Below are 72,089 nucleotides of genomic sequence, written 5' to 3' on the forward strand. Positions count from 1 at the left end.
CCATTGATGATTCGAAGAGTTATGTGGCTCCCACATGATAGTGCTCCAATCCACTTCGCTGTTAACGTCCGGACGCATCTCAATCGTGTCTTTCCTGGTCGATGGATTAGACGAGGAGGTCCAGTTTCATGGTCTGCTCGTTCAACGGATCTCAACCCGAGCGGTTACTGGTTATGTGGCCATCTAAAAAGTATCGTGTATGCAGAGCCCATTCCAGATGTGGAGACACTGGAGCAGCGTAATCGTACTGTCTTTGACACTGTTCGGATGCAGCCTGGCTGTTGTGAATGAGGGAGAGAAAAAATGGTTCAAATGGCTCTGAGCACTATGAGACTGAACTTCTCAGGTCATCAGTCCCCTAGAACTTAAAACTACTTAAACCTAACTAACCTAATGATATCACACACATCCATGCCCGAGGCAGGATTCGAACCTGCGACCGTAGCGGTCGCGCGGTTCCAGACTGTAGCGCCTAGAACCGCTCGGCCACTCTGGCCGGCCGAGAAAACATGCTTTGGCACCCATAGAAGTGCGTTGTGGCACATGGAAGTTACGTTCAACACATACTGTAACTGTGGATGCATGGTACAGCGCGTATTAGACAGCAGTCTTTGTAACAATGTGTGATTGAATAAATGCATTTCCGGACGTAAGTCCATTAGAACTTTTTTGTTCTGTATCCTTACATCGATCAATCAAAAATGGTTCAAACGGCTCTGAGCACTATGGGACCTAACTTATGAGGTCATCAGTCCCCTAGAACTTATAACTACTTAAATCTAACTAACCTAAGGACATCACACACATCCATGCCCGAGGCAGGATTCGAACCTGCGACCGTAACGGTCGCGCGGTTCCAGACTGTAGCGCCTAGAACCGCTCGGCCACTCCGGCCAGCCGAGAAAACATGCTTTGGCACCCATACACGTGCGTTGAGGCACATGGAAGTTATGTTCAACACATACTGTAACTGTGGCTACATGGTACAGCGCGTATTTGACAGCAGTCTTTGTAACAATGTGTGATTGAATAAATGCATTTCCGGACGTAAGTCCATTAGAACTTTTTTGTTCTGTATCCTTACATCGATCAATCAAAAATGGTTCAAACGGCTCTGAGCACTATGGGACTTAACGTCTGAGGTCATCAGTCCCCTAGAACTTATAACTACTTAAATCTAACTAACCTAAGGACATCACACACATCCATGTCCGAGGCGGTATTCGATCCTGCAACCGTAGCGGTCGTGCGGCTCCAGATTGTAGCACCTAGAACCGCTCCGCCACCCTGGCCGGCATCGATCAATCCCAAGAGTTTGTACAGGGTGAAAAAATTACCTGTATAGCTCTCTCACTCACACATTTGCTCGGAATAGTGCAGTGATGGGGGAAGCCGGAGTGTTGAGCAGACTCGACTGCACTCACGGAGCGCGAGAACTTTCCAGGAGCGCAAATAGGATAGTGTACCTAGGAACACATAATGTATTTTGGTCGGTACTTCAGTCTAGTGATTGATTTTAGAATCGCATGAAGGAATACACACTAGTACAGCCATAAGCAATTTCCACCGTTCTCTACAGTTCTTTTTGTTGTTCTTAGATAGAGGTTGTGTTTTGTGCAATATCTGTAAAAATTTCGCGTTCAGCACATTCACTGCTGCATACTGTATTAATGCTATTCACAATATATTGTTAGTCCTTCAGTTAAAAATTTTTATGGTGAGTAAAATGCTGTACATATTAACAATTACTTGTATAGCATGTGGGCAGTTAAACCATACTTGGTCGTCGGTAGCGCATCATTTTGTACATTGAAACACAAGAACTTTTACCATAGAACATGTGATGCTTGCAAATGAACTGAGCTTCTTTAAAGCCTCAACAATTTTACTTGTCTTGAAAATGGGATTTGGCGTTAGTTTCCAATGGCTTCTGTTTCAAAGTGTATTTAACATGGGACTGACTTTTGAAAATACAGTCGTTTCAAAATGAATATACGGGTTTTAAAACTTTGTAGCGTGTATTACATTGAACTTGCAGTTGTAAATAATACTTCAAATGTAAGAGCAACTCAAATAGTTTTGTTTGTATACCCGTTCTCATACTGAAGAGTATGGAACGGTCAAGGGTGACTGAAGAACGCACTGAAAGAGTTAAAGTCTTTCACGGGCAGCCCCAAGAAATCTGTTCATATATTACGAATTCTAATGTGTATGTTTGGAAACTTTTAAGGAAACGCTTGCAGCTACGTCCTCGTCTTTTGCAGTTGTTACAATCTCGATGGCCTACATATGGCCTACAGACTACTGCTTACGTACAAACTGCGGAAACAAAATGTTGCTGCATGACAATGAAGTTTTGCTGGATCCCGTCATCTTCAGTGATGAGTAGACATTTAATCTGAGTGGAAATGTGAACACAGATTATGTGGGCATGTTCGGGGGTTAGCTAATCTCCACGTGATGGTACAGCTGCGACCAGATTCCACAAAATGAATGTTTTTTGTACCATATCAGGGCGGAAAATTTATGGGCCCTTCTTTTTCGGTGAAGCGTCTGTAACTGGTGTTTCTTATCTTGATGCGCTACAGCTATTGTTCTTTCCTCAGTTGGAAGAAGCTGAACCACAGAACTTTATTTGGCAGGAAGATGGTGCTCCACCTCAGTGGCATAACTCAGTAAGCAATTGGTTACACGACGCTGTACTTGACCGCTGAATTGCCCTAAGGGACCAAATGACAGAGCTTGTAATGTATGTCCTCCTCTTTCAAACAAGATCTGACGCCACGCTTTCTTTTATCTCTGGGGGATCATAAAGTGTATGTGCCTCCGCTAGAAGATGATCTACCTCACTTTTGAAACAGCATTGTTGCGATAATTACTCCAGCCATACTGATCGATGTTTGGGAAGAACTCGCCTATCGACTCGATGTATGACGAATGGTGGTCACGTTGAACACTTATAGTGTATCCTGTTTGCTCTTTATATGATATATTGTTTATCGTTTTAAGTTGAATGCAATAAATGCTGAAAAACCTTATAAACCGCATATTCTACCTGAATTGATTTCACTTACTGATTAATGGTGTGGAGTAGAGTAATAATATAACAAATAGACGATGAAATACAGAAGTGACAAGATTTTCTCAAATGCAACGCATTTAAATTTGAACAGATATTTGTTCCTAACTACATGACCGTTCTGTAGCTTGGAACATGTTCTCACATTTGGAAAAACTCTAGTTTCTCGGATAATTGTTTGCAAATTTAGAAATGGTTCAAATGGCTCTAAACACTATTGGAATTAACATCTGAGGTCATGACTCTCCTAGACTTAGAAGTACTTAAACGTAACTAACGTAAGGACATCACACACATCCATCTCCGAGGCAGGATTCGAACCTGCGACGGTAGCAGCAGCACGGTTCCGGACTGAAGTGCCTAGAACCGCTCGGCCACAGAAGCCGGCTAAATTTAGAAATGACAGCAGCACATAACAAGGGGACTGCCGTCATTTAAAAACCAGACAAGTGCGAGAAGGACTCTCGCTCTGAGGGTTCCGAAGAAACGTAATTATTTAAATAGGATATCGAAATATGTGACATCAATATCTATATCTGTTGATTGCACTGGATAAGAAACTTCAATTTGTTTCACCGCGAAGGGACTTTAGACCTTCGTGTTTAACATAAATTTCAACTTCACACATCTACCCGTTCCTAAGAAAAAAGATGTCCTACCAGACGGACGGAGAGACTGACGGACAACAAATGGCAAAAAAAAGCATTTTTATGTGATATAAAAACAAATTAACTATTTTTGGATTTTTTTCCTTTACTTCTACTGTCAAACCTCGTTTCTTGCCAAATTTCATGATCCAGTTCCAGCTAAAAGTACCCTATACGCTCTGAGGAGTAAGTTTGCGAGAAGCGAAATATGTGACATGTAATGCTTTTCCCTATTGACTGCAGTATCTTAAGAGCTTAAATATTTTTCACCACCAAGCGATCAAAGATTTCAGTATTTGACAATAATGTCAACTTGGTACCTCTACCCGGTATCGAGAAAAAGGGATCCAAACAGACGAAAGACAAAGCGATCCTATAAGGGTTCCATTATTACTGACTGAGGCAATCGACCGTAAAAATGAAAGAGGAAAATAAATTAAACATCTATTCCAGGGTTGGCTAGAAGCGAAAGTCTGAAAAGTGTACCAAAGTACAGCAATTTTGCCTACTGGTAAAAAAAAAAACTTGTGGAAAAGGTGCATCTCAGTTATGCAACCAGGTGCAGTGTCGATGCCCTATACATTGCGTTTGCGGTGGCCAACGTTACAACCACCGGCAGGCACGTCATTTGGTTACTCGAGCACCGACTGCACGGAAGCAATGCAGATGATTCTGCGCATTCCGGAATGGGGGAATTGTTTCTTTCGTGGGAAGCGGCCGGCGAGGGGTGGGTGGCGTGCGCGCTGCCGGTTTTCCTGGAAGCTCGGCGCGCGGCCGCCTCTGGGACTTCCGGCAACACGCGGCCACCTCTGCCGCCGCCGCTGCCGCTGCCGTGTCGTGCGCCGCGGCCAGTAGCGGAGAGCTGCGCGCGCGCGCGCGCGCGCCACAAGGACCGCCCCTTGGCCAATGGCAAAAGAGCACGCCGCGCTATCTTTATATAAAGTATGTTGAGCGGCCTAGCGGCGGTCACAAGTGTCGGGCTGGGCTTTTAGTGTGTCGGTAGTCGGCGGAGTGGGCAGCTGTCAGCATGAGCTGGTGCCTGTGAGCGATGCTGAGCTCACACTCGTCTGTGCTGCTGCTGCTGTTGGTGCTGACGGCTGCGGCAGCGGCCGGTGCTGCCGGCGCGGCGGCTGCGACGCCCGCCGTCGACAGGCTGCGCAGGCGGATCCTGGCGGGGCTCGGCCTGGACGCCGTGCCCGACGTCACCAAGGTAACCACACGCTTTCCTTTTGTTGCCTCTTCCGCCGCCGCCAGAGGGCAACCGGAACGCTAGCGTACGTAGGCCCGTCGTTCCCGCGGTCTCCCGTCACCTGCTTAAATCAGCCGACTCATTCAAAAAGTGTGTAGTTAGTGGCGAGTGACTGGTCTCGACGTTTTACCTCTCTTCGGGCCACAGGTCCGGCTTAGCCGAACTCGCCGGCATTCGAGTACCGCCAGCGTTCATTGAGTACAGTAACTACTCTCACCGCTCTCGATGCCTCTGCACGGAACTAAATGCACCTAAAAGTTATTAGAAGCAGTGAAATATTTTTTTTATTTTGCTTTGCTTGTTATCGTTACTACACCGGTAGTTTTTGACCTACTGACGGTATTGTGGACTGACTGTATACCGCTTCTGCTCCAGTGACGTTGGACTGTGAAAAATGAGACCCATCTGCGAAAAGTGAAACATAGTGCTTAGATATGAAAGTTTGATTACATACTGTCAGGGGCACTTAGTTGATCCTGTACCACCGCCCACTTAATGTGAGATGTCTTGTGTACATTACACGCGGTTAGATAGTTCTTCGGTGGTGCAGTGATAACAATAATAGACTCGCATTCGAGTGGAGTGATGATTAAATTTAGATTTTACAGTTACGCTACATTCGTTTGGGCAAACGTCGGTATGATTCAGTTAACAAGGCAATGACCAACGTCCTTCCCAAATTTTGTCCTACCAGATTTTGTGCTTAATTTATAATAACCTCGATAATACAGCGACATGGCACTCTTAACGTTCGTTCCTTCCTGTTGATTACCGTTTGGGACGTATAAAGTTGAACAGTATTCACCGTGTAAGATTTTTATTTTACCAAAGTGACACATATTAGATGCTTACAAACACGAAGGGTACCAGAAGGTTAACCATTATTCATATATGTCTTCCGTGAAAGTCGTTTCACGCAGTTGTCAGCTGTGAAGTGTTCCATCACTTTTTCCTGAAACCTAAATGATTAATTCGGCGTGGCAACCAGAATTTGCACTGACGTTCCGTTTCCAGCTGACACGATCCTTGGTTTCGATTTAATAAAGCTACATCACCACTTCGAGACCCGGTCAGTTCATCGAACTTAAGTATGTTTGCCAGTGATATGTCATCTATCGCTTGTGCTTTCTTTAGAACTGTTAAGTTCGAGGCGGATGATGACGAGGTCACTCCCGAAACTTGTAAATTACAAAGTTTTAACAAAAGGGTCTTGATATTAGCGGCAAAATGGTCATGCTCAGTGACCCTACAGTGGTCACAGGCGTTCCGTGCGATTTGATACCGCAAGTTAAACTAAATCGCACCACATTTCCACAATCAGTAACACTGAGAACTATAGAATAGTACCTGGGAGTCCCTAGTCTTAATGTGGTACATCATGCTGTGAAGAGGAATTCGTATTCTTACTATTTGTATCGGAATTTGGATTCATTTTCAGAAGAATTATAAAGGCTTACAACTGTAATACCCAGAATGGCGTCAATAACAATGATATAACGTTAGATACGGGCACCGATGTTGATGGCGTAGTGGATATGACACAGGACTCATACCGTGTATGAGCCAGTATCGAATACTGTTCTGCCACCTTTATTAAAATCTCCATAAATTATTTCAGGGGAATTTTCGGATGATTACAACTGCAAATGATCAACACCCTATCCCGACTCAGCTAATGCTTCTTGTGTAATGACCCGACGTTGGTGGACCGTTGAAGTCTATAATGCCCTGTTAGGCACTTGTTGCGCTGGGATTGTGCTTGTCTAGAAATCGACGTTTATGACTACTAATCGACAGAAAAGAAATGGCGTAGCACGCACTAGCAAACGATGACTTTTTGTTGCGTTTTATTGTGTGCCCGTTTCTCGATCGTGAACTGTGTCTTACAGCTCTGACAAATTTCATAAAAATAGATTGGATCATCGGCAGTGTACGAGCTGTTTACTGCAATCGTGTTTCTGCTCCTTGCCGGAAATTATCGAATTCTTGGTATGATACAAACTCAACGAGACTGGTGCTGCAGATACGTGCAGATGCAAGCTCAATTGATTGTGGTAGGACTCGTTACGGTCCACACACGTCTACATATGTTTCGTATAATGCTCAAAAAATTTTCATATATCATTCGCCGTGAGCGTGCACACCAAATTCACCGCTCTTTCTTCCCAATGGACAAAAGAATACATATGCAGTAGACTGATTGTGTAACACCAATGGTCAATTTCAGTAAAACTGTTCACATAGTAAGAACGCAGTTCTAGGTCGAAAACCAGTCACTCACTAGTACACTACCACATATAGTGTCTAAAGAAACTATAAAGTTTTAGAGTATTTAGAGGAGACAAAAAGAAATACTTTCTTACGTCACAGAAATGTCACAGGGGCACGTATTCCCGTCTCTGAACATTTTGACTCTAATGATCTTAAGAGAGGGTGTTCAATCTACCGTACAATGCATATTGTTTTAGATGAGATGCTGACATCGTATGTCTTTATTTTTGTCAGGGAAGGTGGAGAGTTTGGTGTACGAGACACTGATCCAGATGACCTGGTTGCCTGTTTGGCTAAAGCTTCAACCACAATTCGCGAAACAACTGGTTATTTTGAGCGTGTTAGACAGTCATTAGCACACAGATGCCATTTGTTGACTAACGTACTTTTTTACCAATTGCTTTAAAGCAATATTCATCACTCGGTAGTTTTCACCGTCTGTGAACATCAAAATTCATGGCCACCTAAGGGGGCAACGCTGCTACATTTTCTGAACGTAGTTTTCTTACAGCCTGTGTAACATTTTAGTAATGTGAGTAATCTGGCTTATTTATGTCTTTTTCTATGCCACTAATAAGCAACTGCAGTTAATAATGACGCTGTCCTTATGGCTTTCGGGATGGCATGAAAAAAAAAAACAGTTGTCTGAAATCAATAGTGCTGATCGATTTGAAGCTCGTATGCTCTGTAAACTTTCGATTTAGGAAGTATAAAGGACCTCGTTGTGGGAAGATACAGTATACGGTTGAATCCGAACCTCTACATGATTTGTTATTGTTCGTATACACGAAGTATTTTGTGAGGGACCAAGTCACCTTGTATAGCGGAAACATCGTAGTATTAATTAGTGAACGAAAGGTAGCTTATGGACTACTCACGTGACTTGGAATCTACCGCTTATCTTTGGGTTACTAATGAGAGACTGAGCCAGCTGAGCTGCTGAGCCACAAGTGGTGATGTAAAACACTACGAGGGTATGGTAAGCTGTCACAATGTATGGACTGAAATGTACGTACTGTAGTAGTTTCTCATTCTTTCATTTCTGACTTTTAATCTTCGTAATGAGTGTGTGATTTGTTGTGGTTAGCGCAACAGTATCAACCTAGGCTTGTAAGGAAGCTGTTTCCTCGAGTGGTGGCTGCTGGCATAGTAACCCTACAGTTGAAAAACTAGGTTCTTCCGCACCAGTGGTGCGGAAACTCGGTGCCGTGGGTTGCTGCCAGATGGCTTCTGAAGCTCGGGATTGAAAACGTAAATGAAAGGGAATGTGTTCTACTTTCAAATCTAACACACAAATAGTTTCATTCGATTTTCATATTTGCTATTTGTAGTCCGCGGAAGACACGTGGGCACTAAACGTCTCATTAAAGCTCAACCAGAGATCTGACTACCAATTATTCATAACACCGCAGCATTATGTGATGTGCGAGGGACGATTTAGCCTTTTGATTTAAAGTACTTTGCCCGAAAATGTTAAACTGATGAATTTGTGTTTTTGTTAGGAATAATTGGTAGTCAGATCTCTGGTTGAGCTTTAATGAGACGTTTAGTGCCCACGTGTCTTCTGCGGACTACAAATACCAATATGAAAATCGAATGAAACTATTTGTGTGTTAGATTTGAAAGTAGAACACATTCCCTTTCATTTACGTTTTCAATCCAATTACCGAGGATTTCATCACCGGTCGTCGGAGAACGGTTTCATGTAGCGGTCTACACGAAACAGCTCGCTGCACCGTATGAGTCAGCACTTGTCAGAATACACCCAAATGAATAGACAAAAATTTGTGGCATAGCGATTCCTTCCAGTTTTTAATCTGACGGTGGAGTACAGAAAGGAAAACAATAGGTACCGTCAGTAAATACTAGCTACTATATATTATCGCTACAAATTTCATTTGTTGACTTGTTTCCTGTAATATGAATATTAATCATCGAAAACATTTTGACAAGATCTCGTCTCAGTCTACTTTTTTAAAATTTATTTTTGCTGTTTGCACAAAATAGCCCGACGTGATACAGATCGTTGAAGATGACTAAATGTTTGTCTGGTAAGAAAGGAATGGTCCAGAAGTGTACGTTTTGTCTATCTACCGTACATACAATGTGTGGGTTGACGGACGACACGAATGATGGATAAACTACCATTTTATAACATATTCGAAATTACTGGTAGATTTGAAGAAAATAATATTGCGGTTACTATGGGAAAAGTGATATTCCGCACTGGAAGCAAAATGAGACTGGAGACATTTTCCAACAGATCTATGATGGAAAGCAACAAACAAACAAGAATCGATGTATCGAGTCTGGAATTTTGATTCCGAATTCAATTAATTACCGATTAGACATTGTGAAACGAGTTAAACGAATGTGAGTTGGTGTCCACGTTGACTGTAAACTAGTGTGTGAAATTTATAAGAGACATCGCTTTCGGCAATATATCCGTTGCCTATAGTCCGAATCCATTTACCGAGGATTTCATCACCGCTCGTCGGAGAACGGTTTCATGTAGCGGTCTACACGAAACAGCTCGCTGCACCGTATGAGTCAGCACTTGTCAGAAAAGCTATTGAGCCGAAACGGTTAAAGACAACGTAAAACATTGACAGCACGCAGTCGCTCGTTCTCGGCTCGTGTTTTATCAGTCGATAGCTGTACAATATTTCCCGATAATCGTGTTTGTGTCATAACTCCCTTCCTTTTCTGAATAAAAGACTTTCTATCTACTGATATTTAGTTGCAGAAATGTAAACATAATCTCTGCATATTGCCGGAGGTAGTGTAGAAATAACGTATGCGGAGTTACACAGTTTTTGTGTTGTCCTGGTATATTTTCCCTCGTATTTCCGATGCTGAGGCGATCTATTGGCGCCTTCTCCGAAGTTTTTTACTCCTTAACTGTTCTCTGACTTAACATTTCTCCAGACTTCTATCTTTTTTTCCACAGTTTACCTATCTGCATAACCCGATTGGTGTTATTCTTCGTGTAGCTTTTCTTATTCTGTGTTTTAGATTAGTTCAACCAGTGCTGTAATTGAACTTAGAGATTAGTCAAAAATACGTTTTCCACAAATGATATGGTAAGTCAGCAAGTTCTGTTTATAATTGTAGAGACTGCAAAGCTTTACTCGCTTCATGACTTTACATTTTAAAAATTATGTGTCGTCCGTATCAGAGACAGCTGGACAATACTAAGTGACTTTTATTCGCTGCTCTTAGGTTAGTAACATATTAAACAAAATTTCTCGAGCAGGAAGGCAAATATAATCCTGCAGAACGCGCTAGCTGTGTTACCCTTTAACGCTGGAGCTTGCGCGTTGCTTGCGACGCAACAAGTGTTACCGCGTGCTCCTCGGGAGTCTGGAAATTGCGCTGCTTAAGGAGCATTACAAAAATAAAGGGATACTTCTCATCTATACGGAATTTAGGGCTTCACACATCAAATAAGAAAAAAAAATTCTCCCAGTTTCATGCCTCACAGAAAGCGCTATCTGATTTATCCAACAATATAAATCCCATTTCCAACTGTAAAAAATAGTTTGTTGCAATATTAGATGATTTATTATCGAATGTAGATCATGCATTGATAAAAATGGTTTTAAATGTTTGACTGTGAGAGAGAGAGAGAGAGAGAGAGAGAGAGAGAGAGAGAGAGAGAAGGAACGACCACTAGATTTCAATGTTCCGTCGACATCGAAATCATCGGAGACAAAGTACAAGTAAGTTCATCATGTATTGACATGGTCCTCCTGACAAAACCACCCTAGAGTGATTTAGCGAAACCACAGGAAAATGTTAAGTGAAATGTTCGTTTGGAATTTGAAGTATTCTGCTCCCGAACATGGATCAAGAGTCTGCTACCTTGTTCCCTCATTTTGTTTGCAAATAACTCAACGGAAATGTTATCTGCATCTGCCTTCTGTAAGCTACCTCTGATTTAATCCGCTATTATATTCCGTAAGATATATATATGTATCAGCGCACTTTAACGACATACAGAATTTAGATTGAAGCTGAAATAGGTTGGAATGCTTCAGTGATGCCTTTTGCTCTGATTCAATAAGCTTTCCAGACATTGTTAGACCTTTACAGCGTAACTGCTATTCTACACAGAATAATTATGAGGTACAAATACTTATTCTACTGAACAAAAGAACCGGATTACGACTTCTTTTTCACTTCTGATTCAACATTTTAAAAAGCATACGGAAAAACCCAGATGCGGCGTGTTCCGTGTGGAATGCTAATGACACGTCTGGTACTTTAGGTTTCGCTTTTTGTTCTGCTTTTCGTATCATTTTCTTATGTGCGGTCCATTCATTTCCGGTTATCATTATCTGCCCCGTTGGCCCAGACGCACGGCGGCAATTGCTGGCCAGGAATTTTATCTTCACGTATCCGTGCTCACTGCCCGCAGACGTCTTCACGGCCTTTCACTTCTGTTAACGACCTGGAACAGATATTTTAATCGTGCCAAACCGACGGCGAGTCATAAATAATGAGGCGTTACTCTTGCGAAGAGAAATGTTAATGGAATACCGAGTCGTTTTATTGCCACTTCTGAACGTAGTTCATGTGCAATGTTTTTCGCTCCTCCTTCTATAATTCTATAACGGTGATAATGTATGTAGAAATGTGTGTGCATGCCAGCGATGTCTCACTTTGATTTCTTGCACCACGTCTTCGGCGAGCTGAGAGCATCAGGAGAGAAGTGCTAAATGAAAACAACTCTCGGTCTACTCGGAGCTTAAAGCAGTATTTGTTTGTTTATTCACATCTTCATAAGTAAACAACGACGTAGGCTGTAACTGGTGTGGTCCAACACGTATTTTTGTGTCAGCTGAACGCTTCTTTCCACTGTCGGCTATATCCAGCATGCTACGCACGTATTTACGGACAATTAACTGAAAACACTTAGTTGTTAGTATGACCAATGAGCTCTCGCTAAAATTTGGTAACTGACTCATTATTTCTCCACGATGAAGCCTGTCATATTATTTCTCTGTCAACAGACGATGAAGCAGCACGACTTTATACCTTTTGCGCTAATAACTACCAAATCGATTTTTACTTTTTTCGAATGAGTACCACATAATTGTTCAATAAATAGCTCTTATAACGAAAGAATGAGAATGTAAAGTAGTGTGACGGCATGATACTGGCGTGTAAATCGTGGATCTGATGGCCGGAAGAGCGGAAAGTCTGGAGAGTGAACAGAGTCCAGACAACAGGCTGTTTCGTGCCCATTTCATGTTACTAAGATCCGCGATTGTTTGTACGTAGCAAACTTATTGACAGGGATTACATGCTCGGGATGTACCATATTAATGCGTACTGTAATCACTAAAACTAAAGGCAATGAACACATTGAATGGTTACAGCCTTTGTATATTAAGCATCTTTAGTGCCTAACATTGTTATACCATCTTACGTCAAAACATATAATTCCACACGAGAGTGTGAGACAAGCTATTTTCTGATGTGCTGAGAATCTGGAGGAAAAAAAAGGTTCTATTTCCCTCTTACTCTGACACAATTAAAGAACACGGTGCTCAATATTTGTAGTGAGAGAAAAATAATGTTATTGGTTTTGATTTCGAGGAGGCTGGAAAATATGCAGTTAATCTATTAGTCTATTATGCATGGGACCGTTTATAGTTAGTGTGGAACACCACTAAACTTCAACTGTGAATTACACTTTTTTCGCCTTTTGTTATCTTTACAGGTGAGGTTAAAACGGACGCTACATGCATGTTAAGAGATACATGGTGCCGATTCTCTCTTTTCCCAATCTATATATCTATCTGTCTACCTATATACTTACCTGTCTCCCTCTCGTATTTCATTTCAGGTCACAACCTTTTTGTTTTTCGGGGCGTCCGAATATACGGCATCACAATATAAAAGGTAATATGTTGCTGTCAAGCGCAATGCACTGTTCCACTGGATTTACCGCACACTCTTTAAGGTTGACGAATTTTGATAATAATATTCACTTACATTTTATTAGCAGGAGATCGTTTAGTTTAAACAGAAGTGTGTAAGGGACGAGTAGTGCGAAGTGGTAATAACAACACTGTGAACTTCACGTATACAAACTTGTTTCATAACTTGCTTTAACTAAATGCGCAGATGCAGAACAGGATTAAGCAGTCGGAAAATGGCATAAGTTCCACCTTCCACCGTAACACAGCTTCAGAGAGAAGTAAATGTATCCCACCATTAGAGACAACGGCGTTTCACTATCCAGATGATAAGAAAAGAAATTTCACGAATGATTTTTCGCTAGCAACCTCGTCCTTATAATTGTTAAGTTAACTTTCGTTTCATAATATTCTGAAAAATACGAAGAGATTCATCTTGACAATATGCATGACACTAAACAGTGACAGTGATATTTCCAAAACACAGCTCCTGCTTCTGCTTCAGACAAAAATGTTCGTCTGTTCGTAGAGGTATTGACAGATGGAGCGGGGAGAGGGGGGAACACACCTGTAGCCTCGGCAGAGCACAGGTGCTGTGGAGTCGCAGAACTAGCCACTATTACTGCTGACACGTTTCATTGAGAAACTCCGTGCTGATCAAACTGAAGACAGCTTGTTTCACAGTACATGAATTTCTGTCAAAATCAGTGAAGACCACTCGCTCTATGCATCCCATTACAGGTAGAAATAATACCTGCGAAGTCATGTAGCAGCTGCATTCTCAGTTGTTATTTGTAGAAAAATGTAAGTTAATTCGGATGAGCACGAGAAACAAACAAGTAATATTAGAATACAGCATTATTAGTGTTCTGCTTTAACACGTCGTTTAAGTATCTGGGCGTAACGTTGCAAAGAGATATGAAATGGAACGAGCATGCGAGAACTGCAGAATTTTAGGAAAGTGTGGTTCATCTGCAAAGGAGACCACGTATTGGATGCTAGCGCGATTTATTCTTGCGTACTGCTGGAACGTTTGGGATTCGTACCAGGTTGAATTAAAGGAAGACATCGAGGTAATTCAGAAACGGGCTGCTGGTTTTGTTTCCGGTAGGTTCGCACAACACGCAAGCGTTACGGAGATGGTTTGGGAACTCAAATGGGAATCCCTGGAGGAAATGAGATGTTCTTTCGGAGGAACATTGTTGAGACAATTTCAAGCTGACTGCAAAACGATGTTACTGCCGCCAACACACATTGCGCATAAGGATCACAAAGATAAGATACGACATTATCAGGCCTCTTATGCAGGCATATAGACAGTTATTTTTCTCTCGCTCTGTTTTCGAGTGGAACCGGAAAGGGAATGAATAGTAGTGGTATTGAAAAGTAGCGGTACAGGGTACGCTCCACCACGCGCCGTGCTGTGGCTTCCGGAGTATCTGTGTAGATGTAGACGTAGGACATTATACAACCAGATGACTGGTTGGTGAAGTAAACTTTAATTAGCAGGAAGATACATATAAAGTAGCGCCAAGTTCGGCGTTGTAGTCAATCTAGAGATAGGTATTCTTCACGATTAAGGCAGATATTTCGCGAAAATCGGAACACAAATTATTTCTCATGAATACATTGATTGTGGCTTGACAACTGTGGAAAATAATGTAATAACAGCTACTTGGAACTACTGTGGATTGCGCATAGCCATTTCTTCAGTATGTTGCTAGTACTGCAAACTGCGATTCGCAGGTGGGATTATGAGGTAGTGTCGTCGGAATAACCCACTGCCGAGGCTACTCAGTGTGTCACATAGTTATAGACACATAGACAACGCGCATCTGTGACCTTTGTAATAAAACAGTGAACACGGGTAACTAAGTAAGTTATTTAAATACTGTATAAGGAACGCAATCAGTTGAATCAAAATCTTTTCTAAGCTAATGTACGCCCCAGTTTGCTCCGTGAGACACTATATGGCTTTCTGTGCTATAAGGCGAACGGGCAGCTAATGAAGAGCAAACAGCGGCGGCGCTGCGTCATTCGCCAAGGCGAACGCTCGCAGGGAGGGTTAAGAGCACCGACTGACCCGAATACAAGCGGCCGGTCGATGATACAGGCCAATGACTAAGCCCACGCGCACACCCTCTTCTGCGAAGTCCGCGCTCCTAGCAGCAAAAGAATACGCCGGTAGTCAGTACGCTGCGTCAGTTTCGGGGAAGCGCAAGTGCGGGGGCGGATGTGTTTGCCGTGGCGTGCCGCCGCCGCCGCCGCTGCCAGCTTCTCGGTAGCAGGTGTGAGCCACATGATCCGGCCCGGTTGCCTCCGCGCTAGTACTTGGGCTTACTGGGAACTTATTTTACGTGTCACTGCGCCGGCGAAACAGCGCGGTTCGGTGCTGATGTGCGAGCTTCTGGCAGCACAGGTGACCGCCTTCCACGCCGCAGATCAAAGACGGTTTTAGGAAATGTTCCAACGATATTTATCGACTTTCTAGCGCTAGCACGTCGGTGTGATGACCTATGGAAATGCGACAGAATCTCCTGATCGAAAATGTGACAATAGGATGACGCAGGAAGTCTTCTTGCAGCTCCTCAAATTCTTAACACAGGAGTTTCTTTTGGTTAAAGATTGAATTCCATCTACTTTAGTCGTTGTCTCGCACACGAATTAGCAGTGGAAAAAATCAAGTTGATATCAATCATATTTTGTTTTCTAATATTGTTAAATCTTACGCAGCAACATTCGTCAAGTTACACCTTGGTCTGCGGAATTGTGCTGCTTTTTTAAGTAGCACTGTTGAGTGTTTCTCGTCCATGCCGATCTTCTACAATACCATGATGTCATCATATTCTTTTCGTGGGCGATTTATCGCCTTCAAAAATTAATCTAAAGTTAGTAATGGCTTACATGGACTGGGCTCCATTGTTTCCAAACGTTAAGAACTGGATATTTGTCTTGTAACGTTGCTGCACTTTTCTTCGCTATGGTACACCTTAAAGACGTCGTTAACTGCAAACTGAAGTGAGAACATCGAGAAAAGTCGTATCTCATAACATTCACATAATTCCTCGCCTGAGGAAATGTGATGATGGAGGGCGCTTAGAGATCAATGAAGTGATCTCGTAAGCTGTTTATGAGAAGTTTACAGACTCCCAGAATCTTACTTGAGGTGCAGAATATGCGCCCGGGTGAAACGTTGCGCAAATGGCATTTATCTAAAAAGGCACTAAATGGAATAATGATTCAGCTTTTTTTTTACCTTAATGATACAATTCTCACACTTTCCCTTTCTCTCGTAAAATCTGTATTTCGCTTTTCATCTGGAAGGAATATTTATTATATTGTAAAATAGTGCTGCCACTCTGTGAGATCTTAAAATTTTCGGCGAAATAATGGGTGAAGGCAAGCTTGATATATTGCGTCCGCCATTTCTGTGTTACCTGACAAAGGTCAAGCACCACCACTATATTTTGATGCTATAATATTGTCATTCGAGTTGGAAGTCCGAAAGATGAAATATTATGAGTATAACCATATTATATCAAAGAGTGTTCGGTAATTTGGAGACAGAATTATTTCACATTTTTAACAAATTTTCGTAAATATATTTTAATTAAAGGTGTTTGTATCTTGTAATTAAGGTATAGAAAGCAAGAACAATGCATGCACACCTAAAATCTACACATTGGTGAAACTGTACCCACGGATGTGTGTTTTCCCATTCTTCTTTTGTAGAAAAATACTAGATTGCGATCTGTATTAATGTAAAATGACACAGAATTGAAGTGGTACAAACACTTCCCTCATATATAATAACCTATTTAATTTTTCCTTTGGGTCTCTAGGACATTACATTCAATCGAAGACAAAACTCTTAATGGGTGATGTGGCGGAAGTAACAGACAGTTCACTGTGGCCACGATCGAAAGTGACGCATTCCTCATTCAAAGCCCTTTTAGAGGGCGATTCCATAATACTTTCTTATTTAGGAAGTTACGGATTACCTTTTGGGCAGTTACAACACAATTATCTCCCGTAGTTTTTAGATCAATCAGCAGTAATCTGTAAATTAACTTATTTAATGGCTGAACCTCAATTTAATGTTAATAGCTGTGCGACGGTACTATGGCAGTAAATATTTACTCATTTGGAATGCAATTGGAGCTATGTAAACTACCACTGCAAAATGTGACAGTCTGTAGTACGACGTACTGGAATGTGGGTTTGAACAACATAGGCTCCTGATCTTTAATGTTAACTAAAAATAAAACGTGTCTGTGCTTTTCACAACGCGTCAGTCAGCCTCTGCCGGCCGCGGTGGTCTCGCGGTTCTAGGCGCGCAGTCCGGAACCGTGCGACTGCTACGGTCGCAGGTTCGAATCCTGCCTCGGGCATGGTTGTGTGTGATGTCCTTAGGTTAGTTAGGTTTAAGTAGTTCTAAGTTCTAGGGGACTAATGACCACAGCAGTTGAGTCCCATAGTGCTCAGAGCCATTTGAACCATTTGAATCAGCCTCTATACAGGGTGATTCCGTAATGATGTTACGAAGTTTCAGGGATGATGGAGAAGGGTAAATGCCTCGTTTTGAGGTTAGGGGGCCCTGATGGCAAACGATCGAATCGAAAGCTATAAACGAAAATTGTAATGGTTCAAATGGCTCTAAGCGCTATGGGACTTAACATCTGAGGTCATCAGTCCCCTAGACTTAGAACTAATTAAACCTAACTAACCTAAGGGCATCACACACATCCATGCCCGAGACAGGATTAGAACCTGCGACCGCAGCAGCAGCGCGGTTCTGAACTGAAGCTCCTACAACCGCTCGGTCGTGTATTCCATTGTCAGAGGCGTCAGAACGGTTTTCGCTTACAGCATTCGACTAAGTCGTTTTCCACCAGGGTCCCTTACCTCAAATTTATACATTTACCCTTCTCCATCATCCCTGAAAATCTGTAACATCATCACGTAATCACTCTGTATATAGTGTCGCAGTACTTTCGTTTCTGTCTATCGTGCCCAGTGCTTCACTTGACAATATGAATGTGTTACGATATTATATGACAACAAAATACCGCCAAATACAAGTAATTTAACTGCTTCAAACTTAGGAAACACGGAACTGGAGGTTTCCTACTTTGATGTATTTTTTGTAGCAGTCGAGAACATATACTAACTGTTGGTTACGTTGTTGTACCAGAAAAAAAAACTTAGTTTGCTTCCTTATTGACGTATAAGTCGATAGAGTCAGAGGTTCGACTTGAGGTGTTACAGTTACAAGAAATCGCACCATGTACCACTACGTTATAAAACCACTGGCAGAACTTTTAAAACTGTCTTTTTGTTTGATACTTCCAATACGTCAGGTCTTATGAGAAATTGTCAGTCTAAGTCTGAATGAATATGGAGAAGAGGCAGCTCTTCACACGATTTGTTCTTAAGTTATCAGCGTCAAATAGTGCGTCACTGGTTGCTCCACTACGGTCATCAACGAATGCTGAAAATGTATTACGACATTTTTTCTGTCATTTGCGTTTTAATCTTGGCATGTATGCCGTTCAAATTAGCCACTGATATTGCACAGTGTATCACAAAAATTCGTCAATGCTTAAAGAATATCATTCGAAGCTACACTAATAGATACCGCTAGGTATCGTGTGTGGCATATAGATTCACCAACTTCGACGTCCGATTCTCGAAAGCAGAGAACGGGCCACTAAACGCATGTCATAATATTTTTAGTGATTGATTTATTAATGACCGCAAATTTTGCAAAGTTTTCAAAACGAGTAAACTCATGACAGTTGTTAAAATTGCCTCCTGCAAGCCTATGAATACGCAGGCACGTCTACAAAGCTATTGGGCAGATTAAATTCTTCGTGTTACAGTTCGGGTTAGTGACCATCAGTAGGTTAAAATTTATTTTATAGGCTAGAATCGTGCTCATAAACCCTTGTATTCGAGCGGCAATTCTGATATGTGCTTTCTATAACAACATCAATCAGAACACTCTTTGAGACTTTTCACAATGTGTGTAACTAAGAGGAACCACGTCTTACGTGGATGATTGGGCTCCAGCACATTTCAGACACTTTATTACCATGACTGATAGGGGATGACTAAGTCAGTGGTACGCACGTTTTAATTCTAGAAGCACATTATACATACTCTGTTGTTATGGGAGTCATGGTTTCGCTAATCCGTATTCGTATCTGTGTGATCAGCATGCCTGACTATCAGATGAAGAACTCGTATTTAAAAGTAGGTGGCACAGGACAGCACTGGACTAGGTTGGTCTATTGTGCTACTAAGGAACTAGTAGTAAAACGCTATTTGACGGGAAAGTAGCATCGCTGAGACATGAACAACTGGGCGAATGCGAACCTCTCCAGCTATCGTCGTCATCACATTGTCCTCTTGGCTTTACTGCGGAACTCTTTTAAACATTCATACAGTTTAGTGTACTTTACACGTGATACAGCAAAGTGAAACGTCAAGGGAATGCTGACTTACCTATGTAAGTCATTGATTTCCGTAGGTGAGTTTCTGAAAGCGTACGTTCTTTTTTTTTTTTTTTTTACTTCCTAGGATTATGTAATCACGTAATTATACGTTACCTAGAGAAAAAAGGAAATTAAAGTTAACCGAGGCTGATATGCAGATACATAAGTGCGAATGAATTTAACCCTCACTCGTGTTAAAGCTAAGAATTAAAATTAAAATTGTAAGTTATTAATTCTAGGAAGTTAATTACAGACATGGTATTTTTGTATAGAACTTAGTGTGTACTGCATACGTCTATAACAACTGTATCCGTGTCCTATAACAATGAATATATGATTTGTTTTTTGAGGATTTTATACTGCAACCGAGCGAGGAGATGCAGACAATGGCCTCTTATTTTGGATGAGAGGCATTCAAATAGCCATCTAATGGTATGCAGGTACATTACCATCGGTTCTCTACACTACTTGTGAATAATAGAGTGATGGATCTTTGAGCCAAGCCGTAGCCAGTTTTCTGCATTTCTTCCCCATCCTTGTCCATCTCCAATGTTGCTTCCTCCCTGATGACCTAGGAGTCCAAAGGACGTGAAGCTGTATTTGTCTTACACTTATATCTTTGAATTCTATATCCGGGTTTCTGCAGTGCTATGGCTTTAGATGGAAATTATAAACGACCAATCATTGGTAAGCTTAGGAGGTTACGTGCTACACTTATTTCTTCCGTCGACGCTCCTATTAGCCAAATGTTTCTAAGGTCTTTGTGATGCTCCAATTGTTGAAATAAAAATATGCTTATTTAATTTTAAAATGCATTTAATCGTGTGTCTGTATGTGCAATATCTACCTCCGTAACAAACATAACTTTCTTAGGTTAGGTTATTCATATTTCATCTTGGAAATCGTTACATGGTTATGATTTCAATAGGTGTTGTGGATCCAGACTGGCAGATACAAGTTGCCCTCAACAGGCATGCAGCCATGAGCTTTGAACCGGACTCATGTGAGTGTACTGGCACGGTTGTCTACTTTCTCTGGCCTCTGCTGCTTCGCAGAACTGTCGAGCACACGAGCGCACGCTGGCTTCCGTGACTTGTCCTGCATTGGGGTGGTGTGTGCGAACAGTTACTGATGCAGGACCTAACTCTGCTATAGGCTAGTTTATGCTCCCCGTGACACACACCTGCAGTGCCAGCACAACGTGATGCCCCAAGTACGTAAATTCAAAGTGCTGTCTAATGCAACCTTCTCCAAACTGATTATTTATGAATAAGTGGAAAGGTACCCTGCCGCTTGCGGTAAGGAAATCGGCCTCAATCTTATGCAAGACGCAACAGCAAGAACGTTTCTTAGAAGGATGTGGCGCTGGTACGGGGTCTCTGTCTGCCTACACTGCAGTGTAAGTTACGTCTGCGCGTCATTGATAATGCTCGGATATTTATTGGGGTGGGACGGTTATCCAATGAACTCCAGAGGCAAACAGAAAGTACGATGTTAAAGTTCATGAGATAGAAAAGAAGGTCCTTTACGTAAGGCGGTCGGGACAGGCATTAGCTTAAACTCTTTGGAGTATGCACCAGTTCATCCTCATCGCTAGGGATTTTGTTCAAAGATGAGCCCCTTCGGAAACTTGTTTCAGGCACTTAATAGCTCTGTATAGTACCAGTTAAAATCGTAGCTTCATGAGATCTGCTTTTTAAAAACTTTCTCTAGTGTTATAGGGGTTACGAATTGCTACAGTGACGTCTGAGATAGTTATTCGCTGTAGCTAAGTGAATTTTATCTTCATCTCGTATTTGTTTCAGAGAGATATAGTAGTGTTAATTAACAACAGTGTTCCATCACATACCTTTGTTTACTTGCCATAAATATCTAACCTCACCACACAGGGAGCACAGAAGGGTTCTCATTCAGCATGCATCATCGAGTGTTGGTTGTGTTAAAGGTACTGAAAGCTGTGATTTGATGCTCGGGTCAGTTACAGCCTGCTGAATGACGAAGTTGTGATAAACATATCTCCGGAGGGACGGAAAGAAGGAAATAGCTCACGGAAAGCAAGATACTTACACATGGACTCATCAGAGCGTTCTCCAAATAGAAGATCAACACATTTACTACTGTACTCTTTTGTATACTTATTATTGCTCTGTGTTCAGAGCCTCTGACACTTTTTACGTATACATATATACGCCGGGAGCTACTTTAATTTTCAGCGAGGTACAAACTGACCGTCTACATGCCTATGCACGACCCCTGCGCCCTCATCTCCCTTCTCTTTTGTTTATGATGCCTATCCGAGGTACAGGCTGTGGGTAACATAATGGTCTCACAGTCTTCTTCGAATATTTGTTCTCTAAATATACACAAAACAGTGTTTCAAGAAATCTACGTCATCTTTCTTCCAAGGATTCCTGTTTGTCTTTCTCTAGCATTTCCGTTACAGTTTTGTATCTACTGTAGAAATAAATTCGGGACAAAAAATACTCTGTATGCCTGGGGAGTTTTAGACCCCTATCAGTCAGCTTACCTACACTGAATACGTTTTAAGAAATTATCCAGTGTTTACTGAATGGGATTGTCAATTATTTCTGTTAGCGACCAAACGTTACTTTTTCTTTCTAAGACTCTCGTTTTTATCTCTGTATTTTACATAATATAAAATTAAACTTAGTCAAGTGACTATGTTGATAGCACCTTTCCGAAAGTACAAATGTAACACCTTTAGTTACTTGTCAGGTAAGTGTTTCGCAAGCAACTGTACGGTGAATAACAAAAGGTATATTGTAATGATACTATCAATTTATGTCCTATTGGACTAGTGTAGGGAGCGAAGGGAAAATGAGCATGTGCATGCATCAGTACGCGCCATAGTCTCTCTTATCTTTAATTGGTGGTTTCTAAGCAGGATTTACGATGAAGTTACCAGAGTTGCTGAACAACCATCCTCGAATATTGGTTCTCCTTATTTATTCAAGAGGACTTGATGAAAACAGCGCCGCTTTCTTCGCAGGATACCCCCCGTTCTTGACCCTGAGCGTCTCCATGTCTGGCTTATAGGAAGCTATCACGAACCTAACGGTGGGCATCGTAAGTCGTACTTATTTCACGGAGACCTCTAATACTGGTGCTGTACTATAAAATAGGTCCCATTAACTTCTTGTAAGCAGTTACATTTACAGATGCACCGTACTCTCTCAGGATCCTCCCAACAGATGCGTATCTTCCGTTCACCTTCCCTTCCACTGACTTCATATGCACGTCCTCGTTCGTACCCGTAAACAGTCGACCGGAATTGTCCTGCGCTTACATTTAAAAATGTTGCAATGCAATACACCAAGTGAAAATATTATCTAAGTCGTTCTACGTTTCAAGATCATCATCTGATGACCATATTTGCCTCCAGACATTATCAGTAGTAAATCCGATTAGTGTGTCGTAGTGCGTATCTCATAAATCGTGTATACTTAGAATATTGGCAGTGCCGTTACGAGCCCTTGAGAAACACACTCTGTTATTTCCGATTCTGTTGAATAGTTCCCTACCACTATAGAGTACTGTATGTTAGCATTTAAAATGCTTCACACCTTGGTGTAGGTACTACGAGTTATCGTGTCTTCATTAACAGTCGACAGTGTGGCAAGTCTTTACACCCCTTTCGGAAATCTAGGTAGCTGGAATCTGTCTCTTCAGTTGCATCAGCTTTTTGCAAGACATTTCTGTGAAAAACTGAGCTACGTGTCACGTAAGAATTTTTCCAGAACACTTGCTATTTTGTCGGAAAGAGTCTGTTTTCTCTAAGAATGGTATATGGGATTTATCTTTGCATGACAGAATCACGCTATTAAAAAAGTAATTCTGTAGTGTCTCCGATGTAAAATCTGAAATTCCCTCACCGCTGATTATCATATGAAACATTTATGTGAAATGTTTAGTTGTAAATAATTACCCAGCGCCTGATACGACGATGAGTAGTCACAAAAATGATTAGTATTATTAAACAAGCAGCTATAAAACGTGTTTCAGATATTAACCATTGTAACTATACAACCATACTCGTGATAGGAGTTACTAGTAGACTGCGAAAATCGACAATGCTGTTAGAAATATTTCATCTAGCACTCTGTATCGCGTGAAAATTTCGGTCTTAACACTGGGGCCTTCTTCCAGAATGATAGCCGGCCGCGGTGGTCTCGTGGTTCTAGGCGCTCAGTCCGGGACCGCGCGACTGCTACGGTCGCAGGTTCGAATCCTGCCTCGGGCATGGATGTGTGTGATGTCCTTAGGTAGGTAGGCTCTGAGCACTATGGGACTCAACTGCTGTGGTCATTAGTCCCCTAGAACTTAGAACTACTTAAACCTAACTAACCTAAGGACATCACACACATCCATGCCCGAGGCAGGATTCGAACCTGCGACCGTAGCAGTCACACGGTTCCGGACTGCGCGCCTAGAACCGCGAGACCACCGCGGCCGGCCTGATGTCCTTAGGTTAGTTAGGTTTAATTAGTTCTAAGTTCTAGGCGACTGATGACCACAAATGTTAAGTCGCATAGTGCTCAGAGCCATTTGAACCAGAGTGATAGATGTATCCATGTATTTGTCCCATACTCCTAAGAATGCCGGCTTCAGTTTATAATTGTTCACAAATATTTGCTCTGACATTGCACAACAGTTACATGTTGATTTTACGTAATGCCCTATACAGTTATCGGCACGTGACAGTTTCTTCAGCTTAAGCGTTGAAGAAACAAAAGAAACTGGAAGTAGAATTTATCCTCCAAAGCCTAAAAGTCTGACAAGTAAAAAAATCAAGTTTTAAATCTAACCTAGAATCATTTCTCTTGAACAATGACTTCTATGTCATTGACAATTTCTATTTAAAAATTAGGAGCCTGTAAGAAAATCAAAAAACTAGTCTTTAAGTGAAGCTGCATAAGTAGGACTAAAATAAGTTCATTGATGTTAACACTAATCAGGTATATATAGCCTGTGAGCTGGCTCGTTCAATATCATTTCGATAAAAAAAAATTGTTCTGCTCTTGTCTTAGTCCCAGTCAGGGGATAAACTAGGATTGTTTTTCCTTTTCCTTTTTTTGGTTTAGAATTAAATGTCTCACATCTTTAACCGACGTTAACTTGCTGCTTGTTTTACGAAGAAAATTACGGTTACTTGTCATCTATTTATGATACGTGTAAAGGAAAATTTACGCGCTGTACGCGTTTATAAATGTAACGCATGAGTCAGGACATCTGGATGAACGTAGAAACCTGCCTGTGAGTCACATGCGGGCTGGGTTCCAAATTGACATCTGATGGAATTCGAGTGTGCTTCTCTTCGTCTAGTCTGCGAGCGGGATTTATCGCATACGCCCTTTCAAGCAGTCCTGTCTAAGAATACACGGCATGGAGAACTATATGTGGCGTAAATACTCTCACTACTATTCACATCTCCCTCTATGTGACAACGTATGTTGTGCGTGAATAGAAAGATGTGTATGGCTGGAGCAAAATTGGTGAAGATACTTCTAAGTCGTCTGTCCAAAAGAATTCTAGGTCCTTGATGTCTCCCAGTGCAATTAATGATGGTATGAAACGAATTTCATGGGTGTACACAAAGCTTTAGGGAATATACAGTCAAACTGCACCCAAGTGGTGTTATTCACATTTTACCTCATTTCACTGAATGACTCTAGACGAATTCCAACATGATTTGTACAGTGAGGCTACAATTGAAACCTTTTCCTCTTTGTGTCCAAGTAACGTCGAACTACATCCATCATACTGAATGCATCGCTTTAGCATCTCGTTTGCTGTTACCTCAAGAAGGTTGGGACATGCAGCAATTCGAAGAATCTTTTTAGTGGTTAGTTTAGTGTTAGGATTAACACCCTGTCGCAACGACGTCATGAGCTAAGCACCAAGCCAAAGGACAATAAAAGGCAACCAATGTAGTGTGACGACATTGGAGAATCCTTCGGGCATTCAGCTGAAAATCTAGATAAACAGTTAAAATCTTCTAAAAGCATGTTGGGGCGATATTTTAAGCTTCATCCATTACGAATGCGACCCCAGTTTTCTACCTCTGCCTTACATTAGTCGACTCACCTCTCTACTCAGGTCAGAGAACTCTAGGTTCTATCCCAAGACTGATATTTTGTTTCATGCGAATATTAAAATTCGACGTTAGGCAGTGTTTATCGTTCACGTACTTGGATGGTCAGCAAGTCAAACGAAGAATCCCGATTTGATCCCCGGCGATGGCAAAGATTTTTCTTTCCTCGATGGATGGAGTGGAATGAGCTCCACTTTGTCTCCTACCGGAAGATAATAAGCTACTTGATGAAGAGGTTTCGAAAGCTGATGTTTACGGTCAAGTAACGTTGTATTAACTACATGCTCCTCCAGCAATATTGTGAAATGACAGATTGGGACAGACCTGTTACCGCCACTCTGTGTAAGATCACAATTATGGCGTCTTCTTTTAGAGTGATAGTAGTTATTTGACATATCTATTCTAACTAGTACCGTGCACTAGGAAGTTTGGTGCCCCGCAAGTGAACACATATTTGGTCCTGTCCCGAAATTTGTGGTATTGGTTGCGTATTTCTTTAAGTATGAAACTTTTCCCTTTATTGTGTTTTATTTGCTGACAAGAGGCTTCCCTTATATGTAATCGAGGACAAGTTCTGTATTTTAGGTGACAAGTAGATTAACACGCTGCGCATTTTAAGAACGGAAGAAAGATAGGGATTTAATAACCTGTCAAATAAGAAGCTTCGAAGAGGCATAGCTTAAGTGCGGAATAGGACAAATATCGGGAAGAAAGTGGCCTCGACATTTCAAGAGGTATCATTAACTTCATCACGTCACTGGATAGTGCGAATTTTAAAGGTTTTTCGTGCAGCCCCCGTCCTCCTCAAATGGGTAGGGTAGAACAGTTTCAGTCCGAACAGATTTAGTCATTCTAATCATCTAATCCTCTCTTAGTTGAGAATCATTTCATTTCCTTCACAATACTCTGGCGGACCAAGTGAGTGTGTGTGTGTGTGTGTGTGTGTGTGTGTGTGTGTGTGTGTGAGAGAGTGTGTGATAGATGGGAGTGAAATGAGTTTGGAACGAACATCGCAGTCAGCATCGTCAATAGGTTTACCTTTTGATACTGAAATACCTCAAACTTTTTTTCTTCAATCACACCGTTGGCGAACTTTTCTGGCCCCTTAGGAAGGAAGTGATGGTTGCGCTGTGTGTTGGCAGATGAACGTGAGCCGGGAGGAGTACGAACACATGTACGGCGTGTACCTGCGTACCGTCGAGGAGAACCGTCGTACGCGGCGGGGGCGGCAGGCGGCGGCGGAGGTCGCGCCGGGCGCGCTGCAGCTCCTCACCTACACCAGTTCCGGTGAGTCACTCTGGCCTCAAAATACTGCCGGGCCACGCCTACTCACCCCAGCTGCTCGCTTCGCTCATTCAAACCGAAACTCACTTGCTGAATGTCGCACACTCTCGGAAATCGCTTCCAGGTGTCTCGCTTGTCTTGAAGCCGTCATCTAGAGTTCAAAAGCGAAATACAGTGACAGGTCATTCTGTTCAATGTAAGTGTAAGATATGCGCCTCAGACCATTTACGAGCTCCAGTCGGGAAGCGTGTAGAACGGCTTTTCATATCACAAATATATATATTACTAATAATTATCATCTCAATACTATGCGTCTCACTCAGCTACTAAAACACTTCTTGCAGATGAGTCACAGAATGGGGTCTCACAGGCATTTAGGAAAAATTCGGTACTCATTTTTCGATTCGGTATTAAACTTAATTTAGTAACAATCTATAAGTAATAACACACAGACGTTTGCGTAATTGACAACGCAAAGGACATGTATGATTGAATTAAATTTAAACTGAAGGCTAGTTACTTGAGAGTAGGCTACAGAACTCTGAATGATCTCTGACCCTGAGAATTCAGTCAATGGTGTTCCCTTTATCTTGACCACCCCAAGCAACTTTTTGTCAAGAGACAAAATGAAATAAGCAAACAAATAATGTTTAACTACCAGCGAGACTTTAATCATCAGGCTGCCTTTCTTTTATCTTCGTTTGTTACGAATTTATTAACAATAGTAGTTCTGTTTTGAGTAAAAAACCCACTGTTTTTATTCGGTAATCCGCCACCTCTTCCTAAGACCAGTTCAAAAACGCATCACAGTGTACCATTCACACAAACATGATGTTATTAGAAACGTAAAACAAAACTGACTTTCACTCACTTGTGCTAGCACGCATTTCACTTACACGGAATCACGTACCTTCTCCATTCGATGGAGTTAAGAGTCAACAAACAGAAAAACAAGGAAAATGCACACAGGTCATTCAGGCAGTCGTCTTCAATTGAAGGTTTGTGGTACAATGAACACCAGCGAAGAGAAGGTAGATATGCTGCTCATCTATGGAGAAAGTAATCTTCCTTGTATTTCCAGTTCTTTACGACAACACCAGCAAGTGTACGACTTACGTTCTCCCTGGTGCCCGCAGTGTGTGCTAGCACAGGAGACTCAGAGTCAATTTCGTGTTACATTTTTAATGACTTCGTGTTTACGTGAGTAGTACTCTGTCATTCAGGTTTACCAGATCTTGAGGAGAGGATGTATCGCTGTTCGTATCTTTGAAAGGAAGAAAGATATAAGAAAGTCAATTATAATGGTTACGGTCCCCTTTTAACTAAAGAATATTTGCTTGATGGATATTTTTGTTTCTGTACAAAAAATTATTTCTGGTGGGCGAGATAATCAGGAATTATTGTGTAGTGTGAAACCCTAACGTACAGTTAACAATTAGAGCTTGCAGACGTCATGGCCTGGAATAATCTAGGTCTAAATACGTTAGAGGGGACCTCTCTCTCTCTCTCTCTCTCTCTCTCTCTCTCTCTCTCTCTCTCTCTCTCTCTCTCTGTGCAGTTTAGTTTCGGAGTCCACAAAGCATAGGCGAAAAAGGTTTCAACACTCTACATCCCAGACATGTTCAGTGGCTTACATGTAAGGCGAAAATGAGGGTCAGAAAAGCTGTTATAGTCCTAGTTCTTCGAAGAATTCTTCCCATTCCTCGTCAGTGTGTCATTCAGATTTTTGAGTTATCGGCAGAAGATATAGTATACCGGAGTAGTTCTAAGTTCTAGGGGACTGATGACCTCAGAAGTTAAGTCCCATAGTGCTCAGAGCTATTTGAACCATTTTTGAACCAATCATCACGTTTCATCGTCCTTAAATTTTCACACACTATCTGTCCTCCCCCAGGGTATTTTCGATCGAGTTAACTCGAAGATCATGAATTCGTTCCTGAGATCTACCCAACCTATCAGCTACAAACAATCCAACTGTTTATGTCGCAAATGAAGGCTCCAAACAATCCCTTTGCACATGACTTCCGTCGATTACCTACATTCGATCTCTTGATTCTTCCCAAGTCTCATTCCATATGCTTCCTTATATCGCTTCCTATCCTGTTCCATCTGCATCCAAATCCCTCACCAAGAAAATGTTGCCAGAAGCCCACAGCACCATCATTCTTATAGATGTCAAGATCACAAACACCACCTCCTCATGGGTTAGATCATTATTACCTTATTTTTACCAATGTATTTTTTATGTATTTTAATAAAAGTTTAAAGAGCAGCAACGTGGCCTCTGCGAGCCCAACTACCTACTGTGAGATTGTAAGCAATGGATTAAATAAATAAGGAAAGGAAATAAAATAAAAAACAAGTTGCACCTTGTTTCAGAAAAAGACAAATGCACTACACCTTGCTGCAGCGGTCAAGATTTGATCTCATGTTCTCTGGGAGAAAAGTTCGTACCCCATTTGAGACATGTTGATATAGCTTCGCCGATTTGTCACTCCATTCCTCTGAATTACAATTATTTTCTCTTATTAATCTTCTCTAAATTCTAATTCACCGTCACATGAATAACAACACTGGGACTGCTCTAATGGGAAATTTCCCGTCTGTTCATCCTGATTCAGTTTTTTCGTTTTTTTTTCTAACCAACTTCAGGCAATTACCATTATCATATCTCTCACAAGATAAAAACTGGCTCTCTCCTTATGTGACAGACTAGTGCTCCATCTCAAGATTTCGGTGTACATTGCCTTCATTTATTTAGTTATACTTACATAAGAATGAATTCCACTATACCAGATACACTGATGAGCCAAGGAATTACGACCATTACTTGCTTAATAGTGCGTTGATCCACATTTGGAGCGCAAAACAACTGTAATTCTCCGTTGCATATTACAGATTAGCGGTTGCGGTTTGTGAGCGCAGAGCTAGCGCCTGATAGTCTTAGATGAGTTCCATCGAGTTCTTGTCAGGTGTTTTAGATGGCTAAGACATCAAAGTGGATTCACAATCGCAGTTATCAAACACTGTACCAGTATTCTGGCCTTGTGACATAGGAAGTTATTCTGCTGGAAAATGCCGTCATCGTTGGGAAGACATCAACGTGAAGTGATGCAGGTGGTCGGCAGTAATGTTCACGTAGTCCACAGCTGTCATGGTGTCTTCAATTACTGCCACATATCCGACGGTAGCCCAGATGAATGTTCCCCGTAGCATAGTACTCCCACAACTGACTAACGTCCATGGCACAGTGCGTGTTTGGAGCAGTAATTCGGCTGCCAGATGGAGTTACCCGCACACTGCAATCGATGTGGTGTAACAAGAAACGTTATTTATCCGATCAGGCAATGACTTTCCATTGATGCACGGTCAAGTCTCGATGGTCTCGTGTCTACTGCAGTCGTAACTGACGATGTCGCTGGTTCGACACGGAACCACGTAGGGGTCGTTTGGCGTGGAGCCCCATGTTTAATAATGCACGCTGAATGGCGTTCTCCGAAACATTTCTGTCTGCGTTATCGTTGTACGGCGTCGTCGGCTTTGCCGCAGATCGCCGCCTACACTGTTTCAGAGAACGGGCAATCATCTGACATTCCCTTTCTATGACGAGGCAAGGAAATCCAACAACTTGTCACTACTAGTTGTTTCACTGTCTTTTCAACTACTTTTCATACATGCTTACGACAGTAGCACACCAAAAGCCGACCAGTATCGCCGTTTCCGAAATGCTCGTTCCGTGGCAACGGGCCTTAATAAGTTGTCTTTTTTAAACGTCGCCTGAACCTCTGGATTTCCCAATTTGCGGCCCGCATCGCTGTTAGAAAGATCCCACATTCGTCTCTGCTCGATTTATATATTTTCCTTATAGCGTCTTGTGTCCGAAACTCCACCAGCAGCATTCTGTCTCGCGGTGGGCAGTGGTCATAATACTTTGACTCATTAGTATAGCTACTACGTGGACTCTGTCTCACAAAGTAGATGGCGTGTTAGAAGAGTAAAAACAAAATCCTTAGCAAATGTTGAATGAGAATCGGAAAAACTAAACGACGCTTAAATAGGAGCAAACCTTGTTCGGGTTAGTTGTTATCTGCGTCCGCGTGTTGTGGCCTAATTTTATGAGTGTTCCTGAGCTGTGCCGGTATCCTAAAGTAAGGTTCTCTTGTATGCCGAATATAGTGTATGACACCGGGTATAAGTGCAGATATTGTGATCATTGGTACCTTAATGTGCAGCCACTTCAGTGTGTTAGTTTCTTTTCTCTGCGTCTAATAGTATTCCTACAAACACGTCACATAATTTACTACCTGATGTTTTCTGCACACTCGTAACTGCATATCAGTATAGACTTTAGCAGCTGCCCTACTGCCCAGGGAAAGATAAGCATTAATGGCTTACTCTTGCCACCTATAATAGGAGGTATTACCGAATTTAAAAACATTCTACTCCTAAAAGCTGTAATTATGTCTGCAAATGAAGTAAATACTGATGTAATGTTGTTCAGTATACCGTCCTTTGTCACCAATAAAAATATCTGCACTCATACCCTAACACCTAGTATGTGTCTTGTGGATGAACTTGATGTTCGCTTTGTAGAGCGTATAGTACTGTGTTTATGCTTTTAACGGACATTAGTGAAAAGATAATACGCCTTGTACACACGTACGCTGTTACTCCGCTTCATCGGCGACAACTGGACTTCACCTCACACCAAGGCCCACGTGATTCCTTAAGTAAAGCCGTGGACGACTTCCTTCCCATCCTTGTGCATTCGGAGTATGTACGTCGTAGCCAATGACACTGACGGGAGTTTATACTCCTGTACACCTTTCATTCCACGGTCGGTTCACATGCCCTAGTTCTACAAGAATCTACGAAAGAGTCTGAGATTCAACATAGGACATTGAATTACAATCTGGTAACTTAATTCGTATCCCAGAAATTCTTCTACCTAGCAGCTAAATACTGGCGAAGAAAACTTTCTCGATGACAGAATTCGAACAGGGAATCTCCCTATAGAGCTCTACTGCTCTAGGATGCAACCTCGGAGGTAAGTTACAATCTACCTTCCTCGGGAAGAGAGTGAAACGACGAAGCAGTATCCAGAGAAGAGCACCGATTACCGGTTGCGGGTCCGACGCTGTGTGATGGGAATTACGTCGAAATTGCTTTCCAACGAGCCGGGTGGACCGGTAGCCGAGATCCGGGCGGGGGAGCTGGCTTCTCGGCCAGTGGCGGCCAGCGGCCGGTGGCCGGCTAAGAGATTTGCGGAACGGTATTTCCGCGGAGCTTTCAAAATAACCGGCCGCTAGGAGCCGCCTTCACGCGCTGGTGGCGCGCGGCGAGTGGGCGTGTGCTGCACGCGCTATATTTAGGCCCGGCGGCGCCTGCTACGGAATGGAGGCACGGCCGCTTTCCCGTGTGCGTGCTCGTGCGTCTGCGGGGGAGGGGGAGGGGGAGGGGGAGGCAGCGACGCCACGTGCCACGCACGCTCCATTCATGAGAGTGGCGCCGCACGTGGCCTACTACAATCGATATACTGCCGTCGGCCGTTTCCCCGTCCGACCGCCTCTGATACGACACCTATCGCGCTGGCCGGACGAACATCCGCAGTGAAAGAAAAAGAGGCCGGCGGATTTCATTTCACTGCAGGAATTCCTCCCGTGCTGGAAGTTTCCGTGTACAACCACAGCATTGCAGCTGCTTGTTGTACTTACAAAGTCCGATTTGGACTTAAGGGTTAATGTTCACAGTCTTTTGTGTATATTGTTCCATTCGGTGTTAAGTTCGGTGGTACCCTCAGGGCTATTCGAGAGGAGCACGTAATGTGCTAACTCGTGGATTCGCCCTCTCCCTTTCCTCTCGCCTGTATCAGTTACAAAAATATAACACTACATGCACAGACACACCCACACACCCACGCACACACATACACACACACACACACACACACACACACACACACACACACACACAGACACAGACACACACATACGTACATACGAAGGCGCGCGTGCTCTATAAACACCTGCAGTAAACAGCTACACGTCAGACCCTACACTACGTTCTGCCAAGGAGGGCTTCTAATGAGCACAACGAAACAAAAACTTTCCAAATAGATGGCTGAATGTAACACTGACGGATTTTTCCGCCTAAAATGCGACACAACGTACCTTATTATAAATATTATTGTGTTGCTGAATTGTGTCAACATTCTCTCATTTTGATATCTGGTTGATTATGTGATTCCAGGTTTGATCTCGCATTTTCTTGGAAATAGTATAGTTCAACAGAGGGTGGGTCAGTGCGACCCTATTCTCTTGGCTCTTCAGTAAAAGGACTCAGTTATATTTCAGGGAACATTTCCGATACAAACAAATTATTTTAGTTTTTATTTTTGTAATTGTGATAATATCCTTCTTTATTAAGCTTCTTTTCTCATTTCTCTGCATTTGTCTTGTTTTATGTGGCATATTAATCATTTCTGCATGTTGTGTTTCGCAACTGTAGAACTCTGTAGAAAGTCGTTGCTCGTTTCGGTATTCACGAAGATCATACCAGGTATATAATAGAGAGCTCTATATAAGTTGAAACCGTAAAATATCTCGAAATGATAGGATACGTCCTCTATGTTTATGTATTTTTGAATTCATTTGTTGCTTTTACCAAGCGAAACTAACAACCAAGTCCCCAATAGTCGTTTAAGCTGATGTAAAAGAAACACCTACAATCAGCCAGACGACTCAGTTTGTCTGCGAGCATCATTAATAATGCCAGTGGAACTGAATATAGCTCATTACACCTATTTCTCTAGAGGATTAATGTATAAAGCAGACAACTGTTTTGGTGATGGCGCAATTAAAGGGTTTACCATTGTTGACAAGTGGTACTCGACACACTCTTAATGGAGATACGGAACTCCGTTCACGTTTGCTCTCATCTGGGACAGCTAACGAAAGCACTCTCAAAAGCACTGTTAATACCCGTTGCAACTCAGATTTGTGGGATCCATATGAAGCCTAACAGCAGGGGGGAATCTAGAGTGATCCAAGGAGGGCAACGTGAAAGGTCCCTGTCTTAGGGAGATTACACTAGAAACGCAGAAAAATCTAATTTAGAAGTCGCTCCAATAAGAATGCTTAGTTACTCGAGAAAGCCAACTTAAAAAAATTGTTGGAACCAGTTTTGAGAACAAAACTTACGAATCGTCTTGAGAACTCCACGTTTCTCTCACAAGCTAAGATGTAAATAGAGGGACAACAGCTCACGCAAAGGCTTATATTTAATTATTCCTGATATGTTCATTTACGAATGTATTGGGGAGAAAGCTTAATATTTATGATCCGATAACAAAGTAATGTCTGCCACCTACATGTGTTTGTCATTATTCACATTTACCCCCAAAAAATACAAATCCATTCCAGTCGATAATGTTCCAGTGTCCCCACTGGGTGAATTATTTACAAAGCAACGAGAGGTGCACCTGAGTGACACGTGCGCGCTCCAAATTCGACCGAGTGCGACTGTACTGGTGACTCGCACAGGCTACTCCGGCCGCCTTAAATTTAGACTGCGCGTCCCATGACGGCGGTGGAAAGACGCGCACAAGTCATTCAAAAGGATACAGAGAAAGCGGCAGCACTCTGAACAGCCAGTATCCATCAATGAGGACCCAGCTGCGTGCTGACGTTATTTCACAAAGGCGGACTTCCCGGCAGCGACCTTACGAATCTGGTGATATGTTAATAAGTCGAAGGACAGGGCGTCGCAGCGTGTGGTCCGGCGGCCGCTTTCGATATACGAGCGTTCTGAGAACGCAGAGGTCAGTCTTCGCCGGCGGTTTCCGCGTGCCCAATATCCGCCACGCGACCTTCCACAGTCGCTCCGCTGTATTTTTTTTGTTTTGCTGCGTCATGCGGTTTACTACTTCTTTATGCAACGTTAGCCCTTTGGCAATGCAGTAAGCACGCAACTGAAGATCTACTGCACATCGGCTATGTGTACTATGTGGAACCCAAAGTTACTCAGTGAATTGAAAATCGATATAATTAGGAGAACGTAGGTGGCAAGACGAATTGTAAAGCAAAGGAACTTGCTATGTATTATGCTTCGAAGTCGAATTCAGTCAGAAAATTGTGTGAAATCGTATGGGACTCAACTGCTAAGATCATTAGTACCTAAGCTTACACATTACTTAACCTAAATTATCCTAAGGACAAACACACACACCCATGCCCGAGGGAGGACTCGAACCTCCGCCGGGACCAGCCATACAGTCCACGACTGTTGCGCCTCAGACCGCTCGGCTAATCCCGCGCGGCCAGTGAGAAAAATATGGTGACAGAAATGGGCAGTGTGACAGAACGCTACGAAAATGATACATCACTATTTCCATATTTACGGGATACGTTGATTAACATTTCATCCTCATGCGAGTTTACTTTCAATTTTTTCAGTGCTGAAAAAGAATTCATTCTTGTGGATAAGGAATGGTATGAGATGGCTGTAGTTCAAATGGTTCAAATGGCTCTGAGCACTATGGGGCTTAACTTCTGAGGTCATCAGTCCCCTAGAACTTAGAACTGCTTAAATCTAACTAACCTAAGGACAACATACACATCCATGCCCGAGGCAGGATTCGAACCTGCGACCGTAGCGGTCGCGCAGCCACAGACTGTAGCGCCTAGAACCGCTCGGAAACTACGGCCGGTGGCTGTAGTTCAATTTCTGCAGAGCGAGCTGCGGCAAGATGGACCCACGGCAGTCTGGCAAGAGCGGTAAACACAGTTCCATCTAGAAGGACTACTCGACGACAATATTGTAGCTTTTTCCCGAGTGTATCTGACGAATATATAGAAGACAACAGATGGAATCCCGACATAAGACACAGGCGAAGTGCCATCTCAAACTGTAGGGAACAGATAAATGGAAACTGGTTTGAGATCTCGAGTTGCCATGAGACGTTTACTGCTGACACCGTACCACAGACAACAGAGACTTGCATATTGTAAAGCCACTTATTGTCTACGAACTGTTCTTCTAATCTACGCAGTACACAATGCTGTGAAATTACCTTCGTAATCTTCCGTATTTAGCCTTTTATTAGCGCTATCGGAGGACCACACACTAACTACAAATACACCCTCATTCTTGTAACACCACCTCCTTTTTACTTCACTGTTGACTTTACACATGAGGGCAAATAACGTTCTCCATACATTCCTCAACACCAAACCCTTCGAACGGACTGTCACAGGATATAGCGTAATTCGTCACTCCAGATCTCTCGTTTCCACTCACCCACTGTACAGTTGCATCACTCTTTACATCACCTCAAGCGTCGCTTCGCACGCTCGGCAGAAAGATGTAGATTTAGAGGAATAGTTCGATCTCTGTGCCCCATTGTTTTTAACTCCTTGATCACAGTGATTGTCCTAGATAGACCAGTGGTAGCAGTTTGGAACTTACGAGTCATTCCTTACTGTTATTTTATGCGTCTTTCTACTATCACTACCACTCTTACAGCCCGTATCCGTCAGTAGATGAGTTATGTCTGATCTCAATTTGTCTGTGGTATTTCCTTATCGTTTCCATTTCACGATCACGTCAGCAACAGTCGACTTGGCAGGTTTACAAGGGTTTAAATGTCCCCGACAGATTTGTTACTCAGGTTACATCCCATAACTACTCCACGTTCGAAGTCGCTGATCTCTATTGACTGACCGACCCATTGTGCCGTTACTGTTTCTGTACTGACAACACAATCCTCCTTGCCTTCTTTTTCCGCTGGCGAGTCGGTCTCTCATTGCGTCTAGTGGTCATTTCGGCATTACATAGGGTTGTCCGGATACTTTAAATTAGACAGTGTTAACACGCTTGGAGCAAAAATTGTTTCGTTCGTCACATTCACGTTGCCGCCGTTGTTCTTGGCTTTCAGCCACTGACTGACGAACTTAATTGACTATAATAAAAATACCAGAAAACGTTATGCATCGTAGATGATAATGTATCTTGCTAGAAGGCAAGCTGCAAAAGCAATACTTACGAATTATATTTGATAGCAGATGCTATAATTGTAAAACTGTGACGTAATTAATGTCAACACAACTTTAATGCAATTAACGGTAATCTGTCAATGAAAACGGCATGGTTGTCGCGCATCACCCACGCCGTTACGAGCTGGAAACTGGTCGGTCTTTGAGTTACTCATAGACGGAGGAGGGAAGGAAAACCTGATTTTCTAAATATAAAATTTATCATACGTATTTGATACTGTTCCTGGAAAGAAAGTTTACAGATTGACACAGTTATTATATAGAAAATAACAAGAAATCTGGTTACAGAACCCGAGACGTACAAAACTAATACATCATACTTACAAATGTTTGAGAGAAATCGCTAAGCAGCGTCAGTTGCGGCCAAAATACTACATCGCATTTTGTTGTTTTGTATCCGACATTTGATTAAGTTATTTGAAACGCTTAAGTGTCTATTCAATATCATACCGTCTAGAGCTAAAAGAAGTTTCATTTATAATATCTTCATCAGTAACACTGTTCATGGAAGTGAGCAACTGTATCGCACCAGAACACTTCAAGTCACTTTGGGCTCGACTATGAATACTTTGAATATAATCTGAAGATACAAATTCGTGTAGCTAGTCACTAGTTGGAGTAATTTGTATTTTTAGTTGACATCAGTGCAGATTATCACAACATTCTTGTTCTCCCCTGCACAACAGAACACAATAGAATATCTGAATGCCAATGTACACACACACACATATATATTGACGTTAGGTGCTCAGATTTATATAGGCATTGAAGAACATAGTGTTGAACATATTTGTTATCAAAAGTAACACAAAAATGACAGGGTACGTACATATACACAACAGTACTAATTCATAAATAAGAAGGTAGCTAAAAATTTTCACTTCCTTTGAGAATATGAAGTGTGGCACTAAAAATGAAAAAAAAGAGGCAACAGAGAAACCGACAGACGAAGAAACATTTTGTATTGTTGGTGAATACTTTATTATGCTTCTCATTTGTACAAGTGAAATATGCGTGAGATATTACACAATGCATATTAATTCACGCGGCTAACCTATGGCAGCATTTGAACTTCGCCTTAAAAGGTACCGAATAGTCGATGGAGAGTGTACACAGAACCAATTATTCACTAAAAACATCCGTTTTCGTAATGCTGCTCCAGAGTTCTTAAACAGTGTTCACAAAATTTATTTTAGTAAAGGAACATAATTTGATATGGGTAGAATCTGCATTTTGTATTAGCTGCACGTCGTGTCTGCATTCGTGCAAAACAAGCAGTGCATTTGTTTCTTGTGTGTAGCTCGTTAAGAGAACAGATGAAACTGAGTTCTACTGGCATTCCCGGGAGACGTAAGAAGAGAAAACCTGACTCTAGCTCCTTAAAAAAATTGAGCCGTATGTCAGTTGACGTTAGGTGCTCAGCTTTATGCCCGTACTTTTCCTGGTAGCAGAGAAGGTCCATTGGAAAATCCAACTGCTTACGGTCCGTGGCACTGCGCCAGAAATACGGACTCGTAACCGGGAACGCCCCAGTTTGACTCTAGGTACTGATTCTTCGTATTATATTTACTGAACTGCGCTGTAAAGTAGCTGAACAACTTAAAGTTAGGTTAATTAAGAAATATCGGTAGTAGTTCCATATCTAACAAATTTTAAGCTAGACGAATGAAAGTTTACAGTAACCTCTGTTGATACTTATACCACAACTGACGACAGTGCGAAGTCGTACGATGGCTTGTGGTTTATATTAAGATATCACCGTAGCAGCGCCACGCCGCAGTATGACACATACGCTTTGAAATGTAACTAGCAGAATCCCAAAATATTTATTACTGTTCAATAAAATGTGGGATTATGTAGATACAAATACGATCAATAGTCTAGTTTGTAGGAATGAGCATTTCTGAATCCATGCGATGCGATAGGGCGGTCTGATCTAAAGAGTAACAAAATAATTTCCACATGCAGCGGACAGTGGCATACGCTGCCAGCCTAATGGATAGATTTCGATAAAAAAAGAAAGAAAATATTAAATCAATACAACGAAGAAAGTGGGTAACTAACTCATTCTGTAAAAAACAAAAACAAAAAAATAAAAAAATAAATAAACTCTCGAAAGCAAAGGTCTGAAGACAAACAGTTTGGATCACCAGGAAGTTCCATTGCAGCACACATTTCTCTGCAGAAAGCAAGAGACAACCCATTCTGGTGTTAAGTGGTTGTACCACACATTCTTTCTTACTCTTCTTTCTAATTCTCTATCTCGCCCTCCATATATGCAGAAGAAACTGTGTTGTCTTTGGAAAACGGATGCTTGTCCGGTAAGAGCGATTTCCGCGAAACACAGAAACACAAGAGCTCATATAGTGGTCTAGCACACAGCTTTTGTGTCTAAGGAAATTCATGGTGAGCTTCCATGCATCTTTTTCGTATTAATTTTGTAATTATTCTAACTCCCACCGTTCGGTCATTTATTTGGCAGAATAGTGTCTGTTAATGAGCAAATTATTGCAAATCAGGCAATCAGCAATAACACGAAACATGTCGTAGATGATTATTATACCAAAGAGTGACATATGTCGTTTCGTGGGTGGTAAAACATGAGTTCTTACAGGAAAAGAGGTAACATAGAGTGTTCCATGTTAAACTACTGAATGTGTTGAAATGACTGGCCAGTTCCAACAACTTGAAATGTACATCACGTTCATGGTTACCAAAAGCAATTTCTCCATCTTTCAAGGTTTTGTTCAACATGAGGACATAATTTTCGTTTGTAAACAAAGAAAAAATTTCCCAACTGCTTGTTCAACCACTTTATATCAAGATAAGGAGTGGTAACCATTTGTACCAGTCGAAGTACTTTCTGTAAATATTTTTCTTGTCTCAGAAGCATACAAAGGAAAATTACCTTAGCGAGTAACGGGTTGGCATGGAAGTGTTAAAAACGTATATACATCGAAATTAACTACACTAGACGTTCTTCACCAAATGATGACATCTGCTCTTTAACTTGACGTGATTTTTTAATTGTGTTCATCTGTTAAGCATTTACTCCAATTAGCCGTGCTGCGTTTTCCCTTCTGTAACGACCTGTTAAATACTCCAACGGTTACAGGTAGGCGTCAACTCAACATAGATTACGACATACAAATCAATATTGTGTTGCATATGTTAGGAGTCCTTGATTCACAGCCCGAAATATATAGCCCGTTCATGATCGTGATGGTGTTAAGTGACATTTGATGAATTATGAAACCAAGTGCACAAGCACCGTGACATGATACCGTCCATGTAATTTTGACCATTGACGTGCTGGAACACGTAATGTGCAATGGAGAAAATGTCAGCCATGAAATAACGTATACCATTTACCTGATGTTCATGTTTAACCTCAGGAGCGTTTCATCTCACCTCCGCTTGTAATGTCGACAGACAGTTTGCTTTGTATCAGAGAGACTTACTGTAGTCCCTTACGTGACTCCACATTAAATAATCGTGCTCATTCCCATTGCAGACTGTTAGTCATGGACTTTCTAGCTGATCGGGGTCGCTCTCCTGGTATCGTATTTTTATCGTTTCGAAATTCTTGGCTAGCCGTTTTAGTAACCGCAAAGACTGTACGTTAACCAATGCACCAGTTGTGTTTAACTTCCTCTCTGCAGAGAAGGAACATTAACTAAGCTTCATTAGAAAGCAAATTCATTGCGACCTTACTGGATAAAGTAATTCAAACTTATGTAGATAATACATTGTTACTGCGGTTCTCCCAGAACTCGAATGTCCATGCTTGTAGTCCTGAATTTAGGCTACTTTATTGAGCAATAATGAATTTTCATGAGTCATGCTTCTGATACCACCTACGAACATTTCTCAAATGCAATCATTCCTGAGTTTGCTGTAGCTGACGCCAGACGAATTTAAGCACTAAAGAGCTGACTCTGGCAATTGCAGATCAAATAATATTAGCCACTTGAAAACAAAAACGCGTCAAGCTTTTACTGAGAAAGGACTGGCAGCAAAAGCGACCTGTTACTGTCAGCCCCTGTTACCAGAATCTCACGCAACTTCGTTTCTCGCAACGAGTTGCGCAACTGTGCCAGTCTGTTAGTCAAGTTTAATGAGTGAACGAGCTGTATGTACCGTATCCCCAGTGTTCTTACTCGACAGCTGCCATCCATCAACGTTTTTCCGCCGTAATTTCGGCGTTATTTGTTATTGAGTAGCACTGTTGCCTCATCGCGTTGATTAATTGACAGCTCCGCATTCTCTCGCTTTCGGTCAAGGTGATTTTTCCTACTGAACATGCCCGAGAACCTGTTTCTGGAATAAAGAATGAATTTAAAGCGGTTGTTCATTCCGTGAGAACACGCGTAAGCTTGTAATAGTCTCGACTTCTTGGTGCAGCGCGCTCCAATTACGCAGGCTCGTTAAATACGACGTAATACACTTCTGTTCCCTGTGTTTCTGTCTACATTCAGTGATCAATCATTCTAGGATGAGTAATTCCAAGCGTCCGTTTGAGAAGGGTGAAGAGTGTACTACATACAGTGCATTACACATACAACACAATAAATCAGTTGAACATAAATTGTACTTCTGAGAATCATGTAATCTGATGAAATAGTTTCGAGACTATTTACTTTGAGGAGGTTATCTTTTGTCATCCCCTTGAACTTAATTTTTACAACCCATTTCATTAATTATTAGTAGAAGATCATTTTCAAATAGTTTCGTAGTTCAATTTTACCTTCGTTGCTTACGCTATTGGAATATTTCAACTCTATTTGCGATGAAGGGGTCAGTACTTGTCATATTGTTGGGTTTTATCTTTAGAACTGAAAAATGGTTCAAATGGCTCTGAGCACTTATGCGACTTAACTTCTGAGGTCATCAGTCGCCTAGAACTTAGAACTAATTAAACCTAACTAACCTACGGACACCACACACATCCATGCCCGAGGCAGGATTCGAACCTGCAACCGTAGTAGTCGCGCGGTTCCTGACTGAGCGCCTAGAACCGCTAGACCACCGCGGCCGGCTTTTAGAACTGAAACTATGATTTGTTTGTGGAGGATCATTTCGAAACAGTTTCATCCTAATAATTAACAATAGTCGCTTACGCCATTGTAATTAACGTGAACAAAAATACTTCATGTGAGGTTCAAATGTGAATTATAGTTATCAAGTAAACACTGGATCAGAAATTACTTTTAACAGCAAATACTGCATAGTCGGACATAAATATTACGTCCGTTTTGGCGGAAATTTTTTTTTAACATACAGTGGAGATTCAAATGTTACTTTCGTTTTACGCATTACACAAGTTTGGTCACTGAAGGAAACATTTAGATAACAACCGCCATTCTTGAATGACGTATACGGAGGTCAGTTGACAACTGCCTGCAGTACTTCACCATGGAATGGTAAATACTCTAAATAATGAGAAACGCGAAATTTTCAACCGATTTAAACAGCTAACAGTTAAATAATTCATTTCGGGAAATACAGTCAGAAACAGAGGAAATTTGAAGAAGTAGCCACAAGTTTTCTGTGGAAATTGTTACTTTGTTGATGAATGTCAAAAACAAAACTTGTTACATGATGAGTGATGAAGTTAAGGTAAAGCACAGTTCAGCTCGTCGAGTGTCTCCCGCAATAGATTTGAAAAATGATGTCACATATGATTGCTGGGGTGAAACAGCTTGGAACAAGTTCACTATCTCAAGAATAAATGGCCAAGGCCGTGATTTGTTCGCGCTCATTGTCACTAATGTTCCATAGTATTCCACGTGTGGTTCTCTGTATATGATATACAAAGCTTGGCAGCAGTTAGTGCGAAACATTGCCTGTGCAACACATACTATTAGCGTCGCTCAATTCGTTTGAGAGAATATAACTAGACGAAGAAATTTTTTTTTCACATTTGAGAGGACAGCAATGTGTCAGTTAAGTAGGGGCAAGTGAACAATTTCTAGGATCATTGGCAGCCGCCTTATCTCAGTATGTTGAAACTGATTTCGTAGTGGGCCAAGTTGTTGACGCAGATTAACTGCCATATGAATGTCTTCTGAAATCAGACGCCAAACAAGCCCGTGACGCAGTACTGTTGCTTTTATTATGAGTCTAAAACATTTCCGCAGCTCGAAAAAGTGGAACACACAATGAACTGATGACGATCGTAGAGTTGTGTGCTGAGTCTTTGCGTAATTTCGAATAGGCTAGGTTCTTTCGAGAAATCTTTTTAAAAGCCAGTTTGATACGCATCACAGTCCACTGGTCGCTCCTTTGTGCAGATAACCTACGCTCTGTAACCTCTCATGTCACACAGTGGTCCCTGTTACATCTTGCACAGCATTTAACAGTACATCTTTCGAAGCACACATATATACTTACAAGCGACTTTCATTTAGTTGTCTTCGACTTCCATTTTAGTAGTTACAGATTTAAAATTGTACAGTTTACTGCTGCCCCAGTATCTCATCTCTCATCTTACAGCTTTCTGTATACCACTGTATGTGATCGGTTAGACATTTGAGTTTTGCATTCCTGAATGGATATTATTTCTTTACACGTTTCGATTTCTACACGTATCCATGTACGCTCAAGTTTTATGTTCTAACGTACTAGGTATTTGTCAGTGACTGATACGAACACTGCAGTAACTGAGCGCTGTCTTCATGGAAATAGTTTTAATAAAGTTGACCTATATTATCTTAACTGGCGTAACATGTGTTATAGACATAGCTGTATGCTATAGTTGACTGCGACAGCCGAATTTTAAACGATTGATTGTGTCTGGGTACTACGAACATTGGTATGAAAGGGATTGAGAAAATAAAATGTACAGCATAGCACACACCTGAAGGCGGCCAGCTAGAGGATTTTAAGTGTAATGTTACCACTATCCTTAACAATCTCTCTCACGCACACACGATGTACGAACTATAGTCTTTCTTAATTTAGAAGCCCGGCCGCGGTGGCCGAGCGGTTCTAGGCGCTACAGTCTGGAACTGCACGACCGCAGGTTCGAATCCTGCATCGGGCTTGGATGTGTGTGATTTCCTTAGGTTAGTTAGGTTTAAGTAGTTCTAAGTTCTGGGGGACTGATGACATCAGAAGTTAAGTCCCATAGTGCTCAGAACCATTTGAACCATTTTTAATTCAGAATGTTGCAATAACATGGTAAAATTTCGTTTCACGTTTGTGATTAAAGCAGATATTTCTGCATCGAATGCAATACAGTGTCACCGTTGTAGGGGCATGGGTCATCATTCCCTACGTCAATAGCTGCTACACCTCAATTAAATGAACGAAATTCGTGGATTCGTGATGCAGGAAAAACGCTCTGTGTAACTAACGGAACTTTTCTCGTGTAAATAAACACCGTTTTATATGGTCTGTTACAAAAAGAAGACGCCAAGAGAAAATGGGTTTGGCGAGCTACTTCATGGGTTTTTTTACACAGGGAAGAACCTTCTCGTTTTTACTGAAGGTTTCGTATGCGTTAAAGAGTGAGGTACACTTCACATGTTATGATTAGCATCACAATATATGCGAACGTGAACTGTAACATTTACTGAAACTTACTATAAAGTGTTTCAACATGAGTTGTAAAAAGAAATGAAAAAATTAATGACTTGTTAATTTACTATCATCATCACCATGGGCACTGGAGGCAGTAGACAGCAGGGGCATCTCTGAGAACATTTAGAGTACAACGATAAATGAGATATATGGTTTGACATCTTTTAGTGATGCAGCTGTACAGCTAGCAAGGAAATCGGCCGTTTCTCATTGAAAGGAGAGATTCCGGCGAATGCTTTATAAGATTTAAAAAGGATCACGAGAAACACATTCGAATGGGCAAATAGTGGCTCCTCCCAAGTATACAGCGCTACACAGTTTCCCCGAAATCCATTAGAGAATAATTTAGAGGAATTGTAGGAATATGGACACTACTTCGATTTATATGAATTGCAACAGTGTAGTTGATTGAGGCGTTTTTGAAAATTAACTGTCTAATAAAATTAACAATGAAACATGAGCATATTTCTCCTTGATTAAGTTTCCTGTCATACTTCCGTTTGATTCTGACACATCCTATGTGTTTCCCCAGAAATTTTGTAGTCACAGCGTGACACTTAGAAGATCATGGAGAACAATACTACTTATTTTTAATGCACTAAGCCGTCTTTGTGTTCCGCTGCTAGACCGACCATGAGAACTATATTTTAATGTGCGCCCCCGAACTGGCTGTTCCTTGCCTAAGTTTAACTACAGGGTTTCTATGGGATCTGTACATAGAGGTCTGAAGAGTATTCGTAGTTTTTGCACTAAAAGCCAATTCTTCGAATTTTATAAGCAGATTATAGCGCCTTCGTACGAGCGTCTACAAGTTACGGTACTTAAATATTTCAGTTATAGTATGGCGCTATTCAAATAAGACTGCGAGTATCTGCTCTGGCAGTTTCCGTATGGGTCATAGGGCGACGTGATACGAAACCCACACTAGAACAGTAGTGTAGTAAGTAAGACCCGTACAAGTTTCATATAAGGAAACTCTTTTGAAGACAAGCCAGTGTCTCATTATCCTACCAAGTCTTCCTTCCACTTTACCTACAAATGGGCATCATTCAGACTCTTTAGAAATTTTTGTGATCAGATAGCCATATGACGCGATTGTAATCAAAGGCTACCACATATTTAAGTTTTCGAAGACTGTAGAGCTTTACATGGCTCTGTGTTAAAAGCTGGTAGGTGGATGACACATCAGGCGGATATTTAGTCAATATTCAAAAAGAAATTAGTGCAGTTTCTATCGGATAACACTTCATCGCAGTTGTCAATGCTGAGATGACAACTACACGTTTCTAAAATTTGATCTCCTAGAAACAATTTTCCGACTGAATCCAAACACATCGAATGTATACAACAATGAATGGCCAATGAAGTGATGGTCTACACGTAAGCGTAAGAACACCCTACATTTTGCCATCAGATGGTTCAATGCTATGCCAAGCTCAGAAAGATACGAGCCGTCACACAGCGTAGGAAAAAAAATACCAACGTCCCCTATGGAGGTCAAAATAAGCAAAACCCACGAGTCAGTCTCTTTTGAATGAGACACGGTGTTTTCTATGGGGGAAATGTTTTTTCTCATATAGCGATATTAAGGATTGTACAGGATATACTGCATTGACTAGCAGGCATATGTATAAACAGTGGATAGAAGCAAGTCGCAAGAAGTCAGTTAGTTCAAAATGACTTTCTTAAACGTGGGGTAACAAGGGAAATTTTCGACTTTGTACCCAACCCTGCCCTAAATGAGAACTGTCCATTTCTTGTGTAATCCTAATCGCTGTTTAGCTTCTTTATTCGTTTATTGAGGTCTTCACGAATTAAAATTAGACTAAAAGGAGTACGTCTCAATAACTCTTTTTGAATAACACAATCCTAACATGGTGCTTGCAACAAAAACTCGATTCCTCTTTCATTGTTTCATTATCGGTCGATGGAAAGCCGTAATAAATAAAAGATAACATGAAATCTACTCTCTACAACAGCCTTGCGTTGGCTCACTTGATATAACGTGAGTAGCTCCATCTAGTACCCATAAGGAGAAATAATTCTTCTCGAACTGTAGCACAACCTACTCCTAACCGAATTTCCTCGTGATTTCCTTTCCCCCCTCCCCATTTTGGTGCCGTCCAATCATTTCCGTACTTACAATTTCCTCCCCTCCTACTTCGCCCTCTCCCTTCCCCTTTTCTTTTTCGTCGTCAATGTTTTCGCCTGTCAAAAAATGCGCCCTGACGGATCGGTGCTCAAGGCATGCGCCCGTACTGTCATACCCTTTCTACGCCACTACCTCCATGTACAGTTCGACAACTGCAACTGCTGAGAAGATATTTCTAGACTTTGGTTAGTTAGAAATTATATCATCATTGTTTTCCAGAAATCACTATTGATAGTTGCAGACTCGGTTACGAGTACAAACCAAATAAAAGAAGATTCTGGAGTACCGTAACAAGCCTGTGTTTCACTCCATGTGGCAACGTTTCGAGGTCCTGATTGCTGCACGTGACGGCTTAGCAACATAATGTGTTCTCAGTGTCAGAGATATTATTCTGTTCGTTTCTCCTACAAGTGTATTCTTTGGTGTACTATAAAATTTAGCGTAATATATTGGCGGAAATGGGAAGTGTTACATCATGAACAACTTGGGTGAACGCTAACAAGCTGATTCACCGGCATTTCCATGCCTGTTGGATACGTTTATTATAATTTCATCCTCATGCGAGCTTACTGCCTGTGTTTTCAGTGTAGAAAGAATCGTCCTGCAAATAAAGGGCGTTGTGAGTACATTGTGGCTATTGGGGATTTCTAACGTTACTGAAGCTTTCCTAGTGGAGATGGCAACACAAGATGTCCAGATAATGTGCGCATGAAGCCTATTGCCATCTTCCGGAATTTGAGAAAGTTCGGATCACTGACATGCAGGACTTGGGAGCTTCATACCGACCGATCTTACTGGCAGTTGGCTGTAGTTCAGTGAGTGCAAAATAAGTGATGGTAAGGTGGGCTCAGGACAGCGGTGTGACAAGAATAGTAGAAACAGGTCCATTCAGAAGGATTAAACCATAATGAGATCGTTGGACTGGTTCTGACAATAAGAGAAGTGACAATACCTGAAATTCAGGAACAGTTAACAAGCAGAGTGTCACCATCTATAACCTGGAAGAGAGTGCTGAAAGCTGTAGTCAGACCTCGAGTTGCCAAGCATCGTTCACCATTGACACACTTGCACAGACAGGAGAGATTTATGTGCTGTAGACCAGAGGCAACTGGGACATTGAGTGGATCCTGTGATGCTGAGCGACGAGTCTTGCTTCTGTTTGTGGCGGTCAGATGGACGCCAGTATGCCCGTAGACGACATAGTGAAAGGTCAAAGGAAGCAGTGCTTCTCGAAGTGCAGATCTCACCAATACCTAGAATTCAGATGCGGGGCACAGTTTTATATGACAACAGGACTGATTGTATAACTGCTGAAGTCAGGCTGAATGGCCACCAGTGTGTGACGAGAATGGTAAACATGTTGTCGTACCCTATATGACCAAGAAACCAAGGGGTATATTCCAGCAGTGTAATGTAAGACTTCACACTGTGGTTCACATCCAATACAGTTCGAAGAATGTACGGATCCCTGACTAGCCTTCCTGGCTTGGCACTCATAGAAAATCTCTGAGACAGTGAGGCGAAGTGTGCTTGCATACCAGTCTCCGACTGGCAATGTTCAAGAACTGGCAAAGCACGTGTGTCAGGGATGCCAAGAAATATTTGTCGCGATAACACTGGTAAGCTGTTTGCTTTCCGTGATACAACGAATACAGGAGTGTATTCATGCCTATGTTAGTCATGACCCATTCCAGTATCGAACGGAATGAAATTTCGGTCATTTAATAGCTGTTATGTGATGAATATCCCCACAAAGTTTGATACATATATGTTTCACAGTGTAACACTTCCCTTTTCCGTCAGTCTTCTACAGGGTGTTACAAAAAGGTACGGCCAAACTTTCAGGAAACATTCCTCACACATAAATAAATAAAATATGTTATGTGGTCATGTGTCCGGAAACGCTTAATTTCCATGTTAGAGCTCATTTTAGTTTCGTCAGTATGTACTGCTCTTAATCGATTCACCGCCCGTTGGTCCAGTTGAAGGAAGATAATGTTGACTTCGGTGCTTGTGTTGACATGCGACTCATTGCTTTACAGTAGTGGCATCAAGCACATCAGTACGTAGTATCAACAGGATAGTGTTAATCACGAACGTGGTTTTGCAGTCAGTGCTATGTTTACAAATGCGGAGTTGGCAGATGCCTATTTGATGTATGGATTAGCACGGGGCAATAGCCGTGGCGCGGTACGTTTGTATCGAGACAGATTTCCAGAACGAAGGTGTCCCGACAGGAAGACGTTCCAAGCAATTGAGCGGCGTCTTAGGGAGCACGGAACATTCCAGGCTATGACTCGCGACTGGGGAAGACCTAGAACGACGAGGACACCTGCAATGGACGAGGCAATTCTCCGTGCAGTTGACGATAACCGTAATGTCAGCGTCAGAGAAGTTGCTGCTGTACAAGGTAACGCTGACCACGTCACTGTATGGAGAGTGCTACGGGAGAACCAGTTGTTTCCGTACCATGTACAGCGTGTGCAGGCATTATCAGCAGCTGATTGGCCTCAGCGGGTACACTTCTGCGAATGGTTCATCCAACAATGTCAATCCTCATTTCAGTGGAAATGTTCTCTTTACGGATGAGGCTTCATTCCAGCGTGATGAAATCATAAACTTTCACAATCAACATGTGTGGGCTGACGAGAATCCGCAAGCAATTGTGTAATCACGTCATCAACACAGATGTTCTGTGAACGTTTGGGCAAGCATTGTTGGTGATGTCTTGATTGGGCCCCATGTTCTTCCACGTACGCTCAATGGAGCACGTTATCATGAATTCATACGGGATACTCTACCTGTGCTGCTGGATCATGTGCCTTCACAAGTACGACACAACATGTGGTTCATGCACGGTGGAGCTCCTGCGCATTTCAGTCAAAGTGTTCGTACGCTTCTCAACAACAGATTCCGTGACCGATGGATTGGTAGAGGCGGACCAATTCCATGTCCTCCACGCTCTCCTGACCTCAACCCTCTTGACTTTAATTTATGGGGCCATTTGAAAGCTCTTCTCTACGCAACCCCGGTACCAAATGTAGAGACTCTTCGTGCTCGTATTGTGGACGGCTGTAATACAGTACAATACGCCATCCTCCAGGACTGCATCAGCGCATCCGGGATTCTATGCAACGGAGGGTGGATGCATGTATCCTCGCTAACGGAGGACATTTTGAACATTTTCTATAACAAAGTGTTTGAAGTCACGTTGGTACGTTCTGTTGCTGTGTGTTTCCATTCCATGATTAATGTGATTTGAAGAGTAGTAATAAAATGAGCTCTAACATAGAAAGTAAGCGTTTCCGGACACATTTCCACATAACATATTTTCTTTCTTTGTGTGTGAGGAATGTTTCCTGAAAGTTTGCCTGTACCTTTTTGTAACACCCTGTATATTCCAAGTGATTAACGTGTGACAGTAACTGTTCTGTTTCATTCGCCTGAAAAAAAGGTCCCGGTGCACAATCACATTTATTTAAAGAGTCTCGAGCTTAGCACGACGCCTGGCCAAATTTTGCTACAACCTGTTGTGAGGGCTCTGTTAAGAGAGTGATTTCTGTGTCGGACAGATGGCGGCGACGTGCAGCCCCCCGTGCGGCGCTGGCGCCACCAGCGCAGGCGGAGGGTGTCGCGGTCCGAGGCGTGGCTGCAGTTCTCGCTGCCGGAGCGGCACACGGCGGTGGTGTCGCACGCGTCGCTGCACGTGCTGCTGCGGGCCGCGGAGTCGGCCGCCGCCGACGGGCAGCCGGTGACGGTGCGCGCCTACCAGCTGGCGCCGCCGCTGCGCCGCCGCCGCCTGCTCGACGAGCGCCGCGTCCACCTGGCGGCCGACGCGCCCAAGTGGGCCGACTTCGACGTGACGCGCGCCGCCGCCTCGTGGCTCGAGGTGGGCGAGAGCGACGCGCGGCTGCAGCTCGAGTGCGCCGGCTGCGCGCAACGCAACCTCACGTTCGGGGTGCTCCGAGACGACGCGCCCGCGCTCCACGTCCTCGCCGAAGTCTTCCCCGACGGGGCGTCGGCGCGCCACAAGCGCAACGTCGTCGAGTACGAGAAGGTCAACTTCCGGCAGGTGAAGTGCCGCAAGGAGAAGCCGCGTTGCTGCAGGCACATTATGCCTGTCGTTTTCAAGGACATCGGATTCGAATTCATCCGCCAGCCGCTCACTTTCGATTTGGGCTACTGCAAAGGGAGGTGCCCGCGCGAGTTCAATCCAGTGAACAACCACGCTTTCTTTCAGTCGATTCTCTGGTCGAAAGTGAAACACGATAACAAGTACGGTGTGCCGCGGCCGTGCTGCGCGCCCAAAAGACTTGAACCTTTGGAGATCTTGCACTTGGACGAGCACGATCCTAAGAAACTGAAGCGCGTAGTTTGGGACGATATGAGAGTGATCGAGTGCGCGTGCGCGTGAACGAACCGGCGCTGGCGCCAGCGACTGAAGCTCACACTGCTCTGTGTTGTAGTAGTGATTCTTACCAAAGATTTCGTTATGTGGATACGTTCGTTTGATGCTCTTTGTTTTCAGAAACGAATTATGTCGATACGGGTTGTAATTTACTATATGTTTTTTTAACAATTTTTGTATCGTACGATAATGTATTAGTTACGAAATGCGATGTAAATAGTCTGTTAATATTAATGTTATTCTGACAGCTGCAAAATTGTGTCAGTTCAATTAAAAATTACCTATAACTCAATATACTGAATGTGCTTAACTGTGATATTTGCGTAGTAAGCTTTAATGGATCACAATGCAATAGCGACACTATACGTTTACGCGTTAACTGTTTACAAATAATGTTTAAGATGGCCAGGATTTATTATGGTGAACGTTTCTACATATCTTGCCATTATTATTTATAAGTTGTAGCGGCGTCTCTAGTGATACTGTATGACTTCTCTGCACCACCAGTCTCTTTAAAAACGTCTCTAAGTTCCTTTCTCAAATAAAAACCGGTCATCTTCCGACACTCGTATTTAGTAAATTCGTAGGGAAACAATATCTGTGACAACAAAACACAGATACTGCTCAGAACATGAATTTGTGGACAGAGAGCACATGTCCGAGATACAGCTAGCAGTGGAATTCTTTATTAGTACGCAGTGCTGTGTATTACTGAATTTGAAAATTTTTACTAGATTTTTGAAGTCATACTGAGCTCATATTCCAAATTATTCTAGTAAAATTTTACAGAAATAATAAAATTGTCAACATAATCCTGAATCATTGCCAAAGCGAAATTTATTCAAGGTTTCTGTGCAGCGTACACTTTGCATAGCTTATCGAAGATTTAAAGTGGCTGCTGATGTGTAGTAAAATTAGTTTAATTCGAGATAATTGTGTTAGCAGTAAAAATTAACTAGAGGTATGGCTGGTTTAGACAACGTGTGGTTATGGAATTTGATGTGTTACTGCGTGTCATGTGATCTTCCACAGATATTCTATAGTTGCTCGTAGTGCTTCCTAAACGACAGGGAATTGTAAGAAAATTATCAAAATTTTGGACGAAGCGATAGGCAATATTTTCACTGTTTGATGAGAACTTCAAAACTTATGAAAACAGGCTTCGAAAGTGTGCAAGCTATATCAAGAAAATCCTATCTGTTGGTGGTAAATAATACATATTTGACTGTACCATGAAATATATGAAACGTCACAGAAACAATTTTTTGCAGCAGCAAGAACTGGTTATGAACACCAAAACAGTTTTTTTAACTATGAAAATTTATACTTTTCACATAAATTTGAATCATGTTAGTAACAGAATTATGGTCAAATATAGAAAATGTCACCTTATGGCTTTGCTGCACTGTCATTCAGCAACACAGGTTATGTGTCTTGTAGTACAAAAGACAGGTCATCTAAGTTATCCACTGATAGTGGTGTTCATTGAGCTACTGTAGATCTGTATAAGACTAAGCATCATACCATGGGAGGTACTATTTCTTAATAAAACATGTCTTCAGGAGAACTTGCCCTGAAATACAATAATTATAAAAAAGAATAGGGCAGATGGCACAGTACAATATGTAGAAGACCCAGACTAATTCTTTAAACTTAGATCTCATGCAAGCAACATTTATTTAATGATTTAAACTTTCTTGTGTTCGTGAAATAATACATTACATTCCGGAGAAATACACATATTAATGAACAAGTATTTATAAAAGGAATTTAAAATAGGGGTCAGTAAAGTCCTGCTATATTTCCAAAATTTTATAAGTTGAATCTAATGAGTTTTCAGTAATATTCACTTAATTTCAGGTGTTTTCTCCCAGTTTATTTCAATTATTTCAGTCCTCCACATTAAGGTATTTTTCATTGAATCATTTTTATATACAACAAAAACTGTACATTACTGTTAAGTGATAGTGATAATTTTAAGTATAATGATCTATGTATATTAATAGATATAAGAGATGACAAAAATGATGAATGTGATCACTAAAGTCCAACATTTTCATAACTTCCACTCTACATTCAGTCAAATATTATTATAACATTTTTACTGGGTAATTACTGTTTTAATGAAAACATGTTTACTGCAGACTGATTTATTTAAAGATGTTCTTTGAAAGAATGATCGTGTACATCTGTGCACTATGCAAATTAGAAATGTAAGCATTAGTGATGTGGAAGATAATGTGTTATAAGAATTTAATGTAGAAAAGTCCTGTGAAACAGTTTTAGTAATTATATAAATTTATTTAATATGCAGCTGTTAGAAATTGTTGTATAAGCCTGTCAAACTGATAGGAACTGTGAATAAGATATTAAAATGTAATGTGTTTCACAGGACTTTTTAATATAACTTAATGAAAGAAGACTGTTTACTACTTTTTATGATGCACTCTTCTTGCTCTCTCGTAATTTGTGTCGAGTTTAGATGGTATATAAATTTTATTCCTCATACTGATATTATATTTATTTTAATAAATTATTGATTGAATGTCTACAAAATATTTCTGCAGTTATTAATGACAGTATCCACATTTTCTATCTATTACAGTACCCACCTTTCCTATCCATTTCCATTTTATGCTTTGCAGTCATGTTGATACATTTGAAACTTGGGAACATGTTGTCTGCACAGTGAAAGTATACTCTTCAGAGGTATTTGTAAACTGACAATAAAACTAGAATCAGTTTTTTATTTTCAAACTGAAATTACATAGCTGAACATGAAAAATAAGAAGTAACTTAAAAAGTAACTTAAAGCTGATGAGCTTTAAGTTACTTTTTATTTTTCTGGGAATTATTTTTGAAGACAGAAATGATACAAAAATTAAATCTTTTTCTGCATAGACAGGGAAGTAAAGAAACAATGTAGAACCCAGGTTCATTACTTTCCGAGGTCTCTGTCCTCTAGGGTATCAGTCTCAAGACGGTGATAGTTACTGATGATAAGGTCCTTGTCCCCACATAAATTACTGCACGTCTTAAACTTGGTGATTTTTTAAGGTAGTATCTGGCTCTATTAGATCAGTTGTCATGAGATCTGACTTGTTAGATTTATGTGTAGAACTCAGCACTTAATTAATTTATTCAAATATTTCCTGTAGCTGTTCTACACTGCAGAAAACAGCAGTATTTCTTCAGAAATACCTTGGGATTTTACTTGTTGCCCTGCTGTTGTGATCCGCCTATTGTATGGATGCAAAAAAAGAAGGGATGAAGGCATCTATAAAAGCCAATTTTTTGTAGTTTGGCTGGAATAATTTAGACTATGTTATTGACACAGACACTCTTCATTAGGTTAATACTACTTCTACGTTGACAGCATTGACATAAGATATGAAGTACATTTTTTAAAGCAGGAAATAGAAGGCAGATCCGTGACTGATAAAAGTTATGGGTATTGGTCTGTGCCGAATATTTGATGTTTGTTTTGGGCAACCAGTTCCTCTTGTGGACTAATTTTCATCTAGATTTTCTAAAAAAAATTATACTTTAATTTATTTTCATGTGTTGTTTATTAAATTGAGAGATAAAACTGATAGCTCAGTGCTAAATGTGTATCAGTTTTGGTATCTACTTTCTGTAGAAGGATAATGTCAGTGAATAACAGTTGGAGGGAAATAAATTTTTTTTTAAAACCATGGCATATAGTACTAAGGGTGGTGGAAGTTTTACAGTTTGGTCTTTTTTGTTATTTCAAATGCTGTTCTATTTACAGTAGGCTTATTGTTAATTTTAAATCCTTTATTTACACTGTATTGCTTGAGCTGATGAAGATGGAATACAAAAAATTTTATTCTCTTCAATTCATGTGTTCTACACTTCAGCTTTGCCATAATGTTACATATCATAATGGAATTTTGTGCTTACATTCCAAATGTCAGTTCTTCCTGTTTGGAGGATATCACTCAGGCCTCACATACATCTAAACCATTCACTTCCTGTTAATCTGTGTGTTTGGTATTTTATGGAGCTGTTCAATTCTAGTGCAGCTCTCACTTTAATGTTACTCTTCTGTCGTAAATAGTTTCATTAAATCCTTCCTGACAACTTACCCAACTCTGCATTTGAAACCTTTTTGGTTCCACTATGAAATCTCTGACTTAAATATTCCTTTCTTTTCAATTATGCAGCTAATATTCCCAAGAGATTGACTTGTTGTTGAAGTGCCACTAAGCATTCCTGCAGTCATCAAAGTAATTTTGTCCAGCTGATTACATAGGTTTTGCATATCAAGGACTGTTTTCTGTACTACTTAAACTGTATTCTTTGTATCTTCAGGTATTCTTCAACTTCTTCAGTGCTCTACAGCAGACTTCTTCTGCACCTGAACTTCCTTTCTGAATGAGTATTAATTTGGTGAAGTTCAGTACTGAAGTGATGTCAACTTCCTGGTTCCTGGGTCCTAAATATACTCTACTTCTATTTATGTTTAATGTTTTCTTGTTTTTGTTCTTGTCTTCAGTCTCCCAAGCTAATTTGGCCTATGCAAATCTCTGCATCTCTGCATAACTGCTGTGTCCTATGTCCATCTGCATATGCTTACTGCATTCAGGCCTCGTTCTCCTTCTACAAATTTTATTTTCACACTTCCGTACTTGATGACAACAAGAAGCATTAAGAAAGATATCAGTAAAAAGCAAATCGATTACCCCTGAATCTTTGAAAAATCGCAGCTCATCCAGTCTTGTACAGAAAAAAATAAATCACCTCCATGTTAAGTAGTACTCTAAAAAGGAAGATACAACAGAGTATAAAATACTACGTTCTGAAGTGTGCACATTGATAAGAGCCTCAAGTGTAAACACCACATAGCAGACATAACTCAAATTTTTAGATTTTAATGCTTTTGTTCTAAGAATAATCGCCAACTTTGGGAGTATAGAAACAAGTAACTTAAAATGATTTACTTATATTGTCATTAACTGGGATAATATTCTAGGGTAATTCCTTACTTAAGCATAAAGCATTCACTGTCCAAAATAAAGCAACTACAACTATCAGTGGTATTCACTTACAAGTATCTTACAGTTAACTCTTTAAGCAGCTGTAAATATTAACCACAGTCTCACAGTACATTTATTCGATAGTGAAATTTGTTATCGACAATACATCTGAGTTTCAGATTAACAGAGATAATCACAAGTACTACAACAGAAGGAAAAATTATCTTTTGTCTCCGAAAGAGGTGAAGTACACAGCTGTATAAGTGTTTGACAATCCAACCATGCAAATAACATGTCTGACAGACAGCAGAATTATTTTCAAATGTGAAATAATGAGGTTTCTTCTGAACTATTCCTTCTATACAACAAACCAATTTTTAATGGAAGTATTTGGTCATTTCTGCAGAAAAAAACTGTAAATCGCCAGCATGTACTCTAATTCACGATGTGTCTAAACACTTGATCCCTTTTTTTGTCAAGTTTTGTCATAAATATTTTTGCCACATTGTTTCAGTAACTCCCCTTTTTTATTCGATGTGCCCACTAACATTCTGCATTGTTGTATAGCACCTTGTCTGAAATGTTTATCGTTTACTTTTCAGTTTTGTACAAGGCTACACTCCAGATAACTATCTTGAGAAAAAGGCTACCTAACATTTACGTTCGGTGCTAACATACATACCTTTTTCAAAACTATTTTTCTTGCCATTACATGTCCACACGTCATATCCTCTGTACTTCGACCATCGTTAGTTATTTTGATGCCCAAACAGTGAAACCCATGTACTGTGTTCAGAGTATGATTTTCTAATCTAATTCCCTCACCATTGTCTGATTCAGATCGATTACATTCTATTCCCTTGTTTTACTTTTGTTCAGGGTCATTTTATAATCTCTTTTCAAGACACTATCCACTCGTTCAGGTAACATTCTAAATTCTTGGCCGCCTCTGACCGAACAACAATCTGTTCAACAAACTTCAAAATTCGCTTTCTATTCCCTGAGATTTAAACCACTTTCCAAATTTCTCCTTGATTTTATTTACTGCTTGCTCAATGTGAATTTGCAATATGTAGTATATTTGACTTATTGTGCAATTCTTTGTAGAGATCCGTGCCCATATTGCAAGTAGATGTAATTATTGTATTAGATGTCAGTTACAGACTGATTCTGGCTAAAATTAAACCGATTTACTGTTTGTTCTTGATCATTTATCCTCGCATTGCCACATTAGCCCTACAATTCTTTATTTCCCATTGGTTTTTGTACCAATATTCGTTAAAGTATTGCACAATGCTTGAGAATAATAGACATAAACTCGCAACAATGACATGAATATGGAATAAAGAAGTATGAAATCAGTAAAGGTACAATGAAAGCAAATGTGTTCATGACTTAAAAAATTAACCCATATTTCCCGCTTTACGTCACCAGTCACCCACCTCCTGTCAGTAGTCTATCTGGATTCAGAGCTACTGACTATATATTTCATTATCACTGATATTTCCCTTATGATTTCCAAACATTGTGGCCACAGATTTTCCAACAGCATACGTGAGAATAACACTGCCGGGTGAACAGATTTGGTTGAGGACCTTGGCAGACAATGCATGGAACAAGGGATTTATGCGAACTGTAAGAAACTCACAAAAGCCAAATGAATGTGCTACTGATGAATTTGAAATTAATAATCATGTGATGGCCGGCCGGTGTGGCCGTGGGGTTTAGGCGATACAGTCTGGAACCGCGTGACCACTACGGTAGCAGGTTCGTATCCTGCCTCGGGCATGGATGTGTGTGACGTCCTTATGTTAGTTAGGTTTAAGTAGTTCTAGGTTCTAGGGGACTGATGACCACAGATGTTAGGTCTCACAGTGCTCAGAGCCATTTGAACCATTTTTTTATCCCTACTTTTAGTCAAGTTGTGCCATACATTTCTTTTCTGCACGATTCGAATTAGTATTCCTTTATCAGTTATCTGACATGGTGACACTCTGTTCTGTCTTATTCTGTGACACCACAATTCAATTCGCCCTATTCTCTTCTTTTCTATGTTTTCTATCGTCGACGTTTGACTTCTGTCCAGTGCTGCACAGAACAAGAGTTCATTCAGAAAAGACTTTTTAACAATTAAAGTAATACTAGATTTTATATAAGTTGCCCGTTGTTCAGGAATACTTTTCATATTGTGATGGCCTGCATCTTATAACCTCCTGGTTTCTCCTATGGTCAGCTGTTTTACTGCCCAAATAGCAAAGCTCTTGTACTGTAGTTGGTTTCTTATTTCGTGTTGGAATCCACTCATTAACGATTGATTTATTTCGATTAAACAACATTAACATTGTCGTTCTTTTTCTCATTATCATAATCACTTGAAAAGATTCTACCCATTCTGTGTAGCTTATTTGACTTTTAATTCTCTTTAAAAATGTTGCGTTAGGTTCCTCGTCGGCTACTCCTAGTGGTTATATTATTGTGCAGAAAACTCGTGTTAGTATTTTGGAGTTATGCTGTACTAAACTGTTCGACATTAGGGGAGAGTGTTGTACGTCAGTACACTTTTCAGGCTCTCGCCTCTGACCAGAAATGTAATATATTTTCATATTCTGTTTTTAAATGATGGCAATCTGTATTTATGTGCTGCAGTCTTCTTCTGAAATTACAAAAGCTGCTCTGGAAAATTAAGGTTTTTCGTATGTGACAACATCTTTCAAGGTACAGCATGCTCATTTACCTAGGAGCAAATATTCGACAGATATTTAAAAGCACTGCATTCGAAAAAATATTGTCTGTATTGTATTTAATACTCTGTCTATTTACATTTTTCCTTTACTACACACCAGTAATAACTAAATGAAATCAAATTTAGAGGATGTATATATATATATATATATATATATATATATATATATATATATATATATGCTATAGGGAACTAACAAAAATTTCCATTATAAGACAGATAAAACTGTTAGGACAGTAAGGAAACTGAGCTCACTTGCAAGTATTATGTGTTCCATGATAGAAAACCTTCTCCTGTTTCGGGGTACAAGATTGTAAACAACTAACGAGGTATAGCGTAACTGTCCATCTACAATATACACACACCAAAAACGTTTTGAATCACCTCGGTTCCGAGGGTTCCGGAACCCGTACAGAAAATAGGAATAGAGAGCAACATAAACATCATACCCAAAGTTTTTACTGCTAATGAAAACTACACATTGCATGTTGTTCCACCACACGGAGAGACCTTCAGAGGTGGTGGTCCAGATTGCTGTACACACCGGTACCTCTGATACCCAGTAGCACGTCCTCTTGCAATGATGCATGCCTGTATTCGTCGTGGCATACTATCCACAAGATCATCAAGCCATTGTTGGTCCAGATTGTACCACTCCTCAATGCCGGTAGGCGTAGATGCCTCAGAGTGGTTGGTGGGTCACGTCGTCAATAAACAGTCCTTTTCAATTTATCCCAGGCATTGTCGATAGGGTTCATGTCTAGAGAACATACTGGCCACTCTAGTCGAGGGATGTCGTTATCCTGAAGGAAGCAATTCACAAGATGTGCACGATGGGGCCGCGAATTGTCGTCCATATACTGCCGATATGGTTGCACTATCGGTCGGAGGATGGCATTCACGTATCATACAGCCGTGACGGGCTTCCCATGACCACCAGCGGCGTACTTCAGCCCCACATAATGCCACCGAAAATCAGCAGGGAACCTCCAACTTGCTGCACTCACTGGACAGTGTGTCCAAGGCGTTCAGCCTCCAAACACGTCTCCAACGGTTGTCTGGTTGAAGGCATTTGCGACCCTCATCTGTGAAGAGAAAGTGATGCCAATCCTGAGCAGTCCATTCGGCATGTTGTTGCTTCCAAGCTGCATGGTGTCGTGGTTGTAAAGATGGTCCTCGCCATGGACGTCGGGAGAAAAGTTGCGCATCATGCAGCCTATTGCGCACAGTTTGAGTCGTAACACGACGTCCTGTGGTTGCACGTAAAGCATTATTCGACATGGTGGCGTTGCTGTCAGGGCTCCTTTAAACAAAAATCCGTAGGTAGCGGTCATCCACTGCAGTAGTAGCTCTTGGGCGGCCTGACCGAGGCATGTCACCGACAGTTGCTGTCTCTCTGTATCTCCTCCATGTCAGAGAAAAATCTCTTTGGTTCGCTCAGAGATGCCTGGACACTTCCCTTGTTGAGAGCCCTTCCTGACACAGAGTACAATTGAGGACACGATCGAACCGCGGCATTGACGGTCTAGGCAACGTTGAACTACAGGCAACACGAGCCGTGTACCTCCTTCCTGTCGGAATGACTGGAACTGATCGGCTGTCGGACCCTGTCCAACAGGGGTTGCTCATGTACTGTTGTTTACATCTTTGGGCGGGTTTAGTGACATCTCTGAACAGTCGAAGTGACTGTCTCTGCGGTACAATATCCACAGTCAACACTTATCTTCAGGAGTTCTTCAAAACAGGTTGATGCAAAACTTTTTTTGATGTGTGGAAATAGTTCTAAAATACACTCCGGGAAATGGAAAAAAGAACACATTGACACCGGTGTGTCAGACCCACCATACTTGCTCCGGACACTGCGAGAGGGCTGTACAAGCAATGATCACACGCACGGCACAGCGGACACACCAGGAACCGCGGTGTTGGCCGTCGAATGGCGCTAGCTGCGCAGCATTTGTGCACCGCCGCCGTCAGTGTCAGCCACTTTGCCGTGGCATACGGAGCTCCATCGCAGTCTTTAACACTGGTAGCATGCCGCGACAGCGTGGACGTGAACCGTATGTGCAGTTGAAGGAATTTGAGCGAGGGCGTATAATGGGCATGCGGGAGGCCGGGTGGACGTACCGCCGAATTGCTCAACACGTGGGGCGTGAGGTCTCCACAGTACATCGATGTTGTCGCCAGTGGTCGGCGGAAGGTGCACGTGCCCGTCGACCTGGGACCGGACCGCAGCGACGCACGGATGCACGCCAAGACCGTAGGATCCTACGCAGTGCCGTAGGGGACCGCACCGCCACTTCTCAGCAAATTAGGGACACTGTTGCTCCTGGGGTATCGGCGACGACCATTCGCAACCGTCTCCATGAAGCTGGGCTACGGTCCCGCACACCGTTAGGCCGTCTTCCGCTCACGCCCCAACATCGTGCAGCCCGCCTCCAGTGGTGTCGCGACAGGCGTGAATGGAGGGACGAATGGAGACGTGTCGTCGTCAGTGACGAGAGTCGCTTCTGCCTTGGTGCCAATGATGGTCGTATGCGTGTTTGGCGCCCTGCAGGTGAGCGCCACAATCAGGACTGCATACGACCGAGGCACACAGGGCCAACACCCGGCATCATGGTGTGGGGAGCGATCTTCTACACTGGCCGTACATCTCTGGTGATCGTCGAGGGGACACTGAATAGTTCATGGTACATCCAAACCGTCATCGAACCCATCGTTCTACCATTCCTAGACCGGCAAGGGAACTTGCTGTTCCAACAGGACAATGCACGTCCACATGTATCCCGTGCCACCCAACGTGCTCTAGAAGGTGTAAGTCAACTACCCTGGCCAGCAAGATCTCCGGATCTGTCCCCCATTGAGCATGTTTGGGACTGGATGAAGCGTCGTCTCACGCGGTCTGCACGTCCAGCACGAACGCTGGTCCAACTGAGGCGCCAGGTGGAAATGGCATGGCAAGCCGTTCCACAGGACTACATCCAGCATCTCCATGGGAGAATAGCAGCCTGCATTGTTGCGAAAGGTGGATATACACTGTACTAGTGCCGACATTGTGCATGCTCTGTTGCCTGTGTCTACGTGCCTGTGGTTCTGTCAGTGTGATCATGTGATGTATCTGAGCCCAGGAATGTGTCAATAAAGTTTCCCCTTCCTGGGACAATGAATTCACGGTGTTCTTATTTCAATTTCCAGGAGTGTATATAGCATTTACTCACCATAAAATTCTACACCTTAACGTTAGCAATATATTACAATTAACTTTAACGTATTCTACAGCATTTAAATGTGTGAGAAATGCAATATTTACAAATGCTGTGCACAACATAAATCATATATAACGATAACAGAAACTGCAGAAAATATCGGAATAGCTTATAGCGATCTCTAGTACGCTTTCCTTCACATGATTTTAAATCATGAAAGACGCTGTGTGCTTCAAGGTACAATATCTTGTACGTTCAGTGCTTTACCCTACTCATACCTATCTATTTGTCACTGGATTTTTCAGGTTCTTCATGCAATGCGAGGGCATTTTCGTATGTTGCAGATGGAGGGTGAGGTAGCTAAGATGGGTCACTGCAAATGTATCGAATACGAGTTAACATGTCGTGATGCGGTTTTCGATAAGTTGCAGTGGACAATATAAAAATATTTTGACTTACGAAATAATTTTAACGTTTATAGCACCAACTGTCTTTTATTCGGACTGTATATGTTTCTGTGTACCACCGGAAAGAGCTTTCAAAGATGTGTTCGACGACATTTTTTCTGTGTAATTTGATGAAATACTAACATGATAACAACGTTACAGACAACTGTCTCGGAAGTCAGGAGATGAGGTCCCTCAGTCGTCCTTCCTGTTGCTACAAATGCTAGCAAACACATAACTCAGATACGGTTCGTGTGTTTATTATCAAGGCACTTACCTTGAGTGCTCAAAATGAGCAGTGATACATGCCACAAAGGAGTTCCAGAAGGAAAATACTAAACGTCGAGGTTTATGTAGAATGGTTCAAATGGCTCTGAGCACTATGGGACTTAACTTCTGAGGTCATCTGTCCCCCAGAACTTAGAACTACTTAAACCTAACTAACCTAAGAACATCACGCACATCCATGCCCGAGGCAGGATTCGAACCTGCTACCGTAGCGGTCGCGCGGTTCCAGACTGTAGCGCCTAGAACCCCTCGCCCACCTCGGCTGGCTTTTATGTAGACTTGTTGCACCACAGCCTAATGTTAGACGGCATTTCACGCTTCCGGTAATTGTTGGTGTTTCCTTCTAGGGATCTTCGTTGGATTCTCCCCACAGATAAAAGTCCAGCGTAATTAAATCTGGTGAGCGTCAAAGTGTATTATGGTTGTTTAAAGATCTTCTCAACGATCTTCGAATTTTCTGTTAAAAAGATCTATTATTATCTGTGTGAAACGACCGTCTGTTAGGATGGTATTGCATGTACCCTCTTACGTCTAGTGGAGTGCCTTTCAATAATTTTGGCAGCTTATCTGTTAGGAACCACAAATATTGTATGTACGTGGAGTCCTGTCAATTAAACAGGGACAACTTCTGTAATTGTTGAAAACTCCACATCACAGCTTGACGACATGGTTCAGTCTTCTGTCCGTATTCCGATATTCTATATGCTGTTACCTATTTCAAACAGGATTTCAAGATCTAAATATTCACATGCTTTGATCGTTTCAGCGGTAGTAAAGTCAGCTCCAGATTGTTTGTTGTTTTTCAGTTCAGCTATAGCTTTTCGGACCTCTTATTTTAAGGTGGTAGTATCCTTCTCTGCTGGTGTCTTTAAACGACCAAGTTGTCAATTTTTATCCGTTTACTGCTTGTAGAAGTTCTCAATCGATCGGCACTAGTTCTATATTAGTTCATCTCTTAGAAACGTTGTTTTTGGTTTGAGAGGTTCAGTTAGTTTCTTTATTTAATTTACAATGCATTTTGTCGCACTACAATCCCGGAAAAATCTCACTTACGTGTTTCATTGATGTAATTAATCTTGGCCCTTAGGCAACCTCTCTGTATCACTGGTAACGTGCGGTACTGTGGAGTTCCTTGTAATCCTCTCAACTTCAGTACTTTTCTGTTCGCAATTCTTTATATCGTTACCTTTTATTCTTCACTTTATTTGTGTCCTCAGGTGTTTTAACTAACGCCTACTTCAGCAAATTCCATTTCAATGCAGTTGTCATATTATCTGACTGAACTGTCGAAAGTATTCCCTGGAATCGATTCCCAAAAATTTCAGTTTCTGCCGTTTGCTTTAAACTTCTTACATTTGAAGATATTCCTATACGTAACAATAATGAGCGGTATTACTACTATTTTTATTAATCATCTGATAATTTTGGAGAGTAATAGGGGGAAGTCACATGGGAGGAGAGATAGAGAATGTAGATAAGATTATATGGAAACAATCTTTTGTCTCAATAATGTATAAATATTTCGAAAATATCACATTGTAATGCATATCTTATCACTTCTGGAGCCACACACACACACACACAGACACACACACACAGACACACACACACAAACAACACTGAGTCCACACCACCGATACCACTCCATACATGCAGTTATTATCATTCTTTTCCAAGCTCACTTCAACAGTTTTCTGGTGCCTGGCTGTTGCATAAAATCAGGGGAGAGAAGCAACAGGAGAAACTCTCTTCATGTGAAAGTCATAGTAAAACATGTCATGTCTATTCTCGAAAGATGTGGCGGGCATGAGTTAACATGAATAATTTTTCTGTTCCTCAATTTTATAAAAGCTGTTAGACATTAACACCTTTTCTAACCTCTTCCTGAAACTTGCATTTTCCCAGGACATCAGACCACCCTGTAACAGTCTCTACGCTATGCGCATTACATGATTAGTGCACACTATTATTTCAGTAGTATTTACTTAGTCATTTGTTAAATAGTTCAATATGTTTTTTCCAGTGTTAAATGATCATCAAATGAAACTCCTGGAAACTCCTGGAATGTTTGTGTAACTTGTTTTTTCAATCCTACCTCACATAATTCTAGGATTTTGTTCGTTCCAGCGTTTTTCTTGTGTATCTAAAGTCCATCCATCCTGTTTTGTTGGCACCGACCACCATGAAATGGTCTCTAAATCATTTTCCTGCTTATTCCTTCTTCACACAGCATGAAATCAGATTCGCTGTAACCTTCGATAAAAATTCATCTGTAAACAACACTGACTCTTCTGCTAAAAAGTGGTACAGCAAACAGTTAAAAAATGAAGAAGAACTGAGGGCCTACTATAGAGCCTTGAGGCACTCCACAATTAAATTTCTTGTTTCCTAAAATTTAACTTTTATTTTAATAACATATTTCTACCACTCGTTGCCGCTCAGAGAGGTACACTTGAACTAAGTTTCGTTGTTTTATTTATTTGTTTATTCATCCAATACGATTTCCTAAGTCATGTATCATAATTATTCGGATTACTGTGTTTGGACAGGTCTAGAAGCAGTAAAATTATTTTTAGTCTATTAATTTCATACTTGCCTCAAGAGGTCAAAGACAATTGTTCAGTACTTTCATTTTTTCTGAAAGTGCTATAAGAATTAATTATAATTTTATTTTTACTGAAAAAGTATGAAGTGTCTTTCTTTTCTTTTAGAAAATCTAGACAGAAGTAATCTAAAATTTTTCATATTCTGTGTATTAACCTTTTCGTGAAGTGGCATTACTACTGATTTTTTTTAGGATTGTTGGGAACATTCCTATACTAAGTAACAAAATGATACATTAGTTAGCTGAGAGACTATTTTGCTTAAACTTTGTTTCATGGCCTCATCTACGTAGATTGTGTTGTGTTTCTTAGTTTACTGATTATGTTTCGTTCCTATTTTATAGTCAGTTGATACAAATTCATGATATTTTCGTTCTACTGACTTTCACATAATTGTATTTATTACTATGATTTTTAATAAAATTTTGTGGTAAGCTGTACAGTGTTTATGAAATATGTTGACAATATATATAGGAGCTTCTATAGTTCTTCGTCTTGGTTTTACATTGAATTTATTGTGTCTTACTTTATTTCTGCCACATTGTAATTCATAGCTCTCCTGTTGGTGAAGAAGACAACCAGTCACAAATTATTTTTAAAATCTTTATTTTAATGCAATAGCCACTTTCAAAATATCATGCTCATCTTCAGATGACTAAGTTTTCAGTTACATTAACACTCAGTTATATTTGTTGTGAGATCACTGTTTCATAAATTTTTTAGATGACATTATAATTGCTTCAGTCTGAACTGTTTATTAAAATTTCTACGATTACAATTTCAAGCTTAGATCATTTTCAGGTGGTTAAAGGTCCCGAAAACATAGCAGTTGTCAACATTAATAAAATAAATAAAAAATGTGATCGTTTACAGCTAAAGTCAGCGTTTGTCTCTTACACCACTGGTATGTAATGGATGGAATTAAAACTCAAGATACTAGATTCGTGGTTATTGCACATGTCAGTAAAGAATACTGTAATGGTGAAAAACAGTCTACAAATTTCTCAGGAAATTAGATCCAAGCTTTAGGATAAGCTGGGTAACATACTAATGTACAAGAAGGTAGAAGTAAAAGTAAGGATGGCATGCCAACAAGGAAATGCATTGATTAGAAAGGATATCACGCAAGGGTATAGAGTTCGCCCCTTCTCGTCAACTTGCACTTTGAAGAATCAAAGACGAAAATAAAAGAAAGGTTCAGGACTGAAATTAAAATTTAGGGTAAATGAATGTCAATGGTAAGATACGGTGAAGACATTTCTATCCTCAGTGAATGTGAGGAAAAACTGCAGGACCTGTTGAATAGAATGACGAGTCTAATGACTATGTACCACAGACTGAGAGTAAACTGAAGAAGAAAGAAAGCATTGAGTAGTAGCAGATATGAGATTAGAGGTAAACTTTACATTAAATTGGGAGAACCACGAAGTGAAGGAATTCTCCTAATTACGGAACAGTATAACACATGACGGAGTAGGCAGGGAGCAAATAAAAAGCACACAAGCACTGGGAAAGGGGGCCTACATGAATAAAAGAATCCTATCACCACAAAAATCGGTCTTAATGTGAGGAATTAGTTTCTAAAATGTACTTTGGATGATATAATTGTATAGAAATGAATCATGGAGTGAGAGATAACTGGAAAAGAAGAGAATCGGAGGGCTTGTGATGTATGTGGAAGGAGGAGGAGGAGATTAGAGTTTAACTTCCCATCGACAACGAGGTCATTAGAGACGGAGCGCAAGCTCGAATGAGGGAATGATGGGGATGGAAATCGGCCATGCCCTTTCTAAGGAACCATCCCGGAATTTGCCTGAATCGATTTAGGGACATCACGGAAAACCTAAATCAGGATGGCCGGAGACGGGATTGAACCGTCGTCCTCCCGAATACGAGTCCAGTGTGCTAACCACTGCGCCACCTCGCTCGGTGCCGTATGTGGAAGGTGTAGAAATGTGGTCAGGGTGGGAAGAGTAGTCACTGATTACTTTTTTCCTTCAACAGTTCTCTTGCCTGCTGTGAACCAGTCAGACTAGGTCTGATATATACAGTCATTGTCGTCAGTGAATCTGTCGGAGGAAGCTAGTTCTAGTGAGGCACCGAGTCACAGAAAGGAAGAATGAAAAGACTACGAAATATTTAAGCCTTTGGCAAAAACTCCTTCTCTGGAAATAGAAAGAACATACAGATTCATGCAAGCACAATTATCACACACATGGCCCCTGTTTCCAGCTATTGTAGCATAACTGTGGATTGGAAATGCATCCGTTGTGAGCAGGAATCTGGGGTGGTATTTGGGGTAAGGAGGTGGCGTAGTGACGGAACGGGGCGGGATAGCAGGATAGGGATGGGGGGAGGTGTTGTGTTGCCTATGAGAACGGGCTGGGACGTGATGGGGACCGGATAGGGCTGCTAGGTGCAGATTTATGATGCTGTGCTGGGTTTGGTAGAGCGAGGGGGGAAGTACAGATAAAGAGAGACGGAACAGGAGAGAAGTAGAGAAGGCGAGCAGACTACAGGGTGTGTTGGTGGAACAGAAGGTGTGTATAGTGCTGAAGAGGGAGCAGGAAGGTGGTTGGATAGGTGGAGGAGTGGACTAGTGAAGGTTGAGACCAGACAGGTCGTGGGAACGAATGGTATGTTGTAGGAAGAGTTCCCACCTGCGCAGCTCAAAAAATTTGGTGTTGGCAGGAAGAACCCAGATCGCACAAGCTGTGTAGCACTCATTGAAGTGGAACACAACGCATTGGGCAGCGTGTTCAGCAACTGGTTGGTCCAGACCGAAATTATCCTCACAACGCGTTGCTCAGAAACAGATCTCCCATGCCTTGTCTCTCCAAACGCTTACCACCTCCCACATACGCAGCGTATAGCTACAAAGAAGCACACATCTCACGAATCAGTACCACCCAGCAAAGGAGACCATTAATCACATTCTCTGCCACAGAGCCCACTACCTATTGTCATGCCCTGATGTGAAAAGTATCTACTTAGTATCCTCCCTATTCCTCCAACAGTGGTATTCCTGTCCCTCTCTCGCCTATGCAGTATCCTTGTTCTTCCCTACACTACGCCTGCTCCTAACCCCCTTACTTCAAGGCTCATATAGCTGCAATAGACCTAGTTGCAAGACCTGTCCCATACATCGTCCCATCACAGCCTACTCCTGTCCTGATATAAGCATCTCCTATCCCAGCAAAGGCGAAGCTACCTGTGAAAGGTGCCATGCAATCTACAAACTAAGCCACAGCCACTCTGCATGAATAGCTACTGCCAAACTGTGGTCAAGAGACAGCTAGGCCACCCAGTTGCTGAATATGATGTCCAATATGATGGGCTTCACTTCAGTCATAGGTTCAAAGCGTGTGCCATCTGAATCCTTCTGACCAACACTATCATTTCTGAAATGCTCAGGTGTGAGCCACCTACAGTATATGACTTAACCTGCATCCCCACGCACTCAGTCTTCTCTTGTCCTAGTCCTCCATCTACCTGACTCCTTCCCTGCTCCCACTACAGCACTATACACACCTCCTATTCCATCAATGCACCCACCAGTGTTTTCCCTTTCTCTGCTTCTCTCCTATCCCCTCTCCTTTTTCTGTCGGCGATCCCCCCCCCCCCCCCCCCTCTCGCCAAGCACAGCATTCCAACTCTGCATTAACAAGCCCTAACCTGTCACCACCATGTTCCTGTACACGAACCTACTCTGGTATCCCTCCCCTTGCTGTATCATGCCTCCTACATACCTACACCAGCTACCACCAACGCCAATCACTGTTCACATGACATTCAACTCCAGTTGACAATTAGGCCACGGTGGCTCTAGACAATGGTTGTGTCTGTGAGAGTTGTCGTCGTATGAGTGTGTGTGTGCCTTCTGTTTCTGAAGAAGGCCTTTTGGGCAGAAGCTTAAATTTTTAGCGGTCTTATCATATAGCCCGTTGCAACCCAACTGAGTAGAAGTCGTCTATCCTTTCCTTAATACTGTTATGATTCCTTTTGGGACTTTCAATTATTCACAGTGTAAATAATGTGTTTTGGCTACAAATTTGGTTGACTGTAGGTTCTTTTGGTTTGATGATTTCAACAGAGATCCATTAATGGTGAAATGGTTTCTGACTGAGAAAAGTACCCACACTACTCTTCCTCCAGTTAGAGTTAGTTACTTCAATATATCACGCATAACACTAGAAATCATACTGAGTAGTATACCATTCTACATACATAGTTATCATCTGTGATGTTGTCCATTTGTGGCGATCTTAGTTAATTAATATATATTACTTAAAATCATCTTTTTTCCTATATTTAGACAAACACAAAAAACCTATTGGGAAGGCGTCTGCTCCAGTCTGTTTGGTATTGTTTCAAATACTAGAACATCAATATTTCTAGAAAATGCACCCAGAAATCCGAATAACAAACAGGGCAAACTGTTGCGATGGCACTGGCCACATTATCGCCTTTCGTACGGAAGACTGCCCACTATGTAAGACTTCAGAAAAATGTGTATATTTTCTATATATTTTTCCGTTTTTACTTAAAAAATTTGATGTGATACTTCATAATACACAGATTCAAAATGCGTAAGAGGCAAACCCGTATCAGTTACCACTGTTCGGTGAAAATCAGTTTCCGTTAGAGTGGCCACTTTACACGCCATTCCCCTTCGATAAGGGTTGTTGGAAATTAAATAGAATTTTGAGATAAGGAGTAAGGTGGTTCTCTGCCGAACGGTCGATGAGAGGAGCAACAGGAAAACAGTGCCAAGAAGAAGTGGCAGGACGATGGGATACTGATCAGACATGAAGAAATAACTTCCATGTTTCGTGATGAAGCTGAAGAGTTTATTATCCACCCGAACGAAGTTGACACTCGGCGAGTTTGCTAATGGGAGCGATTGTAAATTCATTTCCCATTCGCGGTCGCTCCCAACAGCTCAAAACGGCTCTGAGCACTATGGTACTTAACATCTGAGGTCATCAGACCCCTGGAACTTAGAACCACTTAAACCTAGCTAACCTAAGGGCATCACACACATCCATGCCCGAGGCAGAATTCGAGCCTGCGACTGTAGCGGTCGCGCGGGTCCAGACTGAAGCGCCTAGAACCGCTCGGCCACATCGGTCGGCGCTCCCAACAGCCATCCCGTCCATAGTAAACTTCGTTTATACTGCAAAGAGATAATGGAATATATCCAAGAAATAACTGAGGACGTTCTGTGCAAGTGCTACTCTGAAATGAAGAGGTTAGCACGCTAGAGAAAAATGTGGCGGGCCACATCAAACCAGTCATAATACTGGCGGAAATCCAGTATCACTATCAGTATCTATCTCTAACGTCGGAGACGGCGGAGATGATGGTCATCGGTACGGCGTCGAGGATGGAGGAGGTAAATTATAACGTCAATTCTCAGAGAGGCGGGTACAAACAACGTCTGACTCATATTGAGCGGCTGGGTAGCCTTTTGCCTATGTGGAAAGTATGGGATATTACCAAACTGTTCCGGCCGCGGTGGTCTAGTGGTTCTAGGCGCGCAGTCCGGAACCGCGGGACTGCTACGGTCGCAGGTTCGAATCCTGCCTCGGGCATGGATGTGTGTGAAGTCCTTAGGTTAGTTAGGTTTAAGTAGTTCTAAGTTCTAGGGGACTGATGACCACAGAACTTAAGTCCCATAGTGCTCAGAGCCATTTGAACCATTTTGAACCACACTATTTTTTTCCCAGGGAACCCATGGTATGGCTCCCTTTGTAAAAGAATTCGGGGGCCAAACTTGCCCTCAGTTGGATCTGTGGGAGCGGCTTACATAGGGATGAAATACAGAACATCTGGAGGAGGATGAAAAGACGAAATGGAGCAGGAAGAAGGAAGGGAAGCTAAAGAATGGAACATGGAATGTGCTGATACTATTGCTGGATGGTAAGCTGCATATGCCAAACGGGGAAAGATGAAAAATGGACTGGATATACACACATCAAAGTAAGTTCTGCATCACCCCAGTTCCCAGAACTCCTGAAATTGATATTGACTATACTTATTGTACCGCAGACACAGTCCCTTTGACTGTTCAGAGATGTCACGAAACCCACCCAAAGATCTAAACAATCATGCATGAGCAGCGACTGTTAGACGGACGGAGTCCGACAGCCGATCAGTTCCAGTCATTCCACCAGGAAGGAGGTACACGGCTCGTGTTGTCTGTAGTTCAACCATGCCTAGACCGTCACTACCGCGGTTCGATCGCTTCTGCATTGTTACTTTGTGCCAGGAAGGGCTCTCAATAAGGGAAGTGTCCAGACATCTCTCAGTGAACCAAAGCGATTTTGTTCGGACATGGAAGAGATACAGAGAGATGGGAACTGTCCATGACATACCTCACTTAGGCCGCCCAAGGGCAACTAATGCAGTGGATGACCGCTACCTACGGATTATGGCTCGGAGGCACGCTGACAGCAACGTCACCATGTTGAATACTGCCTTACGTGCATCTACAGAACGTCATGTTATGACTCAAACTATTCGCAATAGGCTGCATGAT

The 72,089-nt window shown here is 41.6% G+C and overlaps 1 protein-coding gene across 1 annotated transcript; it reads left to right on the forward strand.

Annotated features, from left to right (window-relative positions):
• Positions 1-4,690: 4,690 nt before the first annotated feature.
• On the forward strand, positions 4,691-53,820 carry LOC126298007 (bone morphogenetic protein 2). Its single transcript, XM_049989326.1, has 3 exons — positions 4,691-4,936; positions 26,925-27,069; positions 50,427-53,820. Exons 1-3 carry the CDS (start codon positions 4,775-4,777, stop codon positions 51,266-51,268), a joined length of 1,149 nt encoding a protein of 382 aa, XP_049845283.1. The 5' UTR covers positions 4,691-4,774; the 3' UTR covers positions 51,269-53,820.
• The last annotated feature ends 18,269 nt before the right edge of the window (positions 53,821-72,089 follow it).

The sequence above is a fragment of the Schistocerca gregaria genome, chromosome X (assembly GCF_023897955.1).
Source record: "Schistocerca gregaria isolate iqSchGreg1 chromosome X, iqSchGreg1.2, whole genome shotgun sequence".
Classification (NCBI taxonomy): Eukaryota; Metazoa; Arthropoda; class Insecta; order Orthoptera; family Acrididae; genus Schistocerca; species Schistocerca gregaria.

Excerpts from the sequence above, each read along its gene's own strand:
- LOC126298007 (XM_049989326.1), top strand. The coding sequence starts at position 4,775 with ATGCTGAGCTCACACTCGTCTGTGCTGCTGCTGCTGTTGGTGCTGACG. Across the intron at positions 4,937-26,924 it reads CCGTGCCCGACGTCACCAAG|ATGAACGTGAGCCGGGAGGA; the intron begins GTAACCACACGC and ends GTGTGTTGGCAG. Across the intron at positions 27,070-50,426 it reads CCTCACCTACACCAGTTCCG|ATGGCGGCGACGTGCAGCCC; the intron begins GTGAGTCACTCT and ends TGTGTCGGACAG.